At 43.3% G+C, this 60668-nt stretch overlaps 1 protein-coding gene across 1 annotated transcript; it reads left to right on the forward strand.

The window, feature by feature from the left end:
• Positions 1-3225: 3225 nt before the first annotated feature.
• On the forward strand, positions 3226-18126 carry LOC139398034 (GTPase IMAP family member 7-like). Its single transcript, XM_071144281.1, has 3 exons — positions 3226-3309; positions 3974-4045; positions 16780-18126. Exons 1-3 carry the CDS (start codon positions 3282-3284, stop codon positions 17715-17717), a joined length of 1038 nt encoding a protein of 345 aa, XP_071000382.1. The 5' UTR covers positions 3226-3281; the 3' UTR covers positions 17718-18126.
• The last annotated feature ends 42542 nt before the right edge of the window (positions 18127-60668 follow it).

A 60668-nucleotide genomic window follows, 5' to 3' on the forward strand; every position in this document is an offset into this window, starting at 1 on the left:
GACGGCGTTTAACACTCCGTTAGGGCACTTTGAATACCGGGTTCTTCCTTTCGGCCTCGCTAACGCTCCAGCTGTCTTTCAGGCATTAGTCAATGATGTCCTGAGAGACATGCTGAACATCTTTGTTTTCGTTTACCTTGACGATATCCTGATTTTTTCACCGTCACTCCAGATTCATGTTCAGCACGTTCGACGTGTCCTCCAGCGCCTTTTAGAGAATTGTCTTTTTGTGAAGGCTGAGAAGTGCACTTTTCATGCCTCCTCCGTCACATTTCTCGGTTCTGTTATTTCCGCTGAAGGCATTAAGATGGATCCCGCTAAGGTCCAAGCTGTCATTGATTGGCCCGTCCCTAAGTCACGCGTCGAGCTGCAGCGCTTTCTCGGCTTCGCGAACTTCTATCGTCGTTTCATCCGTAATTTCGGTCAGGTGGCAGCTCCTCTCACAGCCCTTACTTCTGTCAAGACGTGCTTTAAGTGGTCCGTTTCCGCCCAGGGAGCTTTTGATCTCCTCAAGAATCGTTTTACATCCGCTCCTATCCTTGTTACACCTGACGTCTCTAGACAGTTCGTTGTCGAGGTTGACGCGTCAGAGGTGGGCGTGGGAGCCATTCTTTCTCAGCGCTCCCTCTCTGACGACAAGGTCCACCCATGCGCGTATTTTTCTCATCGCCTGTCGCCGTCGGAACGTAACTATGATGTGGGTAACCGCGAACTGCTCGCCATCCGGTTAGCCCTAGGCGAATGGCGACAGTGGTTGGAGGGGGCGACCGTTCCTTTTGTCGTTTGGACTGACCATAGGAACCTTGAGTACATCCGTTCTGCCAAACGACTTAATGCGCGTCAGGCGCGTTGGGCGCTGTTTTTCGCTCGTTTCGAGTTCGTGATTTCTTATCGTCCGGGCTCTAAGAACACCAAGCCTGATGCTTTGTCTCGTCTCTTCAGTTCTTCAGTAGCCTCCACTGACCCCGAGGGGATTCTCCCTGAGGGGCGTGTTGTCGGGTTGACTGTCTGGGGAATTGAGAGGCAGGTAAAACAAGCGCTCACTCACACTCCGTCGCCGCGCGCTTGTCCTAGGAACCTTCTTTTCGTTCCCGTTCCTACTCGTCTGGCCGTTCTTCAGTGGGCTCACTCTGCCAAGTTAGCCGGCCACCCTGGCGTTCGGGGTACGCTTGCTTCCATTCGCCAGCGTTTTTGGTGGCCCACCCGGGAGCATGACACGCGTCGTTTCGTGGCTGCTTGTTCGGTCTGCGCGCAGACTAAGTCCGGTAACTCTCCTCCTGCCGGCCGTCTCAGGCCGCTTCCTATTCCCTCTCGACCGTGGTCTCACATCGCCTTAGATTTTGTCACCGGACTGCCTTCGTCAGCGGGGAAGACTGTTATTCTTACGGTTGTCGATAGGTTCTCTAAGGCGGCTCATTTCATTCCCCTTGCTAAGCTTCCTTCTGCTAAAGAGACGGCACAAATCATCATCGAGAATGTTTTCAGAATTCATGGCCTTCCGTCAGACGTCGTTTCGGACAGAGGTCCGCAATTCACGTCTCAATTTTGGAGGGAGTTTTGCCGTTTGATTGGGGCTTCCGTCAGTCTCTCTTCCGGCTTTCACCCCCAGTCTAACGGTCAAGCAGAACGGGCCAATCAGACTATTGGTCGCATCTTACGCAGTCTTTCTTTTCGTAACCCTGCGTCTTGGTCAGAACAGCTCCCCTGGGCAGAATACGCCCACAACTCGCTTCCTTCGTCTGCGACCGGGCTATCTCCTTTTCAGAGTAGCCTCGGGTACCAGCCTCCGCTGTTCTCATCTCAGTTCGCCGAGTCCAGCGTCCCCTCCGCTCAGGCTTTTGTCCAACGTTGCGAGCGCACCTGGAAGAGGGTCAGGTCTGCACTTTGCCGTTATAGGACGCAGACTGTGAGGGCTGCTAATAAGCGTAGAACTAAGAGTCCTAGATATTGTCGCGGTCAGAGAGTTTGGCTCTCCACTCAGAACCTTCCCCTTAAGACGGCTTCTCGCAAGTTGACCCCGCGGTTCATTGGTCCGTTCCGTATTTCTCGGGTCATTAATCCTGTCGCAGTTCGACTTCTCCTTCCGCGATACCTTCGTCGCGTCCACCCGGTCTTCCATGTCTCCTGCATCAAGCCCGTCCTTCGCGCCCCCGCTCGTCTTCCCCCCCCCCCCCCCCATCCTTGTCGAGGGCGCACCCATCTACAGGGTCCGTAGAATTTTGGACATGCGTCCTCGGGGCCGTGGTCACCAGTACCTCGTAGATTGGGAGGGGTACGGTCCTGAGGAGAGGAGTTGGGTTCCCTCTCGGGACGTGCTGGACCGTGCGCTGATCGAGGATTTCCTCCGTTGCCGCCAGGTTTCCTCCTCGAGTGCGCCAGGAGGCGCTCGGTGAGTGGGGGGGTACTGTCATGTACTGTCATGTTGTGTCTTGTCTCTGTCCTTTCCCTTCACCCTGTCTCCCTCTGCTGGTCGTTGTTAGGTTACCTTTTCTCCCCCTCTTTCCCCCAGCTGTGCCTTGTCTCCTCCTAACCACCTCGTCACCCCTTTTCCCACCTGTTCCCTTTTTCCCTCTGATTAGTCCCCTATATCTCTCTCTGTTTTTGTTCCTGTCCTTGTCGGATTCTTGTTTGTTGTGTTTCATGCCTGAACCAGACTGTCGTCATGTTTGCTGTAACCTTGTCTTGTCCTGTCGGAATCTGCCGGTCCGTCTGAGCCTACCTATGTTTGGTAATTAAAGAAGCTCTGTTTAAGTTAATTCGCTTTTGGGTCCTCATTCACGCACCGTAACAAATAGTCCATAACTATGGTCTGGTTCAGGATTTATTGAAGGGTGTCTGTTTCAAACTCCTTGATAATAGTCCATAACTATGGTCTGGTTCAGGATTTATTGAAGGGTGTCTGTTTCAAACTCCTTGATAATAGTCCATAACTATGGTCTGGTTCAGGATTTATTGAAGGGTGTCTGTTTCAAACTCCTTGATAATAGTCCATAACTATGGTCTGGTTTAGGATTTATTGAAGGGTGTCTGTTTCAAACTCCTTGATAATAGTCCATAACTATGGTCTGGTTCAGGATTTATTGAAGGGGTGACTGTTTCATGCGATCCCGTTCACCTCCATATTTTCTCTGTGATTCTTGTTGAAGTGTGTTTCTACTTCCTCGATTCAAATGGGCGTGGCTTGGACTGAACCGCAGAGGGAGGGAGTGGCTTTGACTGAACAGCAGAGGGGAGGTCATCGTTAACGTAGGAGACGGTACCGGAAGAATAAATCTGACAAAATGGCTTCACCAAGCACAACAAACCCCGGTAAGTTGACTTCATTTTTTGATTCAAACACTACACATACTTACTAGCTATTGTTGTGAACATTTAAAGATGTTTTTGAGCACCTCAGTTTACTTATATAACATCGTGTACTTCCAAGTCATTCTACTTTCACTTTCATTTAAGTTGCTGTAAAACGTGTGTAATAACATGAAGTAGTACAACAAAGGGTATTTAGGAGTATGAATATATTCTATCCCTGTCTTGGACACAGTTGTTCTATTAGTTAGACAGTAGAATTAATATACTATCCCTGTCCAGTTGTTCTATTAGTTAGACAGTTAATATATTCTATCCCTGTCTTGGATAGTTGTTCTATTAGTTAGACAGTCCAGAGAGAATTAATATACATCCCTGTCTTGGATAGTTGTTCTATTAGTTAGACAGTCCAGAGAGAATGAATAACCACATCATTGCAGATTAAAGTTATTTATTCCAAAACTCAGGCAGTATCACCTCAACTGTGAAACTTTATAGGAAGTAGCGTATGCAAAACTCATTTCCAGTGGGATGTTTTTTATTTATTTCAAACTTTCAAGGTTTTAAACTGACATGAACATGAGTGTATAACAGACACGAGGTTTGAATGATCTGTTAATATCGCAGTATGTATTTTATGTGATGTATTCAATGTGTCATTCTGTAGTGGGGAAGGATGAAGACACAGACAAACAGACTCCGGCTAGAAGAAGAAACTCCAAAGGTGAAGGTCCAAACAGTAAGTTGAAATATATATATATATTTTTGAACATTTACCAATAGTTTAAATAGATAGTCATAATTTGTTGTGCGTCGATTATCCACATTTTACTTTGGCAGCCATCTCTATTTACATTCCTTATGGGAGACCCACTACTACGCCAACCATTTTTTAAATTTTATTTAACCTTTAATTAACTAGGAAAGTTAAGAACAATTTCTTATTTACAATGATGGCCTAGGAACAGTGGGTTAACTGCCTTGTTCAGGGACAGAACGACAGATTCTTACCTTGTCAGTTCGGGGATTCAATCTTGCAACTTTTCAGTTACTAGTCCAACACTCTAACCACTAGGCTACATGCCATCCCTACACTCTAACCACTAGGCTACATGCCATCCCTACACTCTAACCACTAGGATACCTGCCATCCCTACACTCTAACCACTAGGCTACATGCCATCCCTACACTCTAACCACTAGACTACCTACCATCCCTACACTCTAATCACTAGGCTACCTACCATCCCTACACTCTAATCACTAGGCTACCTACCATCCCTACACTCTAACCAGTAGACTACCTGCCACCTCTACACTCTAACCACTAGACTGCCTGCCATCCCTACACTCTAACCATTAGACTACCTGCCATCCCTACACTCTAACCACTAGACTACCTACCATCCCTACAATCTAACCACTAGGCTACCTACCATCCCTACACTCTAACCACTAGACTACCTGCCATCCCTACACTAACCACTAGACTACCTGCCATCCCTACACTCTAACCACTAGGCTACCTGCCATCCCTACACTCTAACCACTAGACTACCTGCCACCTCTACACTCTAACCACTAGGCTACCTACCATCCCTACACTCTAACCACTAGGCTACCTGCCATCGCTACACTCTAACCACTAGGCTACCTGCCATCCCTACACTCTAACCACTAGGCTACCTGCAGTCCCTACACTCTAACCACTAGGCTACCTGCCATCCCTACACTCTAACCACTAGGCTACCTGCCATCCCTACACTCTAACCACTAGGCTACCTGCCATCCCTACACTCTAACCACTAGGCTACCTGCCATCCCTACACTCTAACCACTAGGCGACCTGCCATCCCTACACTCTAACCACTAGGCTACCTGCCATCCCTACACTCTAACCACTAGGCTACCTGCCATCCCTACACTCTAACCACTAGGCTACATGCCATCCCTACACTCTAACCACTAGGCTACCTGCCATCCCTACACTCTAACCACTAGGCTACCTGCCATCCCTACACTCTAACCACTAGGCTACCTGCCATCCCTACACTCTAACCACTAGGATACCTGCCATCCCTACACTCTAACCACTAGGCTACCTGCCATCCCTACACTCTAACCACTAGGCTACCTGCCATCCCTACACTCTAACCACTAGGCTACCTGCCATCCCTACACTCTAACCACTAGGCTACCTGCCATCCCTACACTCTAACCACTAGGCTACCTACCATCCCTACACTCTAACCACTAGGCTACCTACCATCCCTACACTCTAACCACTAGGCTACCTGCCATCCCTACACTCTAACCACTAGGCTACCTGCCATCCCTACACTCTAACCACTAGGCTACCTGCCACCTCTACACTCTAACCACTAGGCTACCTGCCATCCCTACACTCTAACCACTAGGCTACCTGCCATCGCTACACTCTAACCACTAGACTACCTGCCATCCCTACACTCTAACCACTAGGCTACCTGCCATCCCTACACTCTAACCACTAGGCTACATGCCATCCCTACACTCTAACCACTAGGCTACCTGCCATCCCTACACTCTAACCACTAGGCTACCTGCCATCCCTACACTCTAACCACTAGGCTACCTGCCATCCCTACACTCTAACCACTAGGCTACCTGCCATCCCTACACTCTAACCACTAGGCTACCTGCCATCCCTACACTCTAACCTCTAGGATACCTGCCATCCCTACACTCTAACCACTAGGCGACCTGCCATCCCTACACTCTAACCACTAGGCTACCTGCCATCCCTACACTCTAACCACTAGGCTACCTGCCATCCCTACACTCTAACCACTAGGCTACCTGCCATCCCTACACTCTAACCACTAGGCTACCTACCATCCCTACACTCTAACCACTAGGCTACCTACCATCCCTACACTCTAACCACTAGGCTACCTGCCATCCCTACACTCTAACCACTAGGCTACCTGCCATCCCTACACTCTAACCACTAGGCTACCTGCCACCTCTACACTCTAACCACTAGGCTACCTGCCATCCCTACACTCTAACCACTAGGCTACCTGCCATCGCTACACTCTAACCACTAGACTACCTGCCATCCCTACACTCTAACCACTAGGCTACCTGCCATCCCTACACTCTAACCACTAGGCTACATGCCATCCCTACACTCTAACCACTAGGCTACCTGCCATCCCTACACTCTAACCACTAGGCTACCTGCCATCCCTATACTCTAACCACTAGGCTACCTGCCATCCCTACACTCTAACCACTAGGCACCTGCCATCCCTACACTCTAACCACTAGGCTACCTGCCATCCCTACACTCTAACCTCTAGGATACCTGCCATCCCTACACTCTAACCACTAGGCGACCTGCCATCCCTACACTCTAACCACTAGGCTACCTGCCATCCCTACACTCTAACCACTAGGCTACCTGCCATCCCTACACTCTAACCACTAGGCTACATGCCATCCCTACACTCTAACCACTAGGCTACCTGCCATCCCTACACTCTAACCACTAGGCTACCTGCCATCCCTACACTCTAACCACTAGGCTACCTGCCATCCCTACACTCTAACCACTAGGATACCTGCCATCCCTACACTCTAACCACTAGGCTACCTGCCATCCCTACACTCTAACCACTAGGCTACCTGCCATCCCTACACTCTAACCACTAGGCTACCTGCCATCCCTACACTAACCACTAGGCTACCTGCCATCCCTACACTCTAACCACTAGACTACCTGCCATCCCTACACTCTAACCACTAGGCTACCTGGCATCCCTACACTCTAACCACTAGGCTACCTGCCATCCCTACACTCTAACCACTAGGCTACCTGCCATCCCTACACTCTAACCACTAGGCTACCTGCCACCTCTACACTCTAACCACTAGGCTACCTGCCATCCCTACACTCTAACCACTAGGCTACCTGCCATCCCTACACTCTAACCACTAGGATACCTGCCATCCCTACACTCTAACCACTAGGCTACCTGCCATCCCTACACTCTAACCACTAGGCTACCTGCCATCCCTACACTCTAACCACTAGGCTACCTGCCATCCCTACACTCTAACCACTAGGCGACCTGCCATCCCTACACTCTAACCACTAGGCTACCTGCCATCCCTACACTCTAACCACTAGGCTACCTGCCATCCCTACACTCTAACCACTAGGCTACATGCCATCCCTACACTCTAACCACTAGGCTACCTGCCATCCCTACACTCTAACCACTAGGCTACCTGCCATCCCTACACTCTAACCACTAGGCTACCTGCCATCCCTACACTCTAACCACTAGGATACCTGCCATCCCTACACTCTAACCACTAGGCTACCTGCCATCCCTACACTCTAACCACTAGGCTACCTGCCATCCCTACACTCTAACCACTAGGCTACCTGCCATCCCTACACTCTAACCACTAGGCTACCTGCCATCCCTACACTCTAACCACTAGGCTACCTACCATCCCTACACTCTAACCACTAGGCTACCTACCATCCCTACACTCTAACCACTAGGCTACCTGCCATCCCTACACTCTAACCACTAGGCTACCTGCCATCCCTACACTCTAACCACTAGGCTACCTGCCACCTCTACACTCTAACCACTAGGCTACCTGCCATCCCTACACTCTAACCACTAGGCTACCTGCCATCGCTACACTCTAACCACTAGACTACCTGCCATCCCTACACTCTAACCACTAGGCTACCTGCCATCCCTACACTCTAACCACTAGGCTACATGCCATCCCTACACTCTAACCACTAGGCTACCTGCCATCCCTACACTCTAACCACTAGGCTACCTGCCATCCCTACACTCTAACCACTAGGCTACCTGCCATCCCTACACTCTAACCACTAGGCTACCTGCCATCCCTACACTCTAACCACTAGGCTACCTGCCATCCCTACACTCTAACCTCTAGGATACCTGCCATCCCTACACTCTAACCACTAGGCGACCTGCCATCCCTACACTCTAACCACTAGGCTACCTGCCATCCCTACACTCTAACCACTAGGCTACCTGCCATCCCTACACTCTAACCACTAGGCTACCTGCCATCCCTACACTCTAACCACTAGGCTACCTACCATCCCTACACTCTAACCACTAGGCTACCTACCATCCCTACACTCTAACCACTAGGCTACCTGCCATCCCTACACTCTAACCACTAGGCTACCTGCCATCCCTACACTCTAACCACTAGGCTACCTGCCACCTCTACACTCTAACCACTAGGCTACCTGCCATCCCTACACTCTAACCACTAGGCTACCTGCCATCCCTACACTCTAACCACTAGGCTACCTGCCATCGCTACACTCTAACCACTAGACTACCTGCCATCCCTACACTCTAACCACTAGGCTACCTGCCATCCCTACACTCTAACCACTAGGCTACCTGCCATCCCTACACTCTAACCACTAGGCTACCTGCCATCCCTACACTCTAACCACTAGGCTACCTGCCATCCCTACACTAACCACTAGGCTACCTGCCATCCCTACACTCTAACCACTAGACTACCTGCCATCCCTACACTCTAACCACTAGGCTACCTGGCATCCCTACACTCTAACCACTAGGCTACCTGCCATCCCTACACTCTAACCACTAGGCTACCTGCCATCCCTACACTCTAACCACTAGGCTACCTGCCACCTCTACACTCTAACCACTAGGCTACCTGCCATCCCTACACTCTAACCACTAGGCTACCTGCCATCCCTACACTCTAACCACTAGGATACCTGCCATCCCTACACTCTAACCACTAGGCTACCTGCCATCCCTACACTCTAACCACTAGGCTACCTGCCATCCCTACACTCTAACCACTAGGCTACCTGCCATCCCTACACTCTAACCACTAGGCGACCTGCCATCCCTACACTCTAACCACTAGGCTACCTGCCATCCCTACACTCTAACCACTAGGCTACCTGCCATCCCTACACTCTAACCACTAGGCTACATGCCATCCCTACACTCTAACCACTAGGCTACCTGCCATCCCTACACTCTAACCACTAGGCTACCTGCCATCCCTACACTCTAACCACTAGGCTACCTGCCATCCCTACACTCTAACCACTAGGATACCTGCCATCCCTACACTCTAACCACTAGGCTACCTGCCATCCCTACACTCTAACCACTAGGCTACCTGCCATCCCTACACTCTAACCACTAGGCTACCTGCCATCCCTACACTCTAACCACTAGGCTACCTGCCATCCCTACACTCTAACCACTAGGCTACCTACCATCCCTACACTCTAACCACTAGGCTACCTACCATCCCTACACTCTAACCACTAGGCTACCTGCCATCCCTACACTCTAACCACTAGGCTACCTGCCATCCCTACACTCTAACCACTAGGCTACCTGCCACCTCTACACTCTAACCACTAGGCTACCTGCCATCCCTACACTCTAACCACTAGGCTACCTGCCATCGCTACACTCTAACCACTAGACTACCTGCCATCCCTACACTCTAACCACTAGGCTACCTGCCATCCCTACACTCTAACCACTAGGCTACATGCCATCCCTACACTCTAACCACTAGGCTACCTGCCATCCCTACACTCTAACCACTAGGCTACCTGCCATCCCTACACTCTAACCACTAGGCTACCTGCCATCCCTACACTCTAACCACTAGGCTACCTGCCATCCCTACACTCTAACCACTAGGCTACCTGCCATCCCTACACTCTAACCTCTAGGATACCTGCCATCCCTACACTCTAACCACTAGGCGACCTGCCATCCCTACACTCTAACCACTAGGCTACCTGCCATCCCTACACTCTAACCACTAGGCTACCTGCCATCCCTACACTCTAACCACTAGGCTACCTGCCATCCCTACACTCTAACCACTAGGCTACCTACCATCCCTACACTCTAACCACTAGGCTACCTACCATCCCTACACTCTAACCACTAGGCTACCTGCCATCCCTACACTCTAACCACTAGGCTACCTGCCATCCCTACACTCTAACCACTAGGCTACCTGCCACCTCTACACTCTAACCACTAGGCTACCTGCCATCCCTACACTCTAACCACTAGGCTACCTGCCATCCCTACACTCTAACCACTAGGCTACCTGCCATCGCTACACTCTAACCACTAGACTACCTGCCATCCCTACACTCTAACCACTAGGCTACCTGCCATCCCTACACTCTAACCACTAGGCTACATGCCATCCCTACACTCTAACCACTAGGCTACCTGCCATCCCTACACTCTAACCACTAGGCTACCTGCCATCCCTATACTCTAACCACTAGGCTACCTGCCATCCCTACACTCTAACCACTAGGCACCTGCCATCCCTACACTCTAACCACTAGGCTACCTGCCATCCCTACACTCTAACCTCTAGGATACCTGCCATCCCTACACTCTAACCACTAGGCGACCTGCCATCCCTACACTCTAACCACTAGGCTACCTGCCATCCCTACACTCTAACCACTAGGCTACCTGCCATCCCTACACTCTAACCACTAGGCTACATGCCATCCCTACACTCTAACCACTAGGCTACCTGCCATCCCTACACTCTAACCACTAGGCTACCTGCCATCCCTACACTCTAACCACTAGGCTACCTGCCATCCCTACACTCTAACCACTAGGATACCTGCCATCCCTACACTCTAACCACTAGGCTACCTGCCATCCCTACACTCTAACCACTAGGCTACCTGCCATCCCTACACTCTAACCACTAGGCTACCTGCCATCCCTACACTAACCACTAGGCTACCTGCCATCCCTACACTCTAACCACTAGACTACCTGCCATCCCTACACTCTAACCACTAGGCTACCTGGCATCCCTACACTCTAACCACTAGTCTACCTGCCATCCCTACACTCTAACCACTAGGATACCTGCCATCCCTACACTCTAACCACTAGGCTACCTGCCATCCCTACACTCTAACCACTAGGCTACCTGCCATCCCTACACTCTAACCACTAGGCTACCTACCATCCCTACACTCTAACCACTAGGCTACCTACCATCCCTACACTCTAACCACTAGGCTACCTGCCATCCCTACACTCTAACCACTAGGCTACCTGCCACCTCTACACTCTAACCACTAGGCTACCTGCCATCCCTACACTCTAACCACTAGGCTACCTGCCATCGCTACACTCTAACCACTAGACTACCTGCCATCCCTACACTCTAACCACTAGGCTACCTGCCATCCCTACACTCTAACCACTAGGCTACATGCCATCCCTACACTCTAACCACTAGGCTACCTGCCATCCCTACACTCTAACCACTAGGCTACCTGCCATCCCTACACACTAACCACTAGGCTACCTGCCATCCCTACACTCTAACCACTAGGCACCTGCCATCCCTACACTCTAACCACTAGGCTACCTGCCATCCCTACACTCTAACCTCTAGGATACCTGCCATCCCTACACTCTAACCACTAGGCGACCTGCCATCCCTACACTCTAACCACTAGGCTACCTGCCATCCCTACACTCTAACCACTAGGCTACCTGCCATCCCTACACTCTAACCACTAGGCTACATGCCATCCCTACACTCTAACCACTAGGCTACCTGCCATCCCTACACTCTAACCACTAGGCTACCTGCCATCCCTACACTCTAACCACTAGGCTACCTGCCATCCCTACACTCTAACCACTAGGATACCTGCCATCCCTACACTCTAACCACTAGGCTACCTGCCATCCCTACACTCTAACCACTAGGCTACCTGCCATCCCTACACTCTAACCACTAGGCTACCTGCCATCCCTACACTCTAACCACTAGGCTACCTGCCATCCCTACACTCTAACCACTAGACTACCTGCCATCCCTACACTCTAACCACTAGGCTACCTGGCATCCCTACACTCTAACCACTAGTCTACCTGCCATCCCTACACTCTAACCACTAGGATACCTGCCATCCCTACACTCTAACCACTAGGCTACCTGCCATCCCTACACTCTAACCACTAGGCTACCTGCCATCCCTACACTCTAACCACTAGGCTACCTACCATCCCGACACTCTAACCACTAGGCTACCTGCCATCCCTACACTCTAACCACTAGGCTACCTGCCACCTCTACACTATAACCACTAGGCTACCTGCCATCCCTACACTCTAACCACTAGGCTACCTGCCATCCCTACACTCTAACCACTAGGATACCTGCCATCCCTACACTCTAACCACTAGGCTACCTGCCATCCCTACACTCTAACCACTAGGCTACCTGCAGTCCCTACACTCTAACCACTAGGCTACCTGCCATCCCTACACTCTAACCACTAGGCTACCTGCCATCCCTACACTCTAACCACTAGGCTACCTGCCATCCCTACACTCTAACCACTGGGCTACCTGCCATCCCTACACTCTAACCACTAGGCTACCTGCCATCCCTACACTTTAACCACTAGGCTACCTGCCATCCCTACACTCTAACCACTAGGCTACCTGCCATCCCTACACTCTAACCACTAGGCTACCTGCCATCGCTACACTCTAACCACTAGACTACCTGCCATCCCTACACTCTAACCACTAGGCTACCTGCCATCCCTACACTCTAACCACTAGGCTTACATGCCATCCCTACACTCTAACCACTAGGCTACCTGCCATCCCTACACTCTAACCACTAGGCTACCTGCCATCCCTACACTCTAACCACTAGACTACCTGCCATCCCTACACTCTAACCACTAGGCTACCTGCCATCCCTACACTCTAACCACTAGTCTACCTGCCATCCCTACACTCTAACCACTAGGATACCTGCCATCCCTACACTCTAACCACTAGGCTACCTGCCATCCCTACACTCTAACCACTAGGCTACCTACCATCCCGACACTCTAACCACTAGGCTACCTGCCATCCCTACACTCTAACCACTAGGCTACCTACCATCCCTACACTCTAACCACTAGGCTACCTGCCATCCCTACACTCTAACCACTAGGTTACCTGCCTCCTCTACGCTCTAACCACTAGACTACCTGCCGCCTCTACACTCTAACCACTAGACTACCTGCCATCCCTACACTCTAACCACTAGGTTACCTGCCTCCTCAACGCTCTAACCAGTAGACTACCTGCCGCCTCTACGCTCTAACCACTAGACTACCTGCCGTCTCTACACTCTAACCACTAGACTACCTGCCGTCTCTACACTCTAACCACTAGGCTACCCTGCCGCCTCTACACTCTAACCACTAGGCTACCCTGCCGCCTCTACACTCTAACCACTAGACTACCTGCCGCCTCTACACTCTAACCACTAGGCTACCCTGCCGCCTCTACACTCTAACCACTAGGCTACCTACCATCCCTATACTCTAATACACTCTAACCACTAGTCTACCTGACGCCTCTACACTCTAGCCACTAGGCTACCTACCGCCTCTACACTCTAACCACTAGGCTACCTACCACCTCTATACTCTAACCACTAGGCTACCTGCCGTCTCTACACTCTAACCACTAGGCTACCCTGCCGCCTCTACACTCTAACCACTAGGCTACCTACCATCCCTACACTCTAACCACTAGTCTACCTGCCGCCTCTACACTCTAACCACTAGGCCACCTGCCGCCTCTACACTCTAACCACTAGGCTACCTACCATCCCTACACTCTAACCACTAGGCTACCTACCATCCCTACACTCTAACCACTAGGCTACCTGCCATCCCTACACTCTAACCACTAGGCTACCTGCCATCCCTACACTCTAACCACTAGGCTACCTGCCACCTCTACACTCTAACCACTAGGCTACCTGCCATCCCTACACTCTAACCACTAGGCTACCTGCCATCGCTACACTCTAACCACTAGACTACCTGCCATCCCTACACTCTAACCACTAGGCTACCTGCCATCCCTACACTCTAACCACTAGGCTACATGCCATCCCTACACTCTAACCACTAGGCTACCTGCCATCCCTACACTCTAACCACTAGGCTACCTGCCATCCCTACACTCTAACCACTAGGCTACCTGCCATCCCTACACTCTAACCACTAGGCACCTGCCATCCCTACACTCTAACCACTAGGCTACCTGCCATCCCTACACTCTAACCTCTAGGATACCTGCCATCCCTACACTCTAACCACTAGGCGACCTGCCATCCCTACACTCTAACCACTAGGCTACCTGCCATCCCTACACTCTAACCACTAGGCTACCTGCCATCCCTACACTCTAACCACTAGGCTACATGCCATCCCTACACTCTAACCACTAGGCTACCTGCCATCCCTACACTCTAACCACTAGGCTACCTGCCATCCCTACACTCTAACCACTAGGCTACCTGCCATCCCTACACTCTAACCACTAGGATACCTGCCATCCCTACACTCTAACCACTAGGCTACCTGCCATCCCTACACTCTAACCACTAGGCTACCTGCCATCCCTACACTCTAACCACTAGGCTACCTGCCATCCCTACACTCTAACCACTAGGCTACCTGCCATCCCTACACTCTAACCACTAGACTACCTGCCATCCCTACACTCTAACCACTAGGCTACCTGGCATCCCTACACTCTAACCACTAGTCTACCTGCCATCCCTACACTCTAACCACTAGGATACCTGCCATCCCTACACTCTAACCACTAGGCTACCTGCCATCCCTACACTCTAACCACTAGGCTACCTGCCATCCCTACACTCTAACCACTAGGCTACCTACCATCCCGACACTCTAACCACTAGGCTACCTGCCATCCCTACACTCTAACCACTAGGCTACCTGCCACCTCTACACTATAACCACTAGGCTACCTGCCATCCCTACACTCTAACCACTAGGCTACCTGCCATCCCTACACTCTAACCACTAGACTACCTGCCACCTCTACACTCTAACCACTAGGCTACCTGCCATCCCTACACTCTAACCACTAGGCTACCTGCAGTCCCTACACTCTAACCACTAGGCTACCTGCCATCCCTACACTCTAACCACTAGGCTACCTGCCATCCCTACACTCTAACCACTAGGCTACCTGCCATCCCTACACTCTAACCACTGGGCTACCTGCCATCCCTACACTCTAACCACTAGGCTACCTGCCATCCCTACACTTTAACCACTAGGCTACCTGCCATCCCTACACTCTAACCACTAGGCTACCTGCCATCCCTACACTCTAACCACTAGGCTACCTGCCATCGCTACACTCTAACCACTAGACTACCTGCCATCCCTACACTCTAACCACTAGGCTACCTGCCATCCCTACACTCTAACCACTAGGCTTACATGCCATCCCTACACTCTAACCACTAGGCTACCTGCCATCCCTACACTCTAACCACTAGGCTACCTGCCATCCCTACACTCTAACCACTAGACTACCTGCCATCCCTACACTCTAACCACTAGGCTACCTGCCATCCCTACACTCTAACCACTAGTCTACCTGCCATCCCTACACTCTAACCACTAGGATACCTGCCATCCCTACACTCTAACCACTAGGCTACCTGCCATCCCTACACTCTAACCACTAGGCTACCTGCCATCCCTACACTCTAACCACTAGGCTACCTACCATCCCGACACTCTAACCACTAGGCTACCTGCCATCCCTACACTCTAACCACTAGGCTACCTACCATCCCTACACTCTAACCACTAGGCTACCTGCCATCCCTACACTCTAACCACTAGGTTACCTGCCTCCTCTACGCTCTAACCACTAGACTACCTGCCGCCTCTACACTCTAACCACTAGACTACCTGCCATCCCTACACTCTAACCACTAGGTTACCTGCCTCCTCAACGCTCTAACCAGTAGACTACCTGCCGCCTCTACGCTCTAACCACTAGACTACCTGCCGTCTCTACACTCTAACCACTAGACTACCTGCCGTCTCTACACTCTAACCACTAGGCTACCCTGCCGCCTCTACACTCTAACCACTAGGCTACCCTGCCGCCTCTACACTCTAACCACTAGACTACCTGCCGCCTCTACACTCTAACCACTAGGCTACCCTGCCGCCTCTACACTCTAACCACTAGGCTACCTACCATCCCTATACTCTAATACACTCTAACCACTAGTCTACCTGACGCCTCTACACTCTAGCCACTAGGCTACCTACCGCCTCTACACTCTAACCACTAGGCTACCTACCACCTCTATACTCTAACCACTAGGCTACCTGCCGTCTCTACACTCTAACCACTAGGCTACCCTGCCGCCTCTACACTCTAACCACTAGGCTACCTACCATCCCTACACTCTAACCACTAGGCTACCTACCAACCATGATGTAACAATCCTCATGTTTTCTCCTTTACTTCTCTCCTGTAGTGTCCATGACCAGGATTGTGCTGGTGGGGAAGACAGGCGCTGGAAAAAGCTCTTCGGGAAACACAATCCTGGGGAGGAGAGCTTTTAGAGATGATAGATCTAGCTCTTCTGTAACTAAGGAGTGTTGTAAGGAGACAGAAGATATGGCAGGGAGACAGGTCTGGCTAGTGGACACACCAGGATTATTTGACACAAGCCACTCTGACAGTTACTTAGAGACAGAGATCAGTAAATGTATCAACATGACTTCACCTGGTCCCCACGCAATTGTATTGGTCATAAACATGGGGCCTTTCACAGAAGAGGAACAGAACGCGGTTAAGAAAATCAGGGCGCTGTTTGGAGAAGAAGCTGAAAGGTATACCATGATCCTCTTCACCCATGGAGATGAGTTGGATGACGGCGGCATTGAGCGGTATGTCCATGAAGGACAGAAGGACCTCAAGAGACTTATTGACCAGTGTGGTGGAAGGTACCATGTTTTTGACAACACCAAGGTGGAAAACAGGGGACAAGTGCTGGATTTCTTTGAGAAAATTGACCACATGGCTGCAGTAAATGGCCAAGACCATTACACCAACAACATGTACGAGGAGGTGGAGAGAACGCTTAGCACCAGGGAAGAAGAGTTGAGGAAGCACTATGAAGAAGAACTGCGGAAGCTACAAGACCAAGAGAAGAAACTGCCTCCCAGATACCAGGAGGAAATGAAGAAACTACAGAGTAAAATTAAGGCACTGAAACAGTCAACGGAGGAGGAAGAGAAGAAACTTAAAGAACTACAACTCCTGGATCAAAACAAAATCTGGCGAATCATGGAACACAAGCGTTACTATGAGAGGAAGTTGAGGGCTGTGAGGGAGGAAGCAGAGTTAATCCAAGATAACAATGGAATGTCCACAGAGGTTTATAAAAAGTTACAGGATCTCCGTCTCTGAAATAGCTGGCGATTGTGACGGTTGTTTATTTCTCCACACTATTATTTGTGGTCACTTATGAACCACTCGCTGAATCCACCAGGAACCATCACACCCTGATCTGTTTCACTTGTCTTTGTGCTGGTCTCCACCCCTCGCCAGGTGTCTCCCATCTCCCCTCATTGTCCCCTGTTTATTTATACCTGCATTTTCTGTTTGTCTGTTGCCAGTTTCGTATTGTCCTGTCAAGTCCTACCAGTGTGTTCCTGTGTTTCCTGTGCTCTAGTTTTTGATTTTCCTCAGTCTTCCCAGTTCTGACCTTTCTGCTTGCTGTCCTGTACCTGCCTGATTCTGGTTTAGATTTTGACCCTTTGCCTGTCTTGACTTACCTTTTAACTGCCCCTTGTACTATAATAAACTCTGAGACTCGTACTATCTGCCTCCTGTTTCTGCATCTGGGTCTCAGCCTGAGCCATGATAAGAAACTATGCCGGTATTGACAACCCAAGCTGGGAACAACAACCCATACAATGTAATTATATGCAGATAATGTATTTGTGTACAATTTTTTTTACCATCTATCCCTGTCATCCTTGACATCATTTTTTGGGGGTAATGTTCTGTCTTTGAAATAGATTACTCCGAGGCTATGCTGCTGGTGATATTACAGCTCTAACACATGTTACAATTAACATTTAAAGGGAAACTGACACAATCAGGACTCCTTAACAAAAATGCAACAATCAGGTCTCCGTTGTATGGCTAGAATGTGTTAAATGATTGTATTTGCCACAACTTAGGTGTTAAAACAGAATTTCAACAGTATCCTCTTTTACCCATGTCAACGTTCCGAACAGAACATTAGCTGTCTTTATTAAGGCAGGGAAACAACTATATTGTGTCTGAATATAAGTAGTAAGTTTAGACGTATAATAAAGTCTTAACGCTGAGGTTTATATAGATGCTGTGAAATGTTCTCACATGTCCTACTGCATGACAAGTTGGTCACAAGCAGGAGAAACAATCAAAACAAACCATTTCAAATGGAAAGTTTTTGATCCAAATATGAATACTCATCACCATTGTTTAATTCTCTCAAACAACTTTTAAAAGTTTTTGGACATTTTGTAACTTAAAGCTGCTTAGTGTTTACATGGACTTACTTGCTCTAAAACCCTTAAGCAGTGTAGTGACTACTTTACTATCTATGAGGTAACATACTAGAGGAGTAGTGTAGTGACTACTTTACTATCTATGAGGTCACATACTAGAGGAGTAGTGTAGTGACTACTTTACTATGAGGTCACATACTAGAGGAGTAGTGTAGTGACTACTTTACTATGAGGTCACATACTAGAGGAGTAGTGTAGTGACTACTTTACTATCTATGAGGTAACATACTAGAGGAGTAGTGTAGTGACTATACTATGAGGTCACATACTAGAGGAGTAGTGTAGTGACTACTTTACTATCTATGAGGTAACATACTAGAGGAGTAGTGTAGTGACTACTTTACTATGAGGTCACATACTAGAGGAGTAGTGTAGTGACTACTTTACTATCTATGAGGTCACATACTAGAGGAGTAGTGTAGTGACTACTTTACTATCTATGAGGTCACATACTAGAGGATCAGTGTAGTGACTACTTTACTATCTATGAGGTCACATACTAGAGGATCAGTGTAGTGACTACTTTACTATCTATGAGGTCACATACTAGAGGAGTAGTGTAGTGACTACTTCACCATGAGGTCACATACTAGAGGAGTAGTGTAGTGACTACTTTACTATGAGGTCACATACTAGAGGAGTAGTGTAGTGACTACTTTACTATCTATGAGGTCACATACTAGAGGAGTAGTGTAGTGACTACTTTACTATGAGGTCACATACTAGAGGAGTAGTGTAGTGACTACTTTACTATCTATGAGGTCACATACTAGAGGAGTAGTGTAGTGACTACTTTACTATGAGGTCACATACTAGAGGAGTAGTGTAGTGACTACTTTACTATGAGGTCACATACTAGAGGAGTAGTGTAGTGACTACTTTACTATGAGGTCACATACTAGAGGAGTAGTGTAGTGACTACTTTACTATCTATGAGGTCACATACTAGAGGAGTAGTGTAGTGACTACTTTACTATCTATGAGGTCACATACTAGAGGATCAGTGTAGTGACTACTTTACTATCTATGAGGTCACATACTAGAGGATCAGTGTAGTGACTACTTTACTATCTATGAGGTCACATACTAGAGGAGTAGTGTAGTGACTACTTCACCATGAGGTCACATACTAGAGGAGTAGTGTAGTGACTACTTTACTATGAGGTCACATACTAGAGGAGTAGTGTAGTGACTACTTTACTATCTATGAGGTCACATACTAGAGGAGTAGTGTAGTGACTACTTCACCATGAGGTCACATACTAGAGGAGCAGTGTAATGACTACTTTACTATCTATGAGGTCACACACTAGAGGAGCAGTGTAATGACTACTTTACTATCTATGAGGTCACACACTAGAGGAGCAGTGTAATGACTACTTTACTATCTATGAGGTCACACACTAGAGGAGCAGTGTAGTGACTACTTTACTATCTATGAGGTCACATACTAGAGGAGTAGTGTAGTGACTACTTTACTATCTATGAGGTCACACACTAGATGAGTAGTGTAGTGACTACTTTACTATCTATGAGGTCACATACCAGAGGAGTAGTGTAGTGACTACTTTACTATGAGGTCACATACTAGAGGAGTAGTGTAGTGACTACTTTACTATCTATGAGGTCACATACTAGAGGAGTAGTGTAGTGACTACTTCACCATGAGGTCACATACTAGAGGAGTAGTGTAGTGACTACTTTACTATGAGGTCACATACTAGAGGAGTAGTGTAGTGACTACTTTACTATCTATGAGGTCACATACTAGAGGAGTAGTGTAGTGACTACTTCACCATGAGGTCACATACTAGAGGAGCAGTGTAATGACTACTTTACTATCTATGAGGTCACACACTAGAGGAGCAGTGTAGTGACTACTTTACTATCTATGAGGTCACATACTAGAGGAGTAGTGCAGTGACTACTTTACTATCTATGAGGTCACACACTAGATGAGTAGTGTAGTGACTACTTTATCTATGAGGTCACATACCAGAGGAGTAGTGTAGTGACTACTTTACTATCTATGAGGTCACATACTAGAGGAGTAGTGTAGTGACTACTTTACTATCTATGAGGTCACACACTAGAGGAGCAGTGTAGTGACTACTTTACTATCTATGAGGTCACATACTAGAGGAGTAGTGTAGTGACTACTTTACTATCTATGAGGTCACACACTAGAGGAGTAGTGTAGTGACTACTTTACTATGAGGTCACATTCTAGAGGAGTAGTGTGGTGACTACTTTACTATCTATGAGGTCACACACTAGAGGAGTAGTGTAGTGACTACTTTACTATGAGGTCACATACTAGAGGAGTAGTGTAGTGACTACTTTACTATCTATGAGGTCACATACTAGAGGAGCAGTGTAGTGACTACTTTACTATGAGGTCACATACTAGAGGAGTAGTGTAGTGACTACTTTACTATCTATGAGGTCACACACTAGAGGAGTAGTGTAGTGACTACTTTACTATGAGGTCACATACTAGAGGAGTAGTGTAGTGACTACTTTACTATGAGGTCACATACTAGAGGAGCAGTGTAGTGACTACTTTACTATCTATGAGGTCACATACTAGAGGAGTAGTGTAGTGACTACTTTACTATGAGGTCACATACTAGAGGAGCAGTGTAGTGACTACTTTACTATGAGGTCACATACTAGAGGAGCAGTGTAGTGACTACTTTACTATGAGGTTACATACTAGAGGAGCAGTGTAGTGACTACTTTACTATGAGGTCACATACTAGAGGAGCAGTGTAGTGACTACTTTACTATGAGGTCACATACTAGAGGAGCAGTGTAGTGACTACTTTACTATGAGGTCACATACTAGAGGAGCAGTGTATTGACTACTTTACTATGAGGTCACATACTAGAGGAGTAGTGTAGTGACTACTTTACTATGAGGTCACATACTAGAGGAGTAGAGTAGTGACTACTTTACTATCTATGAGGTCACATACTAGAGGAGTAGTGTAGTGACTACTTTACTATCTATGAGGTCACATACTAGAGGATCAGTGTAGTGACTACTTTACTATCTATGAGGTCACATACTAGAGGATCAGTGTAGTGACTACTTTACTATCTATGAGGTCACATACTAGAGGAGTAGTGTAGTGACTACTTCACTATGAGGTCACATACTAGAGGAGTAGTGTAGTGACTACTTTACTATGAGGTCACATACTAGAGGAGTAGTGTAGTGACTACTTTACTATCTATGAGGTCACATACTAGAGGAGTAGTGTAGTGACTACTACTACTATGAGGTCACATACTAGAGGAGTAGTGTAGTGACTACTTTACTATGAGGTCACATACTAGAGGAGTAGTGTAGTGACTACTTTACTATGAGGTCACATACTAGAGGAGTAGTGTAGTGACTACTTTACTACTATGAGGTCACATACTAGAGGAGCAGTGTAGTGACTACTTTACTATCTATGAGGTCACATACTAGAGGAGCAGTGTAATGACTACTTTACTATCTATGAGGTCACACACTAGAGGAGCAGTGTAGTGACTACTTTACTATCTATGAGGTCACATACTAGAGGAGTAGTGTAGTGACTACTTTACTATCTATGAGGTCACACACTAGATGAGTAGTGTAGTGACTACTTTACTATCTATGAGGTCACATACCAGAGGAGTAGTGTAGTGACTACTTTACTATCTATGAGGTCACATACTAGAGGAGTAGTGTAGTGACTACTTTACTATCTATGAGGTCACACACTAGAGGAGCAGTGTAGTGACTACTTTACTATCTATGAGGTCACATACTAGAGGAGTAGTGTAGTGACTACTTTACTATCTATGAGGTCACACACTAGAGGAGTAGTGTAGTGACTACTTTACTATGAGGTCACATTCTAGAGGAGTAGTGTAGTGACTACTTTACTATCTATGAGGTCACACACTAGAGGAGTAGTGTAGTGACTACTTTACTATCTATGAGGTCACATACTAGAGGAGCAGTGTAGTGACTACTTTACTATGAGGTCACATACTAGAGGAGTAGTGTAGTGACTACTTTACTATCTATGAGGTCACATACTAGAGGAGTAGTGTAGTGACTACTTTACTATGAGGTCACATACTAGAGGAGTAGTGTAGTGACTACTTTACTATGAGGTCACATACTAGAGGAGCAGTGTAGTGACTACTTTACTATCTATGAGGTCACATACTAGAGGAGTAGTGTAGTGACTACTTTACTATGAGGTCACATACTAGAGGAGCAGTGTAGTGACTACTTTACTATGAGGTCACATACTAGAGGAGCAGTGTAGTGACTACTTTACTATGAGGTTACATACTAGAGGAGCAGTGTAGTGACTACTTTACTATGAGGTCACATACTAGAGGAGCAGTGTAGTGACTACTTTACTATGAGGTCACATACTAGAGGAGCAGTGTAGTGACTACTTTACTATGAGGTCACATACTAGAGAAGCAGTGTATTGACTACTTTACTATGAGGTCACATACTAGAGGAGTAGTGTAGTGACTACTTTACTATGAGGTCACATACTAGAGGAGCAGTGTAGTGACTACTTTACTATGAGGTCACATACTAGAGGAGCAGTGTAGTGACTACTTTACTATGATGTCACATACTAGAGGAGCAGTGTAGTGACTACTTTACTATCTATGAGGTCACATACTAGAGGAGCAGTGTAGTGAATACTTTACTATGAGGTCACATACTAGAGGAGTAGTGTAGTGACTACTTTACTATGAGGTCACATACTAGAGGAGCAGTGTAGTGACTACTTTACTATGAGGTCACATTCTAGAGGAGTAGTGTGGTGACTACTTTACTATCTATGAGGTCACACACTAGAGGAGTAGTGTAGTGACTACTTTACTATGAGGTCACATACTAGAGGAGTAGTGTAGTGACTACTTTACTATCTGTGAGGTCACATACTAGAGGAGCAGTGTAGTGACTACTTTACTATGAGGTCACATACTAGAGGAGTAGTGTAGTGACTACTTTACTATCTATGAGGTCACACACTAGAGGAGTAGTGTAGTGACTACTTTACTATGAGGTCACATACTAGAGGAGTAGTGTAGTGACTACTTTACTATGAGGTCACATACTAGAGGAGCAGTGTAGTGACTACTTTACTATCTATGAGGTCACATACTAGAGGAGTAGTGTAGTGACTACTTTACTATGAGGTCACATACTAGAGGAGCAGTGTAGTGACTACTTTACTATGAGGTCACATACTAGAGGAGCAGTGTAGTGACTACTTTACTATGAGGTTACATACTAGAGGAGCAGTGTAGTGACTACTTTACTATGAGGTCACATACTAGAGGAGCAGTGTAGTGACTACTTTACTATGAGGTCACATACTAGAGGAGCAGTGTAGTGACTACTTTACTATGAGGTCACATACTAGAGGAGCAGTGTATTGACTACTTTACTATGAGGTCACATACTAGAGGAGTAGTGTAGTGACTACTTTACTATGAGGTCACATACTAGAGGAGCAGTGTAGTGACTACTTTACTATGAGGTCACATACTAGAGGAGCAGTGTAGTGACTACTTTACTATGATGTCACATACTAGAGGAGCAGTGTAGTGACTACTTTACTATCTATGAGGTCACATACTAGAGGAGCAGTGTAGTGACTACTTTACTATGAGGTCACATACTAGAGGAGTAGTGTAGTGACTACTTTACTATGAGGTCACATACTAGAGGAGTAGTGTAGTGACTACTTTACTATGAGGTCACATACTAGAGGAGTAGTGTAGTGACTACTTTACTATCTATGAGGTCACATACTAGAGGAGTAGTGTAGTGACTACTTTACTATCTATGAGGTCACATACTAGAGGATCAGTGTAGTGACTACTTTACTATCTATGAGGTCACATACTAGAGGATCAGTGTAGTGACTACTTTACTATCTATGAGGTCACATACTAGAGGAGTAGTGTAGTGACTACTTCACCATGAGGTCACATACTAGAGGAGTAGTGTAGTGACTACTTTACTATGAGGTCACATACTAGAGGAGTAGTGTAGTGACTACTTTACTATCTATGAGGTCACATACTAGAGGAGTAGTGTAGTGACTACTTCACCATGAGGTCACATACTAGAGGAGTAGTGTAGTGACTACTTCACCATGAGGTCACATACTAGAGGAGTAGTGTAGTGAGTACTTTACTATGAGGTCACATACTAGAGGAGTAGTGTAGTGACTACTTTACTATCTATGAGGTCACATACTAGAGGAGTAGTGTAGTGACTACTTCACCATGAGGTCACATACTAGAGGAGCAGTGTAATGACTACTTTACTATCTATGAGGTCACATACTAGAGGAGCAGTGTAGTGACTACTTTACTATGAGGTCACATACTAGAGGAGTAGTGTAGTGACTACTTTACTATGAGGTCACATACTAGAGGAGTAGTGTAGTGACTACTTTCTATGAGGTCACATACTAGAGGAGCAGTGTAATGACTACTTTACTATCTATGAGGTCACACACTAGAGGAGCAGTGTAGTGACTACTTTACTATCTATGAGGTCACATACTAGAGGAGTCAGTGTAGTGACTACTTTACTATCTATGAGGTCACATACTAGAGGAGTAGTGTAGTGACTACTTTACTATCTATGAGGTCACATACTAGAGGAGTAGTGTAGTGACTACTTCACATGAGGTCACATACAGAGGAGTAGTGTAGTGACTACTTTACTATGAGGTCACATACTAGAGGAGTAGTGTAGTGACTACTTTACTATCTATGAGGTCACATACTAGAGGAGTAGTGTAGTGACTACTTCACCATGAGGTCACATACTAGAGGAGTAGTGTAGTGACTACTTTACTATGAGGTCACATACTAGAGGAGTAGTGTAGTGACTACTTTACTATCTATGAGGTCACATACTAGAGGAGTAGTGTAGTGACTACTTCACCATGAGGTCACATACTAGAGGAGCATGACTACTTTACTATCTATGAGGTCACACACTAGAGGAGCAGTGTAATGACTACTTTACTATCTATGAGGTCACACACTAGAGGAGCAGTGTAATGACTACTTTACTATCTATGAGGTCACACACTAGAGGAGCAGTGTAGTGACTACTTTACTATCTATGAGGTCACATACTAGAGGAGTAGTGCAGTGACTACTTTACTATCTATGAGGTCACACACTAGATGAGTAGTGTAGTGACTACTTTACAATCTATGAGGTCACATACCAGAGGAGTAGTGTAGTGACTACTTTACTATCTATGAGGTCACATACTAGAGGAGTAGTGTAGTGACTACTTTACTATCTATGAGGTCACACACTAGAGGAGCAGTGTAGTGACTACTTTACTATCTATGAGGTCACATACTAGAGGAGTAGTGTAGTGACTACTTTACTATCTATGAGGTCACACACTAGAGGAGTAGTGTAGTGACTACTTTACTATGAGGTCACATTCTAGAGGAGTAGTGTGGTGACTACTTTACTATCTATGAGGTCACACACTAGAGGAGTAGTGTAGTGACTACTTTACTATGAGGTCACATACTAGAGGAGTAGTGTAGTGACTACTTTACTATCTGTGAGGTCACATACTAGAGGAGCAGTGTAGTGACTACTTTACTATGAGGTCACATACTAGAGGAGTAGTGTAGTGACTACTTTACTATCTATGAGGTCACACACTAGAGGAGTAGTGTAGTGACTACTTTACTATGAGGTCACATACTAGAGGAGTAGTGTAGTGACTACTTTACTATGAGGTCACATACTAGAGGAGCAGTGTAGTGACTACTTTACTATCTATGAGGTCACATACTAGAGGAGTAGACTATGAGGTCACATACTAGAGGAGTAGTGTAGTGACTACTTTACTATGAGGTCACATACTAGAGGAGCAGTGTATACTAGAGGAGCAGTGTAGTGACTACTTTACTATCTATGAGGTCACATACTAGAGGAGCAGTGTAGTGACTACTTTACTATGAGGTCACATACTAGAGGAGTAGTGTAGTGACTACTTTACTATGAGGTCACATACTAGAGGAGCAGTGTAGTGACTACTTTACTATGAGGTCACATACTAGAGGAGCAGTGTAGTGACTACTTTACTATGAGGTCACATACTAGAGGAGCAGTGTAGTGACTACTTTACTATGAGGTCACATACTAGAGGAGCAGTGTAGTGACTACTTTACTATGAGGTCACATACTAGAGGAGTAGTGTAGTGACTACTTTAATATCTATGAGGTCACATACTAGAGGAGCAGTGTAGTGACTACTTTACTATGAGGTCACATACTAGAGGAGTAGTGTAGTGACTACTTTACTATGAGGTCACATACTAGAGGAGCAGTGTAGTGACTACTTACTATGAGGTCACATACTAGAGGAGCAGTGTAGTGACTACTTTACTATGAGGTTACATACTAGAGGAGCAGTGTAGTGACTACTTTACTATGAGGTCACATACTAGAGGAGCAGTGTAGTGACTACTTTACTATGAGGTCACATACTAGAGGAGCAGTGTAGTGACTACTTTACTATGAGGTCACATACTAGAGGAGCAGTGTATTGACTACTTTACTATGAGGTCACATACTAGAGGAGTAGTGTAGTGACTACTTTACTATGAGGTCACATACTAGAGGAGCAGTGTAGTGACTACTTTACTATGAGGTCACATACTAGAGGAGCAGTGTAGTGACTACTTTACTATGATGTCACATACTAGAGGAGCAGTGTAGTGACTACTTTACTATCTATGAGGTCACATACTAGAGGAGCAGTGTAGTGACTACTTTACTATGAGGTCACATACTAGAGGAGTAGTGTAGTGACTACTTTACTATGAGGTCACATACTAGAGGAGTAGTGTAGTGACTACTTTACTATGAGGTCACATACTAGAGGAGTAGTGTAGTGACTACTTTACTATCTATGAGGTCACATACTAGAGGAGTAGTGTAGTGACTACTTTACTATCTATGAGGTCACATACTAGAGGATCAGTGTAGTGACTACTTTACTATCTATGAGGTCACATACTAGAGGATCAGTGTAGTGACTACTTTACTATCTATGAGGTCACATACTAGAGGAGTAGTGTAGTGACTACTTCACCATGAGGTCACATACTAGAGGAGTAGTGTAGTGACTATTTTACTATGAGGTCACATACTAGAGGAGTAGTGTAGTGACTACTTTACTATCTATGAGGTCACATACTAGAGGAGTAGTGTAGTGACTACTTTACTATGAGGTCACATACTAGAGGAGTAGTGTAGTGACTACTTTATTATCTATGAGGTCACATACTAGAGGAGTAGTGTAGTGACTACTTCACCATGAGGTCACATACTAGAGGAGCAGTGTAATGACTACTTTACTATCTATGAGGTCACACACTAGAGGAGCAGTGTAATGACTACTTTACTATCTATGAGGTCACATACTAGAGGAGTAGTGTAGTGACTACTTTACTATCTATGAGGTCACATACTAGAGGAGTAGTGTAGTGACTACTTTACTATGAGGTCACATACTAGAGGAGTAGTGTAGTGACTACTTTATTATCTATGAGGTCACATACTAGAGGAGTAGTGTAGTGACTACTTCACCATGAGGTCACATACTAGAGGAGCAGTGTAATGACTACTTTACTATCTATGAGGTCACACACTAGAGGAGCAGTGTAATGACTACTTTACTATCTATGAGGTCACACACTAGAGGAGCAGTGTAGTGACTACTTTACTATCTATGAGGTCACATACTAGAGGAGTAGTGTAGTGACTACTTTACTATCTATGAGGTCACACACTAGATGAGTAGTGTAGTGACTACTTTACTATCTATGAGGTCACATACCAGAGGAGTAGTGTAGTGACTACTTTACTATCTATGAGGTCACATACTAGAGGAGTAGTGTAGTGACTACTTTACTATCTATGAGGTCACACACTAGAGGAGCAGTGTAGTGACTACTTTACTATCTATGAGGTCACATACTAGAGGAGCAGTGTAGTGACTACTTTACTATCTATGAGGTCACATACTAGAGGAGTAGTGTAGTGACTACTTTACTATGAGGTCACATTCTAGAGGAGTAGTGTAGTGACTACTTTACTATCTATGAGGTCACACACTAGAGGAGTAGTGTAGTGACTACTTTACTATGAGGTCACATACTAGAGGAGTAGTGTAGTGACTACTTTACTATCTATGAGGTCACATACTAGAGGAGCAGTGTAGTGACTACTTTACTATGAGGTCACATACTAGAGGAGTAGTGTAGTGACTACTTTACTATCTATGAGGTCACATACTAGAGGAGTAGTGTAGTGACTACTTTACTATGAGGTCACATACTAGAGGAGTAGTGTAGTGACTACTTTACTATGAGGTCACATACTAGAGGAGCAGTGTAGTGACTACTTTACTATCTATGAGGTCACATACTAGAGGAGTAGTGTAGTGACTACTTTACTATGAGGTCACATACTAGAGGAGCAGTGTAGTGACTACTTTACTATGAGGTCGCATACTAGAGGAGCAGTGTAGTGACTACTTTACTATGAGGTTACATACTAGAGGAGCAGTGTAGTAACTACTTTACTATGAGGTCACATACTAGAGGAGCAGTGTAGTGACTACTTTACTATGAGGTCACATACTAGAGGAGCAGTGTAGTGACTACTTTACTATGAGGTCACATACTAGAGGAGCAGTGTATTGACTACTTTACTATGAGGTCACATACTAGAGGAGTAGTGTAGTGACTACTTTACTATGAGGTCACATACTAGAGGAGCAGTGTAGTGACTACTTTACTATGAGGTCACATACTAGAGGAGCAGTGTAGTGACTACTTTACTATGGTGTCACATACTAGAGGAGCAGTGTAGTGACTACTTTACTATCTATGAGGTCACATACTAGAGGAGCAGTGTAGTGACTACTTTACTATGAGGTCACATACTAGAGGAGTAGTGTAGTGACTACTTTACTATGAGGTCACATACTAGAGGAGCAGTGTAGTGACTACTTTACTATGAGGTCACATACTAGAGGAGCAGTGTAGTGACTACTTTACTATCTATGAGGTCACATACTAGAGGAGCAGTGTAGTGACTACTTTACTATGAGGTCACATACTAGAGGAGTAGTGTAGTGACTACTTTAATATCTATGAGGTCACATACTAGAGGAGCAGTGTAGTGACTACTTTACTATGAGGTCACATACTAGAGGAGTAGTGTAGTGACTACTTTACTATGAGGTCACATACTAGAGGAGCAGTGTAGTGACTACTTTACTATGAGGTCGCATACTAGAGGAGCAGTGTAGTGACTACTTTACTATGAGGTTACATACTAGAGGAGCAGTGTAGTGACTACTTTACTATGAGGTCACATACTAGAGGAGCAGTGTAGTGACTACTTTACTATGAGGTCACATACTAGAGGAGCAGTGTAGTGACTACTTTACTATGAGGTCACATACTAGAGGAGCAGTGTATTGACTACTTTACTATGAGGTCACATACTAGAGGAGTAGTGTAGTGACTACTTTACTATGAGGTCACATACTAGAGGAGCAGTGTAGTGACTACTTTACTATGAGGTCACATACTAGAGGAGCAGTGTAGTGACTACTTTACTATGATGTCACATACTAGAGGAGCAGTGTAGTGACTACTTTACTATCTATGAGGTCACATACTAGAGGAGCAGTGTAGTGACTACTTTACTATGAGGTCACATACTAGAGGAGTAGTGTAGTGACTACTTTACTATGAGGTCACATACTAGAGGAGCAGTGTAGTGACTACTTTACTATGAGGTCACATACTAGAGGAGCAGTGTAGTGACTACTTTACTATCTATGAGGTCACATACTAGAGGAGCAGTGTAGTGACTACTTTACTATGAGGTCACATACTAGAGAAGTAGTGTAGTGACTACTTTAATATCTATGAGGTCACATACTAGAGGAGTAGTGTAGTGACTACTTTACTATGAGGTCACATACTAGAGGAGTAGTGTAGTGACTACTTTACTATGAGGTCACATACTAGACGAGCAGTGTAGTGACTACTTTACTATGAGGTCACATACTAGAGGAGCAGTGTAGTGACTACTTTACTATGAGGTCACATACTAGAGGAGCAGTGTAGTGACTACTTTACTATGAGGTCACATTCTAGAGGAGTAGTGTGGTGACTACTTTACTATCTATGAGGTCACACACTAGAGGAGTAGTGTAGTGACTACTTTACTATGAGGTCACATACTAGAGGAGTAGTGTAGTGACTACTTTACTATCTATGAGGTCACATACTAGAGGAGTAGTGTAGTGACTACTTTACTATGAGGTCACATACTAGAGGAGTAGTGTAGTGACTACTTTAGTATGAGGTCACATACTAGAGGAGCAGTGTAGTGACTACTTTACTATCTATGAGGTCACATACTAGAGGAGTAGTGTAGTGACTACTTTACTATGAGGTCACATACTAGAGGAGCAGTGTAGTGACTACTTTACTATGAGGTCACATACTAGAGGAGCAGTGTAGTGACTACTTTACTATGAGGTTACATACTAGAGGAGCAGTGTAGTGACTACTTTACTATGAGGTCACATACTAGAGGAGCAGTGTAGTGACTACTTTACTATGAGGTCACATACTAGAGGAGCAGTGTAGTGACTACTTTACTAAGAGGTCACATACTAGAGGAGCAGTGTATTGACTACTTTACTATGAGGTCACATACTAGAGGAGTAGTGTAGTGACTACTTTACTATGAGGTCACATACTAGAGGAGCAGTGTAGTGACTACTTTACTATGAGGTCACATACTAGAGGAGCAGTGTAGTGACTACTTTACTATGAGGTTACATACTAGAGGAGCAGTGTAGTGACTACTTTACTATGATGTCACATACTAGAGGAGCAGTGTAGTGACTACTTTACTATGAGGTCACATACTAGAGGAGCAGTGTAGTGACTACTTTACTATGAGGTCACATACTAGAGGAGCAGTGTATTGACTACTTTACTATGAGGTCACATACTAGAGGAGTAGTGTAGTGACTACTTTACTATGAGGTCACATACTAGAGGAGCAGTGTAGTGACTACTTTACCATGAGGTCACATACTAGAGGAGCAGTGTAGTGACTACTTTACTATGATGTCACATACTAGAGGAGCAGTGTAGTGACTACTTTACTATCTATGAGGTCACATACTAGAGGAGCAGTGTAGTGACTACTTTACTATGAGGTCACATACTAGAGGAGTAGTGTAGTGACTACTTTACTATGAGGTCACATACTAGAGGAGTAGTGTAGTGACTACTTTACTATGAGGTCACATACTAGAGGAGTAGTGTAGTGACTACTTTACTATCTATGAGGTCACATACTAGAGGAGTAGTGTAGTGACTACTTTACTATCTATGAGGTCACATACTAGAGGATCAGTGTAGTGACTACTTTACTATCTATGAGGTCACATACTAGAGGATCAGTGTAGTGACTACTTTACTATCTATGAGGTCACATACTAGAGGAGTAGTGTAGTGACTACTTCACCATGAGGTCACATACTAGAGGAGTAGTGTAGTGACTACTTTACTATGAGGTCACATACTAGAGGAGTAGTGTAGTGACTACTTTACTATCTATGAGGTCACATACTAGAGGAGTAGTGTAGTGACTACTTCACCATGAGGTCACATACTAGAGGAGTAGTGTAGTGACTACTTTACTATGAGGTCACATACTAGAGGAGTAGTGTAGTGACTACTTTACTATCTATGAGGTCACATACTAGAGGAGTAGTGTAGTGACTACTTCACCATGAGGTCACATACTAGAGGAGCAGTGTAATGACTACTTTACTATCTATGAGGTCACACACTAGAGGAGCAGTGTAATGACTACTTTACTATCTATGAGGTCACACACTAGAGGAGCAGTGTAATGACTACTTTACTATCTATGAGGTCACATACTAGAGGAGCAGTGTAGTGACTACTTTACTATCTATGAGGTCACATACTAGAGGAGTAGTGTAGTGACTACTTTACTATCTATGAGGTCACACACTAGATGAGTAGTGTAGTGACTACTTTACTATCTATGAGGTCACACACTAGAGGAGCAGTGTAGTGACTACTTACTATCTATGAGGTCACATACTAGAGGAGTAGTGTAGTGACTACTTTCATCATGAGGTCACACACTAGAGGAGTAGTGTAGTGACTACTTTACTATGAGGTCACATACTAGAGGAGTAGTGTAGTGACTACTTTACTATCTATGAGGTCACATACTAGAGGAGTAGTGTAGTGACTACTTTACTATGAGGTCACATACTAGAGGAGTAGTGTAGTGACTACTTTACTATCTATGAGGTCACATACTAGAGGAGCAGTGTAGTGACTACTTTACTATGAGGTCACATACTAGAGGAGTAGTGTAGTGACTACTTTATCTATGAGGTCACATACTAGAGGAGTAGTGTAGTGACTACTTTACTATGAGGTCACATACTAGAGGAGTAGTGTAGTGACTACTTTACTATGAGGTCACATACTAGAGGAGTAGTGTAGTGACTACTTTACTATGAGGTCACATACTAGAGGAGCAGTGTAGTGACTACTTTACTATCTACTTTACTATGAGGTCACATACTAGAGGAGCAGTGTAGTGACTACTTTACTATCTATGAGGTCACATACTAGAGGAGCAGTGTAGTGACTACTTTACTATGAGGTCACATACTAGAGGAGTAGTGTAGTGACTACTTTACTATCTATGAGGTCACATACTAGAGGAGCAGTGTAGTGACTACTTTACTATGTAGTGTGGTGACTACTTTACTATCTATGAGGTCACACACTAGAGGAGTAGTGTAGTGACTACTTTACTATGAGGTCACATACTAGAGGATCAGTGTAGTGACTACTTTACTATCTATGAGGTCACATACTAGAGGAGTAGTGTAGTGACTACTTCACCATGAGGTCACATACTAGAGGAGTAGTGTAGTGACTACTTTACTATGAGGTCACATACTAGAGGAGTAGTGTAGTGACTACTTTACTATCTATGAGGTCACATACTAGAGGAGTAGTGTAGTGACTACTTCACCATGAGGTCACATACTAGAGGAGCAGTGTAGTGACTACTTTACTATGAGGTCACATACTAGAGGAACATACTAGAGGAGTAGTGTAGTGACTACTTTACTATGAGGTCACATACTAGAGGGGTAGTGTAGTGACTACTTTACTATCTATGAGGTCACATACTAGAGGAGTAGTGTAGTGACTACTTCACCATGAGGTCACATACTAGAGGAGCAGTGTAATGACTACTTTACTATCTATGAGGTCACACACTAGAGGAGCAGTGTAATGACTACTTTACTATCTATGAGGTCACACACTAGAGGAGCAGTGTAATGACTACTTTACTATCTATGAGGTCACACACTAGAGGAGCAGTGTAGTGACTACTTTACTATCTATGAGGTCACATACTAGAGGAGTAGTGTAGTGACTACTTTACTATCTATGAGGTCACACACTAGATGAGTAGTGTAGTGACTACTTTACTATCTATGAGGTCACACACTAGAGGAGCAGTGTAGTGACTACTTACTATCTATGAGGTCACATACTAGAGGAGTAGTGTAGTGACTACTTTACTATCTATGAGGTCACACACTAGAGGAGTAATGTAGTGACTACTTTACTATGAGGTCACATTCTAGAGGAGTAGTGTAGTGACTACTTTACTATCTATGAGGTCACACACTAGAGGAGTAGTGTAGTGACTACTTTACTATGAGGTCACATACTAGAGGAGTAGTGTAGTGACTACTTTACTATCTATGAGGTCACATACTAGAGGAGCAGTGTAGTGACTACTTTACTATGAGGTCACATACTAGAGGAGTAGTGTAGTGACTACTTTACTATCTATGAGGTCACATACTAGAGGAGTAGTGTAGTGACTACTTTACTATGAGGTCACATACTAGAGGAGTAGTGTAGTGACTACTTTACTATGAGGTCACATACTAGAGGAGTAGTGTAGTGACTACTTTACTATGAGGTCACATACTAGAGGAGCAGTGTAGTGACTACTTTACTATGAGGTCGCATACTAGAGGAGCAGTGTAGTGACTACTTTACTATGAGGTTACATACTAGAGGAGCAGTGTAGTGACTACTTTACTATGAGGTCACATACTAGAGGAGCAGTGTAGTGACTACTTTACTATGAGGTCACATACTAGAGGAGCAGTGTAGTGACTACTTTACTATGAGGTCACATACTAGAGGAGCAGTGTATTGACTACTTTACTATGAGGTCACATACTAGAGGAGTAGTGTAGTGACTACTTTACTATGATGTCACATACTAGAGGAGCAGTGTAGTGACTACTTTACTATCTATGAGGTCACATACTAGAGGAGCAGTGTAGTGACTACTTTACTATGAGGTCACATACTAGAGGAGTAGTGTAGTGACTACTTTACTATGAGGTCACATACTAGAGGAGCAGTGTAGTGACTACTTTACTATGAGGTCACATACTAGAGGAGCAGTGTAGTGACTACTTTACTATCTATGAGGTCACATACTAGAGGAGCAGTGTAGTGACTACTTTACTATGAGGTCACATACTAGAGGAGTAGTGTAGTGACTACTTTAATATCTATGAGGTCACATACTAGAGGAGCAGTGTAGTGACTACTTTACTATGAGGTCACATACTAGAGGAGTAGTGTAGTGACTACTTTACTATGAGGTCACATACTAGACGAGCAGTGTAGTGACTACTTTACTATTATGAGGTCACATTCTAGAGGAGTAGTGTGGTGACTACTTTACTATCTATGAGGTCACATACTAGAGGAGTAGTGTAGTGACTACTTTACTATGAGGTCACATACTAGAGGAGCAGTGTAGTGACTACTTTACTATGAGGTCGCATACTAGAGGAGCAGTGTAGTGACTACTTTACTATGAGGTTACATACTAGAGGAGCAGTGTAGTGACTACTTTACTATGAGGTCACATACTAGAGGAGCAGTGTAGTGACTACTTTACTATGAGGTCACATACTAGAGGAGCAGTGTAGTGACTACTTTACTATGAGGTCACATACTAGAGGAGCAGTGTATTGACTACTTTACTATGAGGTCACATACTAGAGGAGTAGTGTAGTGACTACTTTACTATGATGTCACATACTAGAGGAGCAGTGTAGTGACTACTTTACTATCTATGAGGTCACATACTAGAGGAGCAGTGTAGTGACTACTTTACTATGAGGTCACATACTAGAGGAGTAGTGTAGTGACTACTTTACTATGAGGTCACATACTAGAGGAGCAGTGTAGTGACTACTTTACTATGAGGTCACATACTAGAGGAGCAGTGTAGTGACTACTTTACTATCTATGAGGTCACATACTAGAGGAGCAGTGTAGTGACTACTTTACTATGAGGTCACATACTAGAGGAGTAGTGTAGTGACTACTTTAATATCTATGAGGTCACATACTAGAGGAGCAGTGTAGTGACTACTTTACTATGAGGTCACATACTAGAGGAGTAGTGTAGTGACTACTTTACTATGAGGTCACATACTAGACGAGCAGTGTAGTGACTACTTTACTATGAGGTCACATACTAGAGGAGCAGTGTAGTGACTACTTTACTATGAGGTCACATACTAGAGGAGCAGTGTAGTGACTACTTTACTATGAGGTCACATTCTAGAGGAGTAGTGTGGTGACTACTTTACTATCTATGAGGTCACACACTAGAGGAGTAGTGTAGTGACTACTTTACTATGAGGTCACATACTAGAGGAGTAGTGTAGTGACTACTTTACTATCTATGAGGTCACATACTAGAGGAGTAGTGTAGTGACTACTTTACTATGAGGTCACATACTAGAGGAGTAGTGTAGTGACTACTTTAGTATGAGGTCACATACTAGAGGAGCAGTGTAGTGACTACTTTACTATCTATGAGGTCACATACTAGAGGAGTAGTGTAGTGACTACTTTACTATGAGGTCACATACTAGAGGAGCAGTGTAGTGACTACTTTACTATGAGGTCACATACTAGAGGAGCAGTGTAGTGACTACTTTACTATGAGGTTACATACTAGAGGAGCAGTGTAGTGACTACTTTACTATGAGGTCACATACTAGAGGAGCAGTGTAGTGACTACTTTACTATGAGGTCACATACTAGAGGAGCAGTGTAGTGACTACTTTACTAAGAGGTCACATACTAGAGGAGCAGTGTATTGACTACTTTACTATGAGGTCACATACTAGAGGAGTAGTGTAGTGACTACTTTACTATGAGGTCACATACTAGAGGAGCAGTGTAGTGACTACTTTACTATGAGGTCACATACTAGAGGAGCAGTGTAGTGACTACTTTACTATGAGGTTACATACTAGAGGAGCAGTGTAGTGACTACTTTACTATGAGGTCACATACTAGAGGAGCAGTGTAGTGACTACTTTACTATGAGGTCACATACTAGAGGAGCAGTGTAGTGACTACTTTACTATGAGGTCACATACTAGAGGAGCAGTGTATTGACTACTTTACTATGAGGTCACATACTAGAGGAGTAGTGTAGTGACTACTTTACTATGAGGTCACATACTAGAGGAGCAGTGTAGTGACTACTTTACCATGAGGTCACATACTAGAGGAGCAGTGTAGTGACTACTTTACTATGATGTCACATACTAGAGGAGCAGTGTAGTGACTACTTTACTATCTATGAGGTCACATACTAGAGGAGCAGTGTAGTGACTACTTTACTATGAGGTCACATACTAGAGGAGTAGTGTAGTGACTACTTTACTATGAGGTCACATACTAGAGGAGTAGTGTAGTGACTACTTTACTATGAGGTCACATACTAGAGGAGTAGTGTAGTGACTACTTTACTATCTATGAGGTCACATACTAGAGGAGTAGTGTAGTGACTACTTTACTATCTATGAGGTCACATACTAGAGGATCAGTGTAGTGACTACTTTACTATCTATGAGGTCACATACTAGAGGATCAGTGTAGTGACTACTTTACTATCTATGAGGTCACATACTAGAGGAGTAGTGTAGTGACTACTTCACCATGAGGTCACATACTAGAGGAGCAGTGTAGTGACTACTTTACTATCTATGAGGTCACATACTAGAGGAGTAGTGTAGTGACTACTTTACTATGAGGTCACATACTAGAGGAGCAGTGTAGTGACTACTTTACTATGAGGTCACATACTAGAGGAGCAGTGTAGTGACTACTTTACTATGAGGTTACATACTAGAGGAGCAGTGTAGTGACTACTTTACTATGAGGTCACATACTAGAGGAGCAGTGTAGTGACTACTTTACTATGAGGTCACATACTAGAGGAGCAGTGTAGTGACTACTTTACTAAGAGGTCACATACTAGAGGAGCAGTGTATTGACTACTTTACTATGAGGTCACATACTAGAGGAGTAGTGTAGTGACTACTTTACTATGAGGTCACATACTAGAGGAGCAGTGTAGTGACTACTTTACTATGAGGTCACATACTAGAGGAGCAGTGTAGTGACTACTTTACTATGAGGTTACATACTAGAGGAGCAGTGTAGTGACTACTTTACTATGAGGTCACATACTAGAGGAGCAGTGTAGTGACTACTTTACTATGAGGTCACATACTAGAGGAGCAGTGTAGTGACTACTTTACTATGAGGTCACATACTAGAGGAGCAGTGTATTGACTACTTTACTATGAGGTCACATACTAGAGGAGTAGTGTAGTGACTACTTTACTATGAGGTCACATACTAGAGGAGCAGTGTAGTGACTACTTTACCATGAGGTCACATACTAGAGGAGCAGTGTAGTGACTACTTTACTATGATGTCACATACTAGAGGAGCAGTGTAGTGACTACTTTACTATCTATGAGGTCACATACTAGAGGAGCAGTGTAGTGACTACTTTACTATGAGGTCACATACTAGAGGAGTAGTGTAGTGACTACTTTACTATGAGGTCACATACTAGAGGAGTAGTGTAGTGACTACTTTACTATGAGGTCACATACTAGAGGAGTAGTGTAGTGACTACTTTACTATCTATGAGGTCACATACTAGAGGAGTAGTGTAGTGACTACTTTACTATCTATGAGGTCACATACTAGAGGATCAGTGTAGTGACTACTTTACTATCTATGAGGTCACATACTAGAGGATCAGTGTAGTGACTACTTTACTATCTATGAGGTCACATACTAGAGGAGTAGTGTAGTGACTACTTCACCATGAGGTCACATACTAGAGGAGTAGTGTAGTGACTACTTTACTATGAGGTCACATACTAGAAGAGTAGTGTAGTGACTACTTTACTATCTATGAGGTCACATACTAGAGGAGTAGTGTAGTGACTACTTCACCATGAGGTCACATACTAGAGGAGTAGTGTAGTGACTACTTTACTATCTATGAGGTCACATACTAGAGGAGCAGTGTAGTGACTACTTTACTATGAGGTCACATACTAGAGGAGTAGTGTAGTGACTACTTTACTATGAGGTCACATACTAGAGGAGTAGTGTAGTGACTACTTTACTATGAGGTCACATACTAGAGGAGTAGTGTAGTGACTACTTTACTATCTATGAGGTCACATACTAGAGGAGTAGTGTAGTGACTACTTTACTATCTATGAGGTCACATACTAGAGGATCAGTGTAGTGACTACTTTACTATCTATGAGGTCACATACTAGAGGATCAGTGTAGTGACTACTTTACTATCTATGAGGTCACATACTAGAGGAGTAGTGTAGTGACTACTTCACCATGAGGTCACATACTAGAGGAGTAGTGTAGTGACTACTTTACTATGAGGTCACATACTAGAGGAGTAGTGTAGTGACTACTTTACTATCTATGAGGTCACATACTAGAGGAGTAGTGTAGTGACTACTTCACCATGAGGTCACATACTAGAGGAGTAGTGTAGTGACTACTTTACTATGAGGTCACATACTAGAGGGGTAGTGTAGTGACTACTTTACTATCTATGAGGTCACATACTAGAGGAGTAGTGTAGTGACTACTTCACCATGAGGTCACATACTAGAGGAGCAGTGTAATGACTACTTTACTATCTATGAGGTCACACACTAGAGGAGCAGTGTAATGACTACTTTACTATCTATGAGGTCACACACTAGAGGAGCAGTGTAATGACTACTTTACTATCTATGAGGTCACACACTAGAGGAGCAGTGTAGTGACTACTTTACTATCTATGAGGTCACATACTAGAGGAGTAGTGTAGTGACTACTTTACTATCTATGAGGTCACACACTAGATGAGTAGTGTAGTGACTACTTTACTATCTATGAGGTCACACACTAGAGGAGCAGTGTAGTGACTACTTACTATCTATGAGGTCACATACTAGAGGAGTAGTGTAGTGACTACTTTACTATCTATGAGGTCACACACTAGAGGAGTAATGTAGTGACTACTTTACTATGAGGTCACATTCTAGAGGAGTAGTGTAGTGACTACTTTACTATCTATGAGGTCACACACTAGAGGAGTAGTGTAGTGACTACTTTACTATGAGGTCACATACTAGAGGAGTAGTGTAGTGACTACTTTACTATCTATGAGGTCACATACTAGAGGAGCAGTGTAGTGACTACTTTACTATGAGGTCACATACTAGAGGAGTAGTGTAGTGACTACTTTACTATCTATGAGGTCACATACTAGAGGAGTAGTGTAGTGACTACTTTACTATGAGGTCACATACTAGAGGAGTAGTGTAGTGACTACTTTACTATGAGGTCACATACTAGAGGAGTAGTGTAGTGACTACTTTACTATGAGGTCACATACTAGAGGAGCAGTGTAGTGACTACTTTACTATGAGGTCGCATACTAGAGGAGCAGTGTAGTGACTACTTTACTATGAGGTTACATACTAGAGGAGCAGTGTAGTGACTACTTTACTATGAGGTCACATACTAGAGGAGCAGTGTAGTGACTACTTTACTATGAGGTCACATACTAGAGGAGCAGTGTAGTGACTACTTTACTATGAGGTCACATACTAGAGGAGCAGTGTATTGACTACTTTACTATGAGGTCACATACTAGAGGAGTAGTGTAGTGACTACTTTACTATGAGGTCACATACTAGAGGAGCAGTGTAGTGACTACTTTACTATGAGGTCACATACTAGAGGAGCAGTGTAGTGACTACTTTACTATGATGTCACATACTAGAGGAGCAGTGTAGTGACTACTTTACTATCTATGAGGTCACATACTAGAGGAGCAGTGTAGTGACTACTTTACTATGAGGTCACATACTAGAGGAGTAGTGTAGTGACTACTTTACTATGAGGTCACATACTAGAGGAGCAGTGTAGTGACTACTTTACTATGAGGTCACATACTAGAGGAGCAGTGTAGTGACTACTTTACTATGAGGTCACATACTAGAGGAGCAGTGTAGTGACTACTTTACTATGAGGTCACATACTAGAGGAGCAGTGTAGTGACTACTTTACTATGAGGTCACATACTAGAGGAGCAGTGTAGTGACTACTTTACTATGAGGTCACATACTAGAGGAGTAGTGTAGTGACTACTTTACTATGAGGTCACATACTAGAGGAGCAGTGTAGTGACTACTTTACTATGAGGTCACATACTAGAGGAGCAGTGTAGTGACTACTTTACTATGAGGTCACATACTAGAGGAGCAGTGTAGTGACTACTTTACTATGAGGTCACATTCTAGAGGAGTAGTGTGGTGACTACTTTACTATCTATGAGGTCACACACTAGAGGAGTAGTGTAGTGACTACTTTACTATGAGGTCACATACTAGAGGAGTAGTGTAGTGACTACTTTACTATCTATGAGGTCACATACTAGAGGAGTAGTGTAGTGACTACTTTACTATGAGGTCACATACTAGAGGAGTAGTGTAGTGACTACTTTAGTATGAGGTCACATACTAGAGGAGCAGTGTAGTGACTACTTTACTATCTATGAGGTCACATACTAGAGGAGTAGTGTAGTGACTACTTTACTATGAGGTCACATACTAGAGGAGCAGTGTAGTGACTACTTTACTATGAGGTCACATACTAGAGGAGCAGTGTAGTGACTACTTTACTATGAGGTTACATACTAGAGGAGCAGTGTAGTGACTACTTTACTATGAGGTCACATACTAGAGGAGCAGTGTAGTGACTACTTTACTATGAGGTCACATACTAGAGGAGCAGTGTAGTGACTACTTTACTAAGAGGTCACATACTAGAGGAGCAGTGTATTGACTACTTTACTATGAGGTCACATACTAGAGGAGTAGTGTAGTGACTACTTTACTATGAGGTCACATACTAGAGGAGCAGTGTAGTGACTACTTTACTATGAGGTCACATACTAGAGGAGCAGTGTAGTGACTACTTTACTATGAGGTTACATACTAGAGGAGCAGTGTAGTGACTACTTTACTATGAGGTCACATACTAGAGGAGCAGTGTAGTGACTACTTTACTATGAGGTCACATACTAGAGGAGCAGTGTAGTGACTACTTTACTATGAGGTCACATACTAGAGGAGCAGTGTATTGACTACTTTACTATGAGGTCACATACTAGAGGAGTAGTGTAGTGACTACTTTACTATGAGGTCACATACTAGAGGAGCAGTGTAGTGACTACTTTACCATGAGGTCACATACTAGAGGAGCAGTGTAGTGACTACTTTACTATGATGTCACATACTAGAGGAGTAGTGTAGTGACTACTTTACTATGAGGTCACATACTAGAGGAGTAGTGTAGTGACTACTTTACTATCTATGAGGTCACATACTAGAGGAGTAGTGTAGTGACTACTTTACTATCTATGAGGTCACATACTAGAGGATCAGTGTAGTGACTACTTTACTATCTATGAGGTCACATACTAGAGGATCAGTGTAGTGACTACTTTACTATCTATGAGGTCACATACTAGAGGAGTAGTGTAGTGACTACTTCACCATGAGGTCACATACTAGAGGAGTAGTGTAGTGACTACTTTACTATGAGGTCACATACTAGAAGAGTAGTGTAGTGACTACTTTACTATCTATGAGGTCACATACTAGAGGAGTAGTGTAGTGACTACTTCACCATGAGGTCACATACTAGAGGAGTAGTGTAGTGACTACTTTACTATGAGGTCACATACTAGAGGAGTAGTGTAGTGACTACTTTACTATCTATGAGGTCACATACTAGAGGAGTAGTGTATTGACTACTTCACCATGAGGTCACATACTAGAGGAGCAGTTTAATGACTACTTTACTATCTATGAGGTCACACACTAGAGGAGCAGTGTAATGACTACTTTACTATCTATGAGGTCACACACTAGAGGAGCAGTATAGTGAATAGTTTACTATCTATGAGGTCACATACTAGAGGAGTAGTGTAGTGACTACTTTACTATCTATGAGGTCACACACTAGATGAGTAGTGTAGTGACTACTTTACTATCTATGAGGTCACATACCAGAGGAGTAGTGTAGTGACTACTTTACTATCTATGAGGTCACATACTAGAGGAGTAGTGTAGTGACTACTTTACTATCTATGAGGTCACACACTAGAGGAGCAGTGTAGTGACTACTTTACTATCTATGAGGTCACATACTAGAGGAGTAGTGTAGTGACTACTTTACTATCTATGAGGTCACACACTAGAGGAGTAGTGTAGTGACTACTTTACTATGAGGTCACATTCTAGAGGAGTAGTGTAGTGACTACTTTACTATCTATGAGGTCACACACTAGAGGAGTAGTGTAGTGACTACTTTACTATGAGGTCACATACTAGAGGAGTAGTGTAGTGACTACTTTACTATCTATGAGGTCACATACTAGAGGAGCAGTGTAGTGACTACTTTACTATGAGGTCACATACTAGAGGAGTAGTGTAGTGACTACTTTACTATCTATGAGGTCACATACTAGAGGAGTAGTGTAGTGACTACTTTACTATGAGGTCACATACTAGAGGAGTAGTGTAGTGACTACTTTACTATGAGGTCACATACTAGAGGAGCAGTGTAGTGACTACTTTACTATCTATGAGGTCACATACTAGAGGAGTAGTGTAGTGACTACTTTACTATGAGGTCACATACTAGAGGAGCAGTGTAGTGACTACTTTACTATGAGGTCACATACTAGAGGAGCAGTGTAGTGACTACTTTACTATGAGGTTACATACTAGAGGAGCAGTGTAGTGACTACTTTACTATGAGGTCACATACTAGAGGAGCAGTGTAGTGACTACTTTACTATGAGGTCACATACTAGAGGAGCAGTGTAGTGACTACTTTACTATGAGGTCACATACTAGAGGAGCAGTGTATTGACTACTTTACTATGAGGTCACATACTAGAGGAGTAGTGTAGTGACTACTTTACTATGAGGTCACATACTAGAGGAGCAGTGTAGTGACTACTTTACTATGAGGTCACATACTAGAGGAGCAGTGTATTGACTACTTTACTATGAGGGCACATACTAGAGGAGTAGTGTAGTGACTACTTTACTATGAGGTCACATACTAGAGGAGCAGTGTAGTGACTACTTTACTATGAGGTCACATACTAGAGGAGCAGTGTAGTGACTACTTTACTATGAGGTCACATACTAGAGGAGTAATGTAGTGACTACTTTACTATGAGGTCACATTCTAGAGGAGTAGTGTAGTGACTACTTTACTATCTATGAGGTCACACACTAGAGGAGTAGTGTAGTGACTACTTTACTATGAGGTCACATACTAGAGGAGTAGTGTAGTGACTACTTTACTATCTATGAGGTCACATACTAGAGGAGCAGTGTAGTGACTACTTTACTATGAGGTCACATACTAGAGGAGTAGTGTAGTGACTACTTTACTATCTATGAGGTCACATACTAGAGGAGTAGTGTAGTGACTACTTTACTATGAGGTCACATACTAGAGGAGTAGTGTAGTGACTACTTTACTATGAGGTCACATACTAGAGGAGTAGTGTAGTGACTACTTTACTATGAGGTCACATACTAGAGGAGCAGTGTAGTGACTACTTTACTATGAGGTCGCATACTAGAGGAGCAGTGTAGTGACTACTTTACTATGAGGTTACATACTAGAGGAGCAGTGTAGTGACTACTTTACTATGAGGTCACATACTAGAGGAGCAGTGTAGTGACTACTTTACTATGAGGTCACATACTAGAGGAGCAGTGTAGTGACTACTTTACTATGAGGTCACATACTAGAGGAGCAGTGTATTGACTACTTTACTATGAGGTCACATACTAGAGGAGTAGTGTAGTGACTACTTTACTATGAGGTCACATACTAGAGGAGCAGTGTAGTGACTACTTTACTATGAGGTCACATACTAGAGGAGCAGTGTAGTGACTACTTTACTATGATGTCACATACTAGAGGAGCAGTGTAGTGACTACTTTACTATCTATGAGGTCACATACTAGAGGAGCAGTGTAGTGACTACTTTACTATGAGGTCACATACTAGAGGAGTAGTGTAGTGACTACTTTACTATGAGGTCACATACTAGAGGAGCAGTGTAGTGACTACTTTACTATGAGGTCACATACTAGAGGAGCAGTGTAGTGACTACTTTACTATCTATGAGGTCACATACTAGAGGAGCAGTGTAGTGACTACTTTACTATGAGGTCACATACTAGAGGAGTAGTGTAGTGACTACTTTAATATCTATGAGGTCACATACTAGAGGAGCAGTGTAGTGACTACTTTACTATGAGGTCACATACTAGAGGAGTAGTGTAGTGACTACTTTACTATGAGGTCACATACTAGAGGAGCAGTGTAGTGACTACTTTACTATGAGGTCACATACTAGAGGAGCAGTGTAGTGACTACTTTACTATGAGGTCACATACTAGAGGAGCAGTGTAGTGACTACTTTACTATGAGGTCACATTCTAGAGGAGTAGTGTGGTGACTACTTTACTATCTATGAGGTCACACACTAGAGGAGTAGTGTAGTGACTACTTTACTATGAGGTCACATACTAGAGGAGTAGTGTAGTGACTACTTTACTATCTATGAGGTCACATACTAGAGGAGTAGTGTAGTGACTACTTTACTATGAGGTCACATACTAGAGGAGTAGTGTAGTGACTACTTTAGTATGAGGTCACATACTAGAGGAGCAGTGTAGTGACTACTTTACTATCTATGAGGTCACATACTAGAGGAGTAGTGTAGTGACTACTTTACTATGAGGTCACATACTAGAGGAGCAGTGTAGTGACTACTTTACTATGAGGTCACATACTAGAGGAGCAGTGTAGTGACTACTTTACTATGAGGTTACATACTAGAGGAGCAGTGTAGTGACTACTTTACTATGAGGTCACATACTAGAGGAGCAGTGTAGTGACTACTTTACTATGAGGTCACATACTAGAGGAGCAGTGTAGTGACTACTTTACTAAGAGGTCACATACTAGAGGAGCAGTGTATTGACTACTTTACTATGAGGTCACATACTAGAGGAGTAGTGTAGTGACTACTTTACTATGAGGTCACATACTAGAGGAGCAGTGTAGTGACTACTTTACTATGAGGTCACATACTAGAGGAGCAGTGTAGTGACTACTTTACTATGAGGTTACATACTAGAGGAGCAGTGTAGTGACTACTTTACTATGAGGTCACATACTAGAGGAGCAGTGTAGTGACTACTTTACTATGAGGTCACATACTAGAGGAGCAGTGTAGTGACTACTTTACTATGAGGTCACATACTAGAGGAGCAGTGTATTGACTACTTTACTATGAGGTCACATACTAGAGGAGTAGTGTAGTGACTACTTTACTATGAGGTCACATACTAGAGGAGCAGTGTAGTGACTACTTTACCATGAGGTCACATACTAGAGGAGCAGTGTAGTGACTACTTTACTATGATGTCACATACTAGAGGAGTAGTGTAGTGACTACTTTACTATGAGGTCACATACTAGAGGAGTAGTGTAGTGACTACTTTACTATCTATGAGGTCACATACTAGAGGAGTAGTGTAGTGACTACTTTACTATCTATGAGGTCACATACTAGAGGATCAGTGTAGTGACTACTTTACTATCTATGAGGTCACATACTAGAGGATCAGTGTAGTGACTACTTTACTATCTATGAGGTCACATACTAGAGGAGTAGTGTAGTGACTACTTCACCATGAGGTCACATACTAGAGGAGTAGTGTAGTGACTACTTTACTATGAGGTCACATACTAGAAGAGTAGTGTAGTGACTACTTTACTATCTATGAGGTCACATACTAGAGGAGTAGTGTAGTGACTACTTCACCATGAGGTCACATACTAGAGGAGTAGTGTAGTGACTACTTTACTATGAGGTCACATACTAGAGGAGTAGTGTAGTGACTACTTTACTATCTATGAGGTCACATACTAGAGGAGTAGTGTATTGACTACTTCACCATGAGGTCACATACTAGAGGAGCAGTTTAATGACTACTTTACTATCTATGAGGTCACACACTAGAGGAGCAGTGTAATGACTACTTTACTATCTATGAGGTCACACACTAGAGGAGCAGTATAGTGAATAGTTTACTATCTATGAGGTCACATACTAGAGGAGTAGTGTAGTGACTACTTTACTATCTATGAGGTCACACACTAGATGAGTAGTGTAGTGACTACTTTACTATCTATGAGGTCACATACCAGAGGAGTAGTGTAGTGACTACTTTACTATCTATGAGGTCACATACTAGAGGAGTAGTGTAGTGACTACTTTACTATCTATGAGGTCACACACTAGAGGAGCAGTGTAGTGACTACTTTACTATCTATGAGGTCACATACTAGAGGAGTAGTGTAGTGACTACTTTACTATCTATGAGGTCACACACTAGAGGAGTAGTGTAGTGACTACTTTACTATGAGGTCACATTCTAGAGGAGTAGTGTAGTGACTACTTTACTATCTATGAGGTCACACACTAGAGGAGTAGTGTAGTGACTACTTTACTATGAGGTCACATACTAGAGGAGTAGTGTAGTGACTACTTTACTATCTATGAGGTCACATACTAGAGGAGCAGTGTAGTGACTACTTTACTATGAGGTCACATACTAGAGGAGTAGTGTAGTGACTACTTTACTATCTATGAGGTCACATACTAGAGGAGTAGTGTAGTGACTACTTTACTATGAGGTCACATACTAGAGGAGTAGTGTAGTGACTACTTTACTATGAGGTCACATACTAGAGGAGCAGTGTAGTGACTACTTTACTATCTATGAGGTCACATACTAGAGGAGTAGTGTAGTGACTACTTTACTATGAGGTCACATACTAGAGGAGCAGTGTAGTGACTACTTTACTATGAGGTCACATACTAGAGGAGCAGTGTAGTGACTACTTTACTATGAGGTTACATACTAGAGGAGCAGTGTAGTGACTACTTTACTATGAGGTCACATACTAGAGGAGCAGTGTAGTGACTACTTTACTATGAGGTCACATTCTAGAGGAGCAGTGTAGTGACTACTTTACTATGAGGTCACATACTAGAGGAGCAGTGTATTGACTACTTTACTATGAGGTCACATACTAGAGGAGTAGTGTAGTGACTACTTTACTATGAGGTCACATACTAGAGGAGCAGTGTAGTGACTACTTTACTATGAGGTCACATACTAGAGGAGCAGTGTATTGACTACTTTACTATGAGGGCACATACTAGAGGAGTAGTGTAGTGACTACTTTACTATGAGGTCACATACTAGAGGAGCAGTGTAGTGACTACTTTACTATGAGGTCACATACTAGAGGAGCAGTGTAGTGACTACTTTACTATGAGGTCACATACTAGAGGAGTAATGTAGTGACTACTTTACTATGAGGTCACATTCTAGAGGAGTAGTGTGGTGACTACTTTACTATCTATGAGGTCACACACTAGAGGAGTAGTGTAGTGACTACTTTACTATGAGGTCACATACTAGAGGAGTAGTGTAGTGACTACTTTACTATCTATGAGGTCACATACTAGAGAAGCAGTGTAGTGACTACTTTACTATGAGGTCACATACTAGAGGAGTAGTGTAGTGACTACTTTACTATCTATGAGGTCACATACAAGAGGAGTAGTGTAGTGACTACTTTACTATGAGGTCACATACTAGAGGAGTAGTGTAGTGACTACTTTAGTATGAGGTCACATACTAGAGGAGCAGTGTAGTGACTACTTTACTATCTATGAGGTCACATACTAGAGGAGTAGTGTAGTGACTACTTTACTATGAGGTCACATACTAGAGGAGCAGTGTAGTGACTACTTTACTATGAGGTCACATACTAGAGGAGCAGTGTAGTGACTACTTTACTATGAGGTTACATACTAGAGGAGCAGTGTAGTGACTACTTTACTATGAGGTCACATACTAGAGGAGCAGTGTAGTGACTACTTTACTATGAGGTCACATACTAGAGGAGCAGTGTAGTGACTACTTTACTATGAGGTCACATACTAGAGGAGCAGTGTATTGACTACTTTACTATGAGGTCACATACTAGAGGAGTAGTGTAGTGACTACTTTACTATGAGGTCACATACTAGAGGAGCAGTGTAGTGACTACTTTACTATGAGGTCACATACTAGAGGAGCAGTGTAGTGACTACTTTACTATGAGGTTACATACTAGAGGAGCAGTGTAGTGACTACTTTACTATGAGGTCACATACTAGAGGAGCAGTGTAGTGACTACTTTACTATGAGGTCACATACTAGAGGAGCAGTGTAGTGACTACTTTACTATGAGGTCACATACTAGAGGAGCAGTGTATTGACTACTTTACTATGAGGTCACATACTAGAGGAGTAGTGTAGTGACTACTTTACTATGAGGTCACATACTAGAGGAGCAGTGTAGTGACTACTTTACTATGAGGTCACATACTAGAGGAGCAGTGTAGTGACTACTTTACTATGATGTCACATACTAGAGGAGCAGTGTAGTGACTACTTTACTATCTATGAGGTCACATACTAGAGGAGCAGTGTAGTGACTACTTTACTATGAGGTCACATACTAGAGGAGTAGTGTAGTGACTACTTTACTATGAGGTCACATACTAGAGGAGTAGTGTAGTGACTACTTTACTATGAGGTCACATACTAGAGGAGTAGTGTAGTGACTACTTTACTATCTATGAGGTCACATACTAGAGGAGTAGTGTAGTGACTACTTTACTATCTATGAGGTCACATACTAGAGGAGCAGTGTAGTGACTACTTTACTATCTATGAGGTCACATACTAGAGGATCAGTGTAGTGACTACTTTACTATCTATGAGGTCACATACTAGAGGAGTAGTGTAGTGACTACTTCACCATGAGGTCACATACTAGAGGAGTAGTGTAGTGACTACTTTACTATGAGGTCACATACTAGAGGAGTAGTGTAGTGACTACTTTACTATCTATGAGGTCACATACTAGAGGAGTAGTGTAGTGACTACTTCACCATGAGGTCACATACTAGAGGAGTAGTGTAGTGACTACTTTACTATGAGGTCACATACTAGAGGAGTAGTGTAGTGACTACTTTACTATCTATGAGGTCACATACTAGAGGAGTAGTGTAGTGACTACTTCACCATGAGGTCACATACTAGAGGAGCAGTTTAATGACTACTTTACTATCTATGAGGTCACACACTAGAGGAGCAGTGTAATGACTACTTTACTATCTATGAGGTCACACACTAGAGGAGCAGTGTAATGACTACTTTACTATCTATGAGGTCACACACTAGAGGAGCAGTATAGTGAATAGTTTACTATCTATGAGGTCACATACTAGAGGAGTAGTGTAGTGACTACTTTACTATCTATGAGGTCACACACTAGATGAGTAGTGTAGTGACTACTTTACTATCTATGAGGTCACATACCAGAGGAGTAGTGTAGTGACTACTTTACTATCTATGAGGTCACATACTAGAGGAGTAGTGTAGTGACTACTTTACTATCTATGAGGTCACACACTAGAGGAGCAGTGTAGTGACTACTTTACTATCTATGAGGTCACATACTAGAGGAGTAGTGTAGTGACTACTTTACTATCTATGAGGTCACACACTAGAGGAGTAGTGTAGTGACTACTTTACTATGAGGTCACATTCTAGAGGAGTAGTGTAGTGACTACTTTACTATCTATGAGGTCACACACTAGAGGAGTAGTGTAGTGACTACTTTACTATGAGGTCACATACTAGAGGAGTAGTGTAGTGACTACTTTACTATCTATGAGGTCACATACTAGAGGAGCAGTGTAGTGACTACTTTACTATGAGGTCACATACTAGAGGAGTAGTGTAGTGACTACTTTACTATCTATGAGGTCACATACTAGAGGAGTAGTGTAGTGACTACTTTACTATGAGGTCACATACTAGAGGAGTAGTGTAGTGACTACTTTACTATGAGGTCACATACTAGAGGAGCAGTGTAGTGACTACTTTACTATGAGGTTACATACTAGAGGAGCAGTGTAGTGACTACTTTACTATGAGGTCACATACTAGAGGAGCAGTGTAGTGACTACTTTACTATGAGGTCACATACTAGAGGAGCAGTGTAGTGACTACTTTACTATGAGGTCACATACTAGAGGAGCAGTGTATTGACTACTTTACTATGAGGTCACATACTAGAGGAGTAGTGTAGTGACTACTTTACTATGAGGTCACATACTAGAGGAGCAGTGTAGTGACTACTTTACTATGAGGTCACATACTAGAGGAGCAGTGTATTGACTACTTTACTATGAGGTCACATACTAGAGGAGTAGTGTAGTGACTACTTTACTATGAGGTCACATACTAGAGGAGCAGTGTAGTGACTACTTTACTATGAGGTCACATACTAGAGGAGCAGTGTAGTGACTACTTTACTATGAGGTCACATACTAGAGGAGCAGTGTAGTGACTACTTTACTATGAGGTTACATACTAGAGGAGCAGTGTAGTGACTACTTTACTATGAGGTCACATACTAGAGGAGCAGTGTAGTGACTACTTTACTATGAGGTCACATTCTAGAGGAGTAGTGTGGTGACTACTTTACTATCTATGAGGTCACACACTAGAGGAGTAGTGTAGTGACTACTTTACTATGAGGTCACATACTAGAGGAGTAGTGTAGTGACTACTTTACTATCTATGAGGTCACATACTAGAGGAGCAGTGTAGTGACTACTTTACTATGAGGTCACATACTAGAGGAGTAGTGTAGTGACTACTTTACTATCTATGAGGTCACATACAAGAGGAGTAGTGTAGTGACTACTTTACTATGAGGTCACATACTAGAGGAGTAGTGTAGTGACTACTTTAGTATGAGGTCACATACTAGAGGAGCAGTGTAGTGACTACTTTACTATCTATGAGGTCACATACTAGAGGAGTAGTGTAGTGACTACTTTACTATGAGGTCACATACTAGAGGAGCAGTGTAGTGACTACTTTACTATGAGGTCACATACTAGAGGAGCAGTGTAGTGACTACTTTACTATGAGGTTACATACTAGAGGAGCAGTGTAGTGACTACTTTACTATGAGGTCACATACTAGAGGAGCAGTGTAGTGAATACTTTACTATGAGGTCACATACTAGAGGAGCAGTGTAGTGACTACTTTACTATGAGGTCACATACTAGAGGAGCAGTGTATTGACTACTTTACTATGAGGTCACATACTAGAGGAGTAGTGTAGTGACTACTTTACTATGAGGTCACATACTAGAGGAGCAGTGTAGTGACTACTTTACTATGAGGTCACATACTAGAGGAGCAGTGTAGTGACTACTTTACTATGAGGTTACATACTAGAGGAGCAGTGTAGTGACTACTTTACTATGAGGTCACATACTAGAGGAGCAGTGTAGTGCCTACTTTACTATGAGGTCACATACTAGAGGAGCAGTGTAGTGACTACTTTACTATGAGGTCACATACTAGAGGAGCAGTGTATTGACTACTTTACTATGAGGTCACATACTAGAGGAGTAGTGTAGTGACTACTTTACTATGAGTTCACATACTAGAGGAGCAGTGTAGTGACTACTTTACTATGAGGTCACATACTAGAGGAGCAGTGTAGTGACTACTTTACTATGATGTCACATACTAGAGGAGCAGTGTAGTGACTACTTTACTATCTATGAGGTCACATACTAGAGGAGCAGTGTAGTGACTACTTTACTATGAGGTCACATACTAGAGGAGTAGTGTAGTGACTACTTTACTATGAGGTCACATACTAGAGGAGTAGTGTAGTGACTACTTTACTATGAGGTCACATACTAGAGGAGTAGTGTAGTGACTACTTTACTATCTATGAGGTCACATACTAGAGGAGTAGTGTAGTGACTACTTTACTATCTATGAGGTCACATACTAGAGGATCAGTGTAGTGACTACTTTACTATCTATGAGGTCACATACTAGAGGATCAGTGTAGTGACTACTTTACTATCTATGAGGTCACATACTAGAGGAGTAGTGTAGTGACTACTTCACCATGAGGTCACATACTAGAGGAGTAGTGTAGTGACTACTTTACTATGAGGTCACATACTAGAGGAGTAGTGTAGTGACTACTTTACTATCTATGAGGTCACATACTAGAGGAGTAGTGTAGTGACTACTTCACCATGAGGTCACATACTAGAGGAGTAGTGTAGTGACTACTTTACTATGAGGTCACATACTAGAGGAGTAGTGTAGTGACTACTTTACTATCTATGAGGTCACATACTAGAGGAGTAGTGTAGTGACTACTTCACCATGAGGTCACATACTAGAGGAGCAGTTTAATGACTACTTTACTATCTATGAGGTCACACACTAGAGGAGCAGTGTAATGACTACTTTACTATCTATGAGGTCACACACTAGAGGAGCAGTGTAATGACTACTTTACTATCTATGAGGTCACACACTAGAGGAGCAGTATAGTGAAGAGTTTACTATCTATGAGGTCACATACTAGAGGAGTAGTGTAGTGACTACTTTACTATCTATGAGGTCACACACTAGATGAGTAGTGTAGTGACTACTTTACTATCTATGAGGTCACATACCAGAGGAGTAGTGTAGTGACTACTTTACTATCTATGAGGTCACATACTAGAGGAGTAGTGTAGTGACTACTTTACTATCTATGAGGTCACACACTAGAGGAGCAGTGTAGTGACTACTTTACTATCTATGAGGTCACATACTAGAGGAGTAGTGTAGTGACTACTTTACTATCTATGAGGTCACACACTAGAGGAGTAGTGTAGTGACTACTTTACTATGAGGTCACATTCTAGAGGAGTAGTGTAGTGACTACTTTACTATCTATGAGGTCACACACTAGAGGAGTAGTGTAGTGACTACTTTACTATGAGGTCACATACTAGAGGAGTAGTGTAGTGACTACTTTACTATCTATGAGGTCACATACTAGAGGAGCAGTGTAGTGACTACTTTACTATGAGGTCACATACTAGAGGAGTAGTGTAGTGACTACTTTACTATCTATGAGGTCACATACTAGAGGAGTAGTGTAGTGACTACTTTACTATGAGGTCACATACTAGAGGAGTAGTGTAGACTACTTTACTATGAGGTCACATACTAGAGGAGTAGTGTAGTGACTACTTTACTATGAGGTCACATACTAGAGGAGCAGTGTAGTGACTACTTTACTATCTATGAGGTCACATACTAGAGGAGTAGTGTAGTGACTACTTTACTATGAGGTCACATACTAGAGGAGCAGTGTAGTGACTACTTTACTATGAGGTCACATACTAGAGGAGCAGTGTAGTGACTACTTTACTATGAGGTTACATACTAGAGGAGCAGTGTAGTGACTACTTTACTATGAGGTCACATACTAGAGGAGCAGTGTAGTGACTACTTTACTATGAGGTCACATACTAGAGGAGCAGTGTAGTGACTACTTTACTATGAGGTCACATACTAGAGGAGCAGTGTATTGACTACTTTACTATGAGGTCACATACTAGAGGAGTAGTGTAGTGACTACTTTACTATGAGGTCACATACTAGAGGAGCAGTGTAGTGACTACTTTACTATGAGGTCACATACTAGAGGAGCAGTGTAGTGACTACTTTACTATGATGTCACATACTAGAGGAGCAGTGTAGTGACTACTTTACTATCTATGAGGTCACATACTAGAGGAGCAGTGTAGTGACTACTTTACTATGAGGTCACATACTAGAGGAGTAGTGTAGTGACTACTTTACTATGAGGTCACATACTAGAGGAGCAGTGTAGTGACTACTTTACTATGAGGTCACATACTAGAGGAGTAGTGTAGTGACTACTTTACTATCTATGAGGTCACATACTAGAGGAGTAGTGTAGTGACTACTTCACCATGAGGTCACATACTAGAGGAGTAGTGTAGTGACTACTTTACTATGAGGTCACATACTAGAGGAGTAGTGTAGTGACTACTTTACTATCTATGAGGTCACATACTAGAGGAGTAGTGTAGTGACTACTTCACCATGAGGTCACATACTAGAGGAGCAGTTTAATGACTACTTTACTATCTATGAGGTCACACACTAGAGGAGCAGTGTAATGACTACTTTACTATCTATGAGGTCACACACTAGAGGAGCAGTGTAATGACTACTTTACTATCTATGAGGTCACACACTAGAGGAGCAGTATAGTGAAGAGTTTACTATCTATGAGGTCACATACTAGAGGAGTAGTGTAGTGACTACTTTACTATCTATGAGGTCACACACTAGATGAGTAGTGTAGTGACTACTTTACTATCTATGAGGTCACATACCAGAGGAGTAGTGTAGTGACTACTTTACTATCTATGAGGTCACATACTAGAGGAGTAGTGTAGTGACTACTTTACTATCTATGAGGTCACACACTAGAGGAGCAGTGTAGTGACTACTTTACTATCTATGAGGTCACATACTAGAGGAGTAGTGTAGTGACTACTTTACTATCTATGAGGTCACACACTAGAGGAGTAGTGTAGTGACTACTTTACTATGAGGTCACATTCTAGAGGAGTAGTGTAGTGACTACTTTACTATCTATGAGGTCACACACTAGAGGAGTAGTGTAGTGACTACTTTACTATGAGGTCACATACTAGAGGAGTAGTGTAGTGACTACTTTACTATCTATGAGGTCACATACTAGAGGAGCAGTGTAGTGACTACTTTACTATGAGGTCACATACTAGAGGAGTAGTGTAGTGACTACTTTACTATCTATGAGGTCACATACTAGAGGAGTAGTGTAGTGACTACTTTACTATGAGGTCACATACTAGAGGAGTAGTGTAGTGACTACTTTACTATGAGGTCACATACTAGAGGAGCAGTGTAGTGACTACTTTACTATCTATGAGGTCACATACTAGAGGAGTAGTGTAGTGACTACTTTACTATGAGGTCACATACTAGAGGAGCAGTGTAGTGACTACTTTACTATGAGGTCACATACTAGAGGAGCAGTGTAGTGACTACTTTACTATGAGGTTACATACTAGAGGAGCAGTGTAGTGACTACTTTACTATGAGGTCACATACTAGAGGAGCAGTGTAGTGACTACTTTACTATGAGGTCACATACTAGAGGAGCAGTGTAGTGACTACTTTACTATGAGGTCACATACTAGAGGAGCAGTGTATTGACTACTTTACTATGAGGTCACATACTAGAGGAGTAGTGTAGTGACTACTTTACTATGAGGTCACATACTAGAGGAGCAGTGTAGTGACTACTTTACTATGAGGTCACATACTAGAGGAGCAGTGTAGTGACTACTTTACTATGATGTCACATACTAGAGGAGCAGTGTAGTGACTACTTTACTATCTATGAGGTCACATACTAGAGGAGCAGTGTAGTGACTACTTTACTATGAGGTCACATACTAGAGGAGTAGTGTAGTGACTACTTTACTATGAGGTCACATACTAGAGGAGCAGTGTAGTGACTACTTTACTATGAGGTCACATACTAGAGGAGCAGTGTAGTGACTACTTTACTATCTATGAGGTCACATACTAGAGGAGCAGTGTAGTGACTACTTTACTATGAGGTCACATACTAGAGGAGTAGTGTAGTGACTACTTTAATATCTATGAGGTCACATACTAGAGGAGCAGTGTAGTGACTACTTTACTATGAGGTCACATACTAGAGGAGTAGTGTAGTGACTACTTTACTATGAGGTCACATACTAGAGGAGCAGTGTAGTGACTACTTTACTATGAGGTCACATACTAGAGGAGCAGTGTAGTGACTACTTTACTATGAGGTTACATACTAGAGGAGCAGTGTAGTGACTACTTTACTATGAGGTCACATACTAGAGGAGCAGTGTAGTGACTACTTTACTATGAGGTCACATACTAGAGGAGCAGTGTAGTGACTACTTTACTATGAGGTCACATACTAGAGGAGCAGTGTATTGACTACTTTACTATGAGGTCACATACTAGAGGAGTAGTGTAGTGACTACTTTACTATGAGGTCACATACTAGAGGAGCAGTGTAGTGACTACTTTACTATGAGGTCACATACTAGAGGAGCAGTGTAGTGACTACTTTACTATGATGTCACATACTAGAGGAGCAGTGTAGTGACTACTTTACTATCTATGAGGTCACATACTAGAGGAGCAGTGTAGTGACTACTTTACTATGAGGTCACATACTAGAGGAGTAGTGTAGTGACTACTTTACTATGAGGTCACATACTAGAGGAGTAGTGTAGTGACTACTTTACTATGAGGTCACATACTAGAGGAGTAGTGTAGTGACTACTTTACTATCTATGAGGTCACATACTAGAGGAGTAGTGTAGTGACTACTTTACTATCTATGAGGTCACATACTAGAGGAGCAGTGTAGTGACTACTTTACTATCTATGAGGTCACATACTAGAGGATCAGTGTAGTGACTACTTTACTATCTATGAGGTCACATACTAGAGGAGTAGTGTAGTGACTACTTCACCATGAGGTCACATACTAGAGGAGTAGTGTAGTGACTACTTTACTATGAGGTCACATACTAGAGGAGTAGTGTAGTGACTACTTTACTATCTATGAGGTCACATACTAGAGGAGTAGTGTAGTGACTACTTCACCATGAGGTCACATACTAGAGGAGTAGTGTAGTGACTACTTTACTATGAGGTCACATACTAGAGGAGTAGTGTAGTGACTACTTTACTATCTATGAGGTCACATACTAGAGGAGTAGTGTAGTGACTACTTCACCATGAGGTCACATACTAGAGGAGCAGTGTAATGACTACTTTACTATCTATGAGGTCACACACTAGAGGAGCAGTGTAATAACTACTTTACTATCTATGAGGTCACACACTAGAGGAGCAGTGTAATGACTACTTTACTATCTATGAGGTCACACACTAGAGGAGTAGTGTAGTGACTACTTTACTATGAGGTCACATACTAGAGGAGTAGTGTAGTGACTACTTTACTATCTATGAGGTCACATACTAGAGGAGCAGTGTAGTGACTACTTTACTATGAGGTCACATACTAGAGGAGTAGTGTAGTGACTACTTTACTATCTATGAGGTCACATACAAGAGGAGTAGTGTAGTGACTACTTTACTATGAGGTCACATACTAGAGGAGTAGTGTAGTGACTACTTTAGTATGAGGTCACATACTAGAGGAGCAGTGTAGTGACTACTTTACTATCTATGAGGTCACACTATGACTAGAGGAGTAGTGTAGTGACTACTTTACTATGAGGTCACATACTAGAGGAGCAGTGTAGTGACTACTTTACTATGAGGTCACATACTAGAGGAGCAGTGTAGTGACTACTTTACTATGAGGTGACTACTTTACTATGAGGTCACATACTAGAGGAGCAGTGTAGTGACTACTTTACTGAGGTCACATACTATGAGGTCACATACTAGAGGAGCAGTGTAGTGACTACTTTACTATGAGGTCACATACTAGAGGAGCAGTGTAGTGACTACAGTGTTTACTACTATGAGGTCACATACTAGAGGAGCAGTGTATTGACTACTTTACTATGAGGTCACATACTAGAGGAGTAGTGTAGTGACTACTTTACTATGAGGTCACATACTAGAGGAGCAGTGTAGTGACTACTTTACTATGAGGTCACATACTAGAGGAGCAGTGTAGTGACTACTTTACTATGAGGTTACATACTAGAGGAGCAGTGTAGTGACTACTTTACTATGAGGTCACATACTAGAGGAGCAGTGTAGTGCCTACTTTACTATGAGGTCACATACTAGAGGAGCAGTGTAGTGACTACTTTACTATGAGGTCACATACTAGAGGAGCAGTGTATTGACTACTTTACTATGAGGTCACATACTAGAGGAGTAGTGTAGTGACTACTTTACTATGAGTTCACATACTAGAGGAGCAGTGTAGTGACTACTTTACTATGAGGTCACATACTAGAGGAGCAGTGTAGTGACTACTCACATACTACTATGATGTCACATACTAGAGGAGCAGTGTAGAGGAGCAGTGTAGTGACTACTTTACTATCTATGAGGTCACATACTAGAGGAGCAGTGTAGTGACTACTTTACTATGAGGTCACATACTAGAGGAGTAGTGTAGTGACTACTTTACTATGAGGTCACATACTAGAGGAGTAGTGTAGTGACTACTTTACTATGAGGTCACATACTAGAGGAGTAGTGTAGTGACTACTTTACTATCTATGAGGTCACATACTAGAGGAGTAGTGTAGTGACTACTTTACTATCTATGAGGTCACATACTAGAGGATCAGTGTAGTGACTACTTTACTATCTATGAGGTCACATACTAGAGGATCAGTGTAGTGACTACTTTACTATCTATGAGGTCACATACTAGAGGAGTAGTGTAGTGACTACTTCACCATGAGGTCACATACTAGAGGAGTAGTGTAGTGACTACTTTACTATGAGGTCACATACTAGAGGAGTAGTGTAGTGACTACTTTACTATCTATGAGGTCACATACTAGAGGAGTAGTGTAGTGACTACTTCACCATGAGGTCACATACTAGAGGAGTAGTGTAGTGACTACTTTACTATGAGGTCACATACTAGAGGAGTAGTGTAGTGACTACTTTACTATCTATGAGGTCACATACTAGAGGAGTAGTGTAGTGACTACTTCACCATGAGGTCACATACTAGAGGAGCAGTTTAATGACTACTTTACTATCTATGAGGTCACACACTAGAGGAGCAGTGTAATGACTACTTTACTATCTATGAGGTCACACACTAGAGGAGCAGTGTAATGACTACTTTACTATCTATGAGGTCACACACTAGAGGAGCAGTATAGTGAAGAGTTTACTATCTATGAGGTCACATACTAGAGGAGTAGTGTAGTGACTACTTTACTATCTATGAGGTCACACACTAGATGAGTAGTGTAGTGACTACTTTACTATCTATGAGGTCACATACC

This window comes from Oncorhynchus clarkii, unplaced genomic scaffold, assembly GCF_045791955.1.
Source record: "Oncorhynchus clarkii lewisi isolate Uvic-CL-2024 unplaced genomic scaffold, UVic_Ocla_1.0 unplaced_contig_5532_pilon_pilon, whole genome shotgun sequence".
Taxonomy (NCBI): domain Eukaryota; kingdom Metazoa; phylum Chordata; class Actinopteri; order Salmoniformes; family Salmonidae; genus Oncorhynchus; species Oncorhynchus clarkii.

Bases quoted from the DNA above. Each gene is read 5' to 3' on its own strand.
- LOC139398034 (XM_071144281.1), top strand. From the start codon at position 3,282: ATGGCTTCACCAAGCACAACAAACCCCG. The intron at 3,310-3,973 runs GTAAGTTGACTT...GTCATTCTGTAG, and splicing joins ACCAAGCACAACAAACCCCG to TGGGGAAGGATGAAGACACA. The intron at 4,046-16,779 runs GTAAGTTGAAAT...TCTCTCCTGTAG, and splicing joins CAAAGGTGAAGGTCCAAACA to TGTCCATGACCAGGATTGTG.